General features: G+C 34.9%; 2 protein-coding genes across 11 annotated transcripts; one reads left to right on the top strand and one right to left on the bottom strand.

Annotated features, from left to right (window-relative positions):
- Positions 1 to 12,655: 12,655 nt before the first annotated feature.
- On the top strand, positions 12,656 to 22,610 carry LOC18434716 (DUF1336 family protein (DUF1336)). Of its 10 annotated transcripts, none has more exons than XM_088850430.1 (13): positions 12,656 to 13,115; positions 13,286 to 13,335; positions 14,352 to 14,528; positions 15,768 to 16,131; positions 17,502 to 17,585; positions 17,743 to 17,787; positions 17,881 to 18,303; positions 18,580 to 18,715; positions 18,971 to 19,133; positions 19,311 to 19,439; positions 21,326 to 21,520; positions 22,117 to 22,239; positions 22,327 to 22,610. In XM_088850430.1, the coding sequence occupies exons 4-13, from the start codon at positions 15,870 to 15,872 to the stop codon at positions 22,471 to 22,473; spliced, it is 1,707 nt and encodes a 568-aa protein (XP_088706556.1). In that variant the 5' UTR covers positions 12,656 to 13,115; positions 13,286 to 13,335; positions 14,352 to 14,528; positions 15,768 to 15,869; the 3' UTR covers positions 22,474 to 22,610. The 10 variants fall into 10 exon arrangements, with proteins under 10 accessions (XP_088706556.1, XP_088706558.1, XP_088706557.1 ...); XM_088850432.1 differs by having other exon boundaries at positions 17,881 to 18,297; XM_088850431.1 differs by having other exon boundaries at positions 12,656 to 13,064.
- Positions 22,611 to 27,983: 5,373 nt separating this feature from the next.
- Positions 27,984 to 29,554, bottom strand: LOC18434714 (uncharacterized). The gene is made up of 3 exons (XM_006844777.4): positions 29,061 to 29,554; positions 28,847 to 28,917; positions 27,984 to 28,715 (listed from the first exon to the last, which is right to left on the bottom strand). The coding sequence occupies exons 1-3, from the start codon at positions 29,235 to 29,237 to the stop codon at positions 28,292 to 28,294; spliced, it is 672 nt and encodes a 223-aa protein (XP_006844840.1). The 5' UTR covers positions 29,238 to 29,554; the 3' UTR covers positions 27,984 to 28,291.
- Between the last annotated feature and the right edge of the window lie 23,799 nt (positions 29,555 to 53,353).

Consider the following 53,353-nt stretch of genomic DNA (forward strand, 5'->3'; position numbering starts at 1 on the left):
CATGGATTCAATCCTCATGATTCTAACATTTGTGCCATTTACTTAAGCTGATCAAGCCAATGATGCTTAGGTGGTCTTTTCGGATGATCAGCCACACTAGGACTAAGATACGGCCCAGACTCCCACGGGGGGCAGAAGTGGGGAATCATGGATAATGGGCAAAAACCCGATCATCATCAGCCACTGAGGCATAGAAGTCGATCCTGGCAAGGTAAAGGCCGTTGTCAACATGCCCCCACCGAGAAAAGTCTTGGAGTTGAGAGGCCTACCTGCTAGGGAAGCCAATCAAATATGCTATTTAATATAAGCTACATTGGTATAGGAATTAAGGCAAATTAGATGGTTTGGGGTGTGTCATAAAGTTTAATTATTATTATTTTTTAGATTTTGAAAAATCAGTAATACTCTTACAACTATCTGATTTGAAATATAATGAACATGAGTGTTTGTGACCTCTTGTACCAAAAACAAATGGAATTTTTATATATTTTTTCCAAACATCCGTACTAGTAGCATATAAAACCAAACCTATAGTGAATGGAATTCAAGGAGACGTACAATTGAGAGAAAGGGAGGGGGGCGGGAGCACGTTGGACATGCATCAAATTAGTTGGGGTTGGACTTGAACTAGTTTAATTGGCATTTCAAACAATTTTAAACAGAGTTTAGGGAGTTTCAGTTTCAAACAACAAAAAAATAAAGAGTTCTTATGTCTCTGTGAGTTAGGGTTGTTGAACAGTTTATATTTGTGATTTCATATGCCTAAACTCACTGACAGTAATTAGAATAACCTAACGTCCCTTGGCAGGGTTTTCACCACGTTAGGACCAGAGACCGAGTTTTCGTTGTGGTTACAGTGAATTTAAAGCCTTTAGAAACTTTATTTGTTCAGATTTCAAGTTCAACTTTTTGAATCAAAAGAGAGAAATTTCTATCCGAATAAATTTCGACCATGGTTATCCACGGCAGAGATTTCTCCCCGCTTTGTCATTTCCAATCAAATGAGTTCCTAATTTACTGTCCTCATCGTTTCTGGTTAGAAGCCAACTATGAAGGCTCTCAAGAGAGTTCAACTAGAAAAAATCTTAACGGGTGGTCCTTGGGTCTAGCTATTTCAATATGCTTGGTCCGTGCATGACAAACTGGATTTGATGCAAGCTCGAGAGCACTTTGTTGGCCAGGCCTCACTGACTTGCGCAAATCGAGCTTTCACCGCGGTTATAGAAAAGAGGTGGACTGTCATCGCAATTAATCAAGCAATCTCAGGCTAAGTTTTGTGTCTCGGTTTCACTACCTTGGAGGATTATTATGTGGTTTTCAAGTTTGAGCCTTTAATATTTCACGGTTAAAGTTCAAAAAAAAAAGAAAAAGTTTCAGGCTTTAATAGGACCATACAGCCAACAGTTCATGCTGAGGAATCTTTTATGTTTTAAAGCATTCTTAAATGTCTAGTAATTATTTGTTTTTAATCTAAGTGCATGCCACCATGACCTATTTAGTCTTCTTCTATGGTCTGCTCTAATAATGGGGAACAACTAAATCTTGGTTTCCCAAGTATAACAAGATTATGCACTCTCATTTTCATGGTGTTGTGCCTCACCACCACCCACCTCTTTTATTCTCTTGTATAGAGAGAGAGAGAGATAACGGGTTTGGAAGTAAATGTTGTAAGATTTTTTTAGTTCTTTGAAGCTTCCACTTATGTATAAACCCCTATTTGAGAGAGAACATGTTTGAGACATGGGAAAAAGTTTATATAAGGATGCTACCTTATAATGTAGAACCCCTCAAAAATTCATCAGAAAAGGTAGTTTTAATGTTGAAAAACCCTCTGGTTGATCATCGAGATGTATAACTATGAAAAATAAAAAAAATTGAAGTCTCAGAAATAGTGCATTTTACAACATATTATCTACACCGTCTATTTTCAAGATTTTCATATGTTTATAGATCTACTTGATTTTAACCATTTTGAAATTTAAAATTTTATAATTAAATATGAAAATAAATTTTGCGATAATCCTTAGAACATTTTATATCAAAATTTATATACCATGATAAAATTTGAAGGTGCATGCATCTTACCTCTACACCTACGGAGGCATCCGTATGCAAATTGCACCCTTGAGACATGAGCTTCAGGTTCTTTCTTTCATGTCTACCGAGAGGCCAATGATATAGCTGATCGCCTAGCCAAAGTAAGAGTATCTTTACCTTTTATGTCCATTTTTAATGCTTTGATTCCATTTGTGTAACTCATGCTTTTTCAGCATTCATTCAATAAAAGTTCTTAATATTGTCAAAAAAAGAAAAAAAGAAAAAAAGGAAAAGAAAAAAAGAAGAGAGAACTTGTTTGAGACATGCTTTAAGTTCAAAGACTAAAAGAAGAACTGGTAGGCTATAGTCATAATCAATGAAATTGAAGTATAGTTTATGTTTGGTGGAACATTCACAGGTCTCATCTTCCCCATAAGAATTTATTCTCATTTGGTAATGGAATGGACACATACAAACATATAGTGGAGGTGGTTGAGAGAGAGAGAGAGACCACTAATTTTAGAAAGAGATTGAGAAACCACCTAATTTGAAGGAGAATCCACTTAATTTGTGGAGAAAGGGAGAATGAGTCCCATTAGTTTATTAAGAAAATTATGAAAGTGACTTCCCCTTTACATTTCTTCAAAATGAATGCATCAAAGTCATTGAAGTTTCTAAAGAGGGAACACTTTCTTCTAAATTTGGTGAACAGTAATTTAAATAATTCATGCTAAGGTTAGGCATGCTCCCTAACTCTCCAAGTTAGGTTCATGTCTCAAGCTTTCTCATTAAAAAAACAAAAAAATCTTAAAAACCACTCTCTACCTATGTCTACCTAAAGCAATAGACCCCCTATCCATAGCCTACCTCATAATCAAACTGCCCATGGTTTTAGATTTTAATACACTTAGCAATTGCGTGCTAATGAAGTATGGAATATTGCTCTGTCTATGTTTATTGGGGTTGATTAAGCTGGTCTCCTTAGATAAAATTGCATGAAGTTTCTCTCTCCCATCATCCTTGGTGACTTAGTACAATGCAACTCACTGTCATTTTAAGGTATTTCTTTTTGACATGGTCACATGGAAATGGAACTTGATACATAGGCTGTAAAAACCTAGCCTCTACCGTCTGGATCAAACCCAATTTTTATTTTAAGGTATTTCAAAGGAAGATTAGGGTACTTGGTTGTCTAGCTTTTACTTGGGGTTGCGAAGATATTCATATTTTTAGAAATATGAATAAAGTCATTGTCTGCTTTTCATATATCTGAATTATATATTATTTCATAAGGGAAAGGTTTCTATATTTCGTCTACAACATAGAAGATTTATGCTTCCCCTACCATCGAGCCGTTGATCAAGAGAGCCACTCACCGTTTGATCTTAGATGCAACTTCTCAAATTATTTTATTTTTCATTTTTTTTTATACAAATCGTATAGATATGAAATTTGGCATGCCATCTTCTCATTAGGGCGCACCTATAAAAAATATTAAAAATATTTTTTTGAAAAATATAATGACCAAAATACCCCTTGAATATTTCAGAGGTATTTTGGTTATTTTATTTTATGGAAATTTTTTTTTTTGTAATTTTTGCTAGTGCGAGTCTAATAGAGGATTGGACATACAAAATTTGGCGTCAAAATTTTTTATATAAAAAATATTAAAAATAAAATAGTGTAGAGACATGACATTGTGATTGGGGCAATCTTAACCCTCCATTCAGAATGGACGGTTGGATAAAGGGAAGCATATAAGTTTTATGTTGTAGGGAAAGCATAGAAAGCTTGCCCTTATCATAATATATATCTTTTTGTGCGTGTTTGACTATCTACATGTATTTTAGAATTTTCTAAGATTTAATATATTTGACTGTTTGGCAGACAAAATCACAATAAATTGTATTTTTTTCATTAAACACATATTGGATTTGTAATAAAATCACCATAGAGAGCTTGTGTTGGATCCTGAAAGCTTGAATTGGATGGAAGCCGTCACACTATGTTGGATCCTCAAGGCGCGAATTGGATGCAAGCCGTCATATAACTTACTAGAACCAGTTCAGTTTAAGAGAGAGAGAGAGACCAGCCAACATAATGTGGAACAAGATATGCATTAAACGCACCAAGACCATGGAGAGAGTGAAGAAAACATGTGGGCTTCAAATTCTATGTACAAAGATCAGAGTATTTTTTTGACAAAAAGAAATAATATAATGAGGGAGGAATAAATAACGCCATTTAAAGGCTATTCATTCACTCAAATAAAATCCAAAGGAGTAAACCATAGTAAAGCTTACAAGATCATTTTGTTAATCAAATAGGTTGCAGTTAAGGCTTACAAGATCATTCATATATATACGTATCTTGAAGCATGTCAATATATTCAAGATATTAAGGCCTTGGAGACATCAGTTTTATGATCTTTGAGACATCGGAGAGATTGAGGGGTAAGTGTTTAACAAAACTTTTGTTATATTTATTTTTTGAATAATATTTATTTTTTTAATATGGAGAAAAAGAGTAATAAACCTAAGTTACTTATGCCTGACCCGTTATAGAGAGGGAGAAGGAAACCTAAAGAAGGCAAGAAGGCTTCAACAAGATTTCAACTATTAAACTTTGTGATCATCATGTTAACCACCAAACTTATGCAACAATTCAAATGAGACATGAACAAGATTTTGATCTAAAATTCAAGTCAGAACGTTTTTTGGGATTATGTTGGGGTGATATTCAAATATTATCTAATCTATTTCGGGATTATCAAACACCTCTTTGACCAAATCAAATTAGGAAACTTCAAAATCTTGTAATATTTTAAAATATCCAAATATTGTGGGCCTATCAAACGGAGTCTAAGTTTCCATTTTATCAAGAAATCAAATCCTCAAAAGCGATAATGTTTTTCCATCTCTTTATCTCTCTCTTTCTAGGGTACATAGATATTTGGAGAATGAAAATCATCCTATTTTATAAGACAATAGGGAGTGAACTGGTAACAATGTCACATATTCATTTTTTATTTATTTTTTAGTGTTAATAATGTCACACATTAATTATAATTTGTTTAAATCTCTAAAATAATTAGTTAGTTTCAGTGACATTGTTAGTGCCTCATTCCAAAAGCTTTTGATTTTCAAAGAGGCATAGATTATATTGTATGGAGATATAAATAAAGATCTTCCAAATTATTTATATATATATATATATATATATATATATATATTGGTAATTCAATGAAGATGACGGCCTTTACCCCATTATTTCAAATGGATTAAGAGTTAGCTTTTTTAATATCTCAGTTAGATTAAAAACCACAACGTGATAACTATATATATGGGGTGCTACCACGACCCAACCCTTTTCCCATACCATAATATACATTTGCTCCAGAGTAAACCCCAATTAAGACTTAAGAGTATCTTTAGAACCACCAAATTTGGGGATGTGACTACTTGGATTTATAGACCAAATAAAAAAGTTAAAAAATGATGCACACTCTGGTTTTGCATATAAAAATAGTCTTGGGGTTGAACATAAGCGATCCAACATTTAAAATGTTGGATCCTTGCGTTAGAAAGCTCCGGTTTCTATTGGCATAAGCCTACACTTCATGTAGTATCTTTGCACTCTAGCAACGAGCAACCTCTGTCATAGTCGCAAGAAGATGTGTAGCTAAACCTTGGCGATTTAGGGCTTTTTGTTGCTGCCAAATAGAGCAATTTCTTTGAGTAAAAAATTGAACATGAACCCTCCCATATTTGAATTGTTGGATCCTTTGTTAGAAATTCAAAACCGTATTTCTTTTAAAAGGCTAAAAAACTCATTATATGATTCTAAAGTTAATTCAAATATTTTATATCAAGAAATCTTCGAAGGTCTTTGGAGCAAGAATATAGTGTACTCCTGTAAGAGTACGAGCTCCCCAAATAGAAAACTTTTTCCCTAAAGCCATCTAGATACTAATAGGAAAAGCCTGTCATGTGTCATGAACCCATGAACCCACTAGGTTTTCCACATATTTAGGATCTAAAACACATCATAAATCGCTCAAACTAGAGTTTGATTAGATATCCATCTTTTTGATAAATCTAAAAATTTATATATTTTTCTAAACCATAGCTGAAATTATCTATCCCTTACACATTTACTTCGCATGAAAAGTTTTCGTGTAGAAATAGTTTCACATAAGAAAATTTCCCATGTGATTAGGAGTCAACATTTTTTCACGCCAATTAGTCAATATCTATGATAAACTTTTTGCCCATTGACAAAAATAATGTTTCATACAGAGGAGTTCTTTCACGTGAAAATAAGGGTAGGTGGCAACGAACGTGACCATACCCGGGAACCGACGCTTAGGCCCAACCTCAGGTCCAAGTATGTATCCAAATTTTAGACCCGAAAGGTCGAATCCAACTCCAAAATCTGAACCCGAATATTATGCAGGTCTGGGTTCGAGTCCTGGTCCAACCAGACCAGATACTATGCTACCCCTAATTTTCACAAGAGAAAGACCAGATACTATGCTACCCCTAATTTTCACAAGAGAAATTTCATACAAGATAAGGGGGTCCAAAGTACATGTGAATTTCATTGGGGTGGATCCACCAAAAACCTAACCCAACATGCACAATTAATGGCATGTGCCGTCCAAGAAGGAGGAAGCCACCGTGAGAGAGGCCAAATTACCATTTTACCCCTAATTTTGTAGGAGTGCAAATCGCTCCAACAAATGAAAACAACCCCAAACGCCCCGCTTGCCAAACGTGTTGGGCCCTCTATGGAACTGGGTCTAAGTCAAATGTAGAGAGAGAAAGCAAGAGAGAGAATGTCCTCTATGGAACTCCGTCTGAGTCAAATGTAGAGAGAGAAAGTAGGAAGATAAAGCAAGAGAGAGAATGTGAGTCAAATGTAGAGAGAGAATGTGTGTGGACGTGGCTCCATTTTTTGCGTGGCCTACAAATAACACGGAGATCCTTTACGAGTAAAAAATAAATAAAGGTCAAGAGATTCTGTGCTCCAGCTGGAGCATGTTGTCAATTTACTCTCATGGATAGGACTTCGAATTTTTGGGACGTAACTCCTACACCCTAAAGACCAACTTCAAATATTGCAAATTTTCAAACCACACTTTGAGTAATATAATAAAATTGAACAAAGACCTTCCAATATTTGAAGAGTGAGATCAAAGGACTGATTTTTTTTTTTTTTTAATAAAAAAATAACTATGCAGCAATCCCTAGTTAGTTCCCAAAATTTCAGATCAGAAAATATATCTAGTAGCTCTTTTATATGAGTGAGTACGCGTATAATATGCTCCTACAGGTATATTATCTCAAACCCCTCCCACTTCTTTCTTTCCTACTTGTGCCGTTCCTTCGTGACAAAGGGAGCTCGTGCGACGCCAATAATGGCTAGAGAGAGGAAGATAAATATGGAAAAAAAAAAATTTAGAGAGAGAAAGAAAAGTAGATGGTTATTTTCAAAGAAGAAAAGTAGTAAATGGTTTGGGAGGGACATAGGGAACTTGCATGTGCTACTTCACATATGCTCTTTAATACATGAAACTTTAGAGAGAGAAAGAGAGATATTGAGACTTGTAAGAAGGGGAGAATACTCTTTAATACATTAAACTTTAGAGAGAGAAAGAGAGATAGAGAGAGAAAGAGAGATACTGTGAGACTTGTAAGAAGGGGAGATGAATTTAAAATTTGGAGAGAGAAAGAGAGATATTGAGACTTGTAAGAAGGGGAGATGAATTTAAAATTTAGAGAGTGAAAGAGAGATATCGAGACTTGTAAAAAAGGGAGATGAATTTAAGTTGTAGAGAAATGAAGGAGAGGATCGTGTGGGGTGCGGATTTAGAGATCTGCTGACCTCTTTCCTAACACATTGCCTAACCAAGCACACGACATTTTATCATAATGCCCTCACTTAAGCCCATCTTAATTGTAAGCCAAAAGATATCCCTTCCGGTACTGATTTAAAAAAAGTCGGGGCATGGAATCGTCTGGTACGATTTGAGAATCAGTCATCCCATACCGATTCTGTCAATATATAGGAAATTATATCAAAGATTATATACTCCCTTGGTAGCATATTTTAAGGTCAATCCTACAGGTAGTACACTATCTAAGAGTATTTCTATGAAGGACCATTTGAAGTTCTTCTTCTTCTTATTTTTTATTTATTTATTTATTTATTTATATATATATATATTCCTAACAACCAACCTCAAGAATAATAAAATTTTATATTTATAAAAGCCGCAAAAAAAAATTCCAAAAAATTGAACAGAACTCCTGATGTTAGTGCTTAAGAACTCAACATTTTGTTTTCTTTTTCAAAAGTAGTTTGAAGTTATTTTGAGATTTTTTTGATGATCCTATCAGGTATGTCTTTTTCTCGAGGTAACAATTGTATAATGTATTCCCGCAAGAGTTTACTATAATGCTTAAATTATAAATAAAAATATTATTTTATTTAAAGAGTCTTTCTTTTAAAAGTAAATTGTACAATTGCTCTGTGAGGTAAAGCTACCACCAAGGAGAATTTCTCAATTTGAATTTCCGATCCACTTCGAATGACCATACGAGTGATGGAAAGAGAATTTTTAGTTCTTGTACAGAGAGATCTAAAAAAAGTGGAAAATTTTTATATATGTATGATGCTCTCTAAACATTCAATGCGCCCATCAAAAATTTCACAGAAGAGGTTGTTTTGATGCCTAAATACCTTCAAATTAAAAATCTCAATCTCAAGATGTACAAAAGAAAAAAATAGATTTCAAGTTTTAAAAATAGTGCATATTGTATGTATTTTTTAACCGTCAATTTATTAGTTTTTCAAGCTTTTATAGATCTGTTCGATCTATATTTTTTAAAAAATTTTAAATTTTATAACTAAAAATAAAAATATATTTTTAAATACCACAAAAATTTTGGGTATTGAAACCACATTTTTGGACACTAATTGATGGTGCACTCTATTCTAATTGCTTAGAGGCTCGACTCTATACAAACCATACCCCTTAAATTTTGGACAATTCAAGGTCAATCCAAAGGTATGATTTTATATGACACCGCCATTATTATACCTGTCCAAAATTTCCTATTTTTTGACGCCTTTGTTGACCAGGCTATGTAGATGACATCTAGTCATGGGTCCTAAATCTATTTATTGCTAAGGTTTTACCTGACGGATCAAATCTACATTTTGCTCCCACGGAGCACATAAGGCTTTCAGTTATTTAAAACTATATTTAAATGTTAGGAACACGCAATCAATTGATGTGACCATCATAGTACGTATGTATCACCATTCATATAAAATGGCTATTGTGCCCTTATTAATTAGAAATGTGGGTTTTGGTCCTAAACCCCCCATTGGCCACACGACTTTCAAGTTCACTTTAGATGTTTGTCATTAGCTGTTTCTAAAGACCGCAGTTTCGATAGGAAAGTCTGACTTCAAATCATCATTTTGAAAATGACTTAGACGTTGGAAATCTTCATCATGGTTCGAAAATCAATTTTTAACAATAATTATAAAATTTAAATTTTATAAATAATATGGACCTCACATGCCATAAACACTTTTTTTTTTTTTTATGGTGGAATGGTTGGTCAAAATAATATATTAAAACATACATTATTTTTAAAACTTAAATTTTTTTTTTTTTCCATACAAATAATGATCAAGGTCGAGATGATCAAGTTGAAGGTTTTCTAATGTTAGAACTCCCTAATGTGATTAGGTATAAAAAGTTTTCAACACCAATTAATCCATCACATAAACGTTTACTATAAAAATGACCGTGAAAAAACGTTCATACCTTATAGCATGGGAGTGTCCTTTCATGTGAGTATATTTTCATAAAAAAAATTACATATGAACCAAATCGTGCCATTAATATAACATGTGGCATACCTGCATAAACCCTTCATGAACTTGGTGAGAAAAAAAGATTCATGAAGAACAAAATAACTTATGACAAGGATTCACAAGTACAATGAAAGTTGCTTTTACAAGAAGAACAGAGCTCTTGCCAGAGACCTATAGACCTTGATCTTTAGAACTAATGTACTCACCTAATATTCTCCATTGATGGGATGGGGCACCATTCAAATGTTCTTCAGTATAAAAAGGAAAAGGAATTCAGTTTGTCTACTTTATTTTCACCAAAGTTAACAGTATCATCTTTGTTTTGTAAGATACTTTTAAGTAACCTGATTCTTAAAAGACGAGGTTTCTATGAGTCGTTCGAGCCAAATATGAATGAAAAAAGACAACTTTTTATATTTTAAAATGTGTTTTTTTGGGGATTTTTTTTTTTTACAGTCTATATATTTTTGATCAGGTGCGCTTTACACAATGTCCATCTAAATAGACATCCAAGGTTCAGCGGGCTCTTGCACCCACTGACTCGGAGGAAACTTTTCCATTCTTAAAAGCTCATAATTCTCTAACAAAGTAGAATTCTCTGCCAAATTTAACAGTGCAATGCTCCTGCAGAGTTCCCTATGGAGGAACAAGTAATTACCAAAATTAGTAGGCTTCTCCTTCTCTCAAATACCAACAATCCCTAATTCCTAAAAGCTAATGAACCCACCGAAATTCTTTGTCAAATTGATTGGGGCAATACTCATAATGTTACAAGAACCTCAACCAGTCAGATTTCAAATCTGATAATGGATGTGTCAATTATGTGCATGAAGCTTGAGTAGAATTTTCTCATGTTTAAGCATAGTCAATGATACACCCTCTAATATGGCCTGATTTCATGTCTAACATACAAAAAAAAAGGCAATTGTGATCCTTTTGTACAAAAAAATAACTAGTCTTGTTATACCCTTGCTTGAAAAAAAAAGTCACCTATTCTTTTACTTTATGCTATAAACAGGAGAAAGAAGCATCCAAATTGAGCCTTTAAAGACTGATCTCATCAACAGATTAAGAAGGTGGGTCCCATGGAAAATTCTATTAATATTAATGGCGAAATTTATTAATTATCTATAAGAGATGAACAATTTAACACCTTAGCTGTTTCTGTTGATCCAATTTTAAAATACCCATAAAAAAACTATATGATCTTATGTTAGAATAGTTGCATATAGGTAGACTGCTAAATAATTAATTTCATATGAAAGGTTGCAACATTACACTGTAGAAGCAGGGTGCACCTCAAAAATCCAGTAGAAAATAGTGTTTTAAATTTGGAAATTTTTCTAATTGATCATATCAACCTCGAGTTATATAGTATAAAAAAACGATTTTAAAGTCTTAAAATTAGTGTATTTTGTAAGAAGTTTTCTAAACCGTCTATTTTTCAAGATTTTCAAGTGTTTTTAGATTAACTCAATTTGCATTGTTCTTAGAATTTTAAATTTCCTAATTGAGTTGAATACATAATTTCAATCTATCTCGAGGTTTCTATTTAGAAACTACATCTTCCAACAAAATTTAAAGATGCAACTTAATTGTGCAGTACAAGGTGGGCATTGAGCACCTTAAAAATTTAAAGATACATCTTAATTGTATAGTACAAAGCCGCCATTGGGCACCTTATACAAACCTCACCCTTTGAAAAATTTAGGCATTAAGAAAACAAAGTAAAGCCTCACCTCAAATCGTTGCACTTTTGGCTTCAAAAACTTCCAGGATGGTTCTAAAATCAATTTTCAACAGCAATAAAAAATTTTGAAACCCAAATAATGGTCCAAATCCTGTGGAACTAAACACTTATTTTTAGGGTGAAAGAAACGGTCTAGATAAATTTGTCTATCAAAGGGGGTTCGCTCCATACTGGGACTATTGTCTCTAAAATCTATAATCTCTTTTTAGTTTAAGCTAATAGTGGAATTTCTATCAAAACAAGAAAAAAAAAAAAGAAGAAACAATATAGATAATTTATTACAACGTATGCTATTTTAGAGCTTGAAATCCTAATTTTTTATCACAACCATAATGTTCTAGCCAAGATGATCGATGTAAAACGTTTCCGATACTTGAATTGTAATTTTTTATGAGTTATGAGGTGAAGATTTACTTATTTTTTGGGGTGGCAATGGACCCAGACCCTACCTAATACCCGAGGGGTAGACTTAGATAGGATATGGGTTCAAAAATTGGACCCCGTGGGTCAGGTTTGGGCCCAAATCTTGGATCCCAAGCACTATTTGAGTTCGGGTCCGATAATATTTTTTGGGTCTTAACATATTAAATATAGTTAAATACATAGATATTTTAAATTTTTGGCTTGAATCCGATTGCATCCAGATCCAGTATATTTTTGGTCCAGGTCCAGGGGAATTCGGGCACGGGTCCCAAATCATTCTTTGGGTACGGTTGGACCCGGAATCGACCCGACTTATTTTGATTGGTAAAAGTTTTTTCTCCATTAGTAAATGATAAGCGCAAATTACGGAAGTTGATGTGGAAAATGAGAAATTTGGTAAATAATAAGGGCAAATTAGGTAAGTCGGAAGTTGATGGGGAAGCGAGTTGCTTGTGCACATCGATGCTCTTCCGTAGGGGGCGGAGAAGAGAGAGAGAGACATGCGTTGTTTTAGAGGTCAAATTTAGAGAGAGATAGAGACATGGAGAGGTCGATTCTAGAGAGAGAGAGAGAGAAAATATAGAGAGAGAAAGAGGAACAGGGAAGATGTCATCGTGTAAGCTGCTGTCATCCAACCGCGACGCGTCGCCATGGCAGAAGAAACACCACCTTCTCTCTTTCTCTCTCCTCTCTCTACTGTGTAAATATATAAAAATGGAAAAAGCCTTTTCTTCCATTTCCGAGGCAGAGGCAGGGGCAGTTCTTCTCTGTTTCATTTTATCGTAATAATAAAAGTCAGATATTTTATTAATAATATATGAGTAAATAAACAAATAAAAGAGGTTCAGCCCATCACCCTCCCTCGTGCATTTTCTCTCTCTACTTTCTCTCTCTAAAAGGATTGGAGGGGGAGGCCGCGGGACGAGAGAGATAGAGCTTCTCCCTTCCCTCCCTCGCCTTGGTACTTTCTCTCTCTAAAAGGTTTGCAGAGGGAAGCTGGGTTTTGTGGAAGGTACGAGTTTTAGAGAGAGAGAGAGCCTCTTCCTTCCCTCCCTCGATTCTGCTTCCATTTCCCATTCACCACCTTTCTCTCTCTAAAATTCGACGTCCAGTCTTGTTTCTCTCTCTAACTGCTTGCATTTCTAACTCGCCACCTCTTTCTCTCTAAATCTCGACGTACAGGCAAGTTTCTCTCTCTAAGCTAAGGCCTTCATTCTCGACGAGCCGAGCAGGTTTATTTCTCTCTCTTTCTCACGTATTCTTTTCCTTCAGGGCTCAAGGAAACGTCCTCCCGTCTCTCTCTCTCTCTCTAACTCTCTTTAATTAAAAGGAATTTATGCTTTTTCTTTAGTCTTGATGACTTTCTCCCTCTAAAAATTGTTCGTCTTTGTGCATTCATGCATCTGTCGTGATTCTCTCTCTTAGCCTTCCCGTTTTCTTGCCTTCTCTCTTCCTTTTGTAACAGTCTCTCTCTCTCTCTTCATTGCATTTTGGTTTGTAATCTGATTTGTAAAGCTGAATTTATTATTTTTCGTGCTGCTTTTGGTTATGATTGATCTAATATTGCTTGAGTCCACCTTTTTTGTTTTTTTTTTTTCTTTTTGATTGGCTTTTTCACAAATGAGTGTTTAATTCTTCTGTTCTCTGTTTTTGGATTTGATTTTTGTTATGATTAGCATTGCGTTGGTGAATTTTGTATTTCGATGGGGTGTTTCCTTTTTGGTTTCTTCTCTTGAATTTAGGATTTGCATTGTACAGTTGAAAGTTTCCATTTTTGCTTGTTAATAGGATTATGAAGTTGGTTTTTTGGCTTTTGTGTATTTATCAGCATTATATTTGTGGATTTTGTAGTTTTCTCCCTTTTTTCAGTTTCAATTATGTGGAAAATCTCTCTTTCTCTCTCTCTCTGGTCTGGCTTACATTTTTATTTGTGGACTTCTCATTTAACTCTCTCTCTCTCTATATATATCTGCTCTGGCTTACATTTAAATTTATTTGTGGACTTCTCATTTAAATTTGATCCTAGCACATGGAGTTCTCATTTAAATTTTATCCTAGCACGTGGCATTCTCATTTAAATTTCATCCTATTTATTGAGTTCTGCAATGATCAATTTGCATATTAGCCTCTCTTTTTTTTCTTTTTTCATTTAATCTACTCTGTTCTTTGAAAGGTTCCTCGAAACGGGGATTTTGTGTGCATATTAGATTGTTACCAATTGTCTTTTTGCCTTTTCATCTATTTGTAGGTTAATTATCAAGTCCAATGCAAAAGAACTGGATCAGTTAAATTGTTGATGCAGTATATGGGGCCTATTTTTCTTACAAATCAATGTATGATTTCTCCTCTTGTGCTCTTCGGCATCGTGCTGAATCATTTCTCCGTCGATTCGACTGGGTTATTGGGGCAGGAGCACAATTCTCAGGTAATTTGATTGATCAAATTCTCTTTTGGCCATTTCTCTTACCATCCTCTAGCTACATAATGCCTTCCATTAAGCCTGTTTTATGAGCTGTTTTTATGGTTTTCGTAATTCAGGCTTTTCCTAACTACCACTTCATCATACTGACTGTAAATGTGCCTAATGGCTATCTTTTGAATATGAACTCAGTAGGCAATAGCAAAACCAATGCCCTCGTGCATTGTTTAACAACACAGGCTCGGGCTGGGATTCACCAAGGTCTCAAGCCTGAGTCACTTATTATAGGTTGAGTGGGTCATTTTTAAACAAAGAAATTAGGGTTCGGGGGAAGACTCAATTTGAGCCCTGAGGTTTTGCTCCAGGCTCACCAGGTTGCCCACGCGAGCCGACTCGGGCGAGTGCCAAGCCAAGTCCCTGATGTTTTAAACACTGCCCTCATGTAATCCATGCGAGTCTCTTTACATCATGCCATGATGAGCTTATACACGCTTGGGTCCTTGGATTGCAAGGACTAATTTAAATGTGTATTATTATGACGCACTTTTTCTGGCATTAGTTAGCCTATCATTTCGTACAAGTTGTAGTCCTTCCTCTTTCTTTTCGAATTTAGCATTTCCTGAACGAATATTGTTTCATGCTGGCTGGGTCACATTTATACAATATGCTGTCCCACGGTATAAAGCATCTGTCTTAAAGATGGATGCAAATAGGTGGTCCATCTAAAAACAATTGAAATTAACAGTCTAAAAGTTTTCTTAATAGAATTATTATTTCTAATTTTCAAGTTTTATTTATTTTTTTGGTATTCATGATCTCCATGTTAGAGATTACATGTCCTTAAAAATTAAGTCCAAAATTCCATCTCAAAATTGGATGTTTAAGAGGTGACTCGTCTACATGGACTCATAGAAAATGTGTCCTTTCCTGAAATATTCATGTGATGCTAATAACCAGCATTTAAAAACCTGAGCCTGGGATCTGAATCACTAGGGTCGCAAGACCGAATCAGGGCAGACTCAGACGAGTCAGACCGCTTGACTCGACTGAGTCTCAGATACAAAATACATAAGCTGCTGCTGGGTAGGAACCGACTCCCTCCTTTTTTGGGATTAGTCACGTGGACCTGGCACCCGGCTAGTCCAGTGGCTCAGGTAAGGTTGAGCCTGAATCCACTATTTTCTGACCACTACTAATTACCTAATAAAACATAGTATTCATTTGATGCTGAGAAATGTATTGCAGGTTGCTGTTTTGTTTGTCCATAGTGGCCCAACGTTGTTAAGGGACTGATTTCTTCCATGAAGACAAGCTCCCTTGCTTTTGGAATTTAACTACATCTTCATAATGGGGGGCTGTGTGTCAACAGCTCAAAGAAAAACGAGATCTCGAAAGAAGTTCTTACTTAGGTCCGGTAGGCGTCGTCGGACAAAAAATTCTTCTACAGTTTCTGATGCTCCTAAAACATGTACTAGTGAGGCTACAAATTCCATAGCAGATTTTGCTATTAGTGAATTTGTTCACATGGATTTTGAGAAGGGCGCAAATGCACGTGGGACATTCCATCTAACTCAGCTGCAATGGCATTGTAGTCAGTTTGACACAAATGGTAATTTGCTTTTTGTTTAGTTCATTTCTTTAAGTTTGTAAATTGTTGAGGGTGGGATCATTTCTGTTTTCCCTGGCTTTGGAATGGTCATGAGCAAAAATTTCAAGCATTAGATGGTATGCCTGGAACATGCCTCAAAACACTTCAACTTGTAAAATATGTGATTTATGCGATACTTCTTGTTTTGAATTGCTAGGTTTACATTTATGCAATTTTTTGAGGGAATAATAGACTTCTATTGTAAGGAACGATATACATTGTGAGTTTTCCGGAGAAGAATATTATAGCATCCCACAGACTGGGTGCTCTACACCATGTGTTACCCTGCTACCCCCTCTTCAGTGAGGGAGTTTTCATTTATGTATTGCAGCCTCATATCCATATTCCCAAGACTGATGTGCCAAAGAAAACTATAACTTGTGTTTGCTGTTATTGCTACAAAGCTGTTACTGAGTGGAAAAGCATTTGGTGTGTCTTAATCATAGTTAGTTAATGCTTACGAGAGATTATAGTGGTGTGAAATGCCTGTTCCTGGCCACACCACCTGATCCCTGGACCTCATCCTTGGGGTAGTGTTGGCCTAGCATATATGCCTTTTCATTGTGTTAGTACTCTCTAGACCTAGGGGCCATCACTTGGTGTGACGGTAAAAGGCTCGGGTAGGCAGTGCAAGAGCGCTGGTTCGAGTCCCGATAGTGGCCACTTTGTGCATAAAAAGCCAAAGGTTAGGACCGTTTCCAGCTCACCCTTCTTGAGACCCTGTAGGCGGGACCAGCACCAGGTTACGGCCCTTTTTTAGTACTCTCTAGACCTATCAAAAAGAAGAAAAGAGCTCAGCTGAAACTTGAATTTCAAACTGAATCATCCCAAAGCTTAAATGTCGAATGAACCTGTTGCACCTGGTATGTGTGAAACTGCTTATGCATATTTATGAAGCAAAACCATCATTAACTGGAAGCACCCCTTGTTTGGAAGTCTGGTTTCCTTCTATCCTTCTGTAAGGCTTAGATCCATAGATATGCAAATCTGCATGCAGGATATATTCGTTTTCGCCATTTGCATTGGAGACATGCACTAATAACTTGTTATTTCTTTTTTCCTATTTGCGAGATATGCATTTAGCAGAACTTTTGCTTTGGTCAGAGGTTTTTGGCTCTTTTCCTCTTCGCTAATGTTTTCAAATATTTCTGCATTTAATATGTTTTCAAATGAAGATTTTCTGTTAACTGCCACTCAATCAACATGTCAAAGTACCAACAGAGATCATTTGGGATTCGAAATTACAGCAAATGCTTTTCCTCATTTTAAATTCAATAGGTTGCAAAAGGGCATCTTGTAGAAGTTAACTTTGGATCATTATCGGTTTATAGGAATATGCCAAGAGGAAGCATGGTTTGACTCTGTCAGTTTTTTAGAATCCGACTCTGATGATGATTTCAGCAGTGTGCATGGAGGTAATAAACCTGTCAATTCCCCCTGTTTCCCGCTATAAAAATTATACGAGTAACAGAATTTTTTGTGCTTTCTATAACAATATCAGCCTTAAACTACGAGAATTAGAATCTTTTGTCTTTTATGCTTTGTTGTTCTGATTTTCTTTAATTGCTGCAGATTTCTTCCCTTCCACTGGCCATGCACTTAATAATGCTTCTTCTGGTGCGTCATGTTTTATGGATGCCATTTGTAAGATTGAAGATATTTGCGATAGCACACCAGTGTCATTGACTGTTGAGCGTTATTTGAAAATAGATGGAGGTAAAGCTGAGAGATTTTTAAATAAAGGCGAACCCAAAAAAGAAGCAGATGCCTTTGGAGTTAGGAGTGCTCAAGGTTATGGGTTTTCCAGTGGAACAAAGTCGGATGAAACCAAACCTAGAGCTCTTGGGTCTGAAGTTGGTCACAAAAGGAAAAAACCATTGGATGACCCTTACGGGAGTTCCAATGGTCGGAGGGAAGATGCATTCACTTCTCCAGAAGAGAAAAACCATGATCTGTCCTTGAAACAAATGGCAAAATCTTGCTTGCCTAGATTGGTTCCAACTCTCAGTTTTAATGACAAAACTCAACCACTCAGCCCTGGTCCCCCATCTCAAAGAAAAAAGGCAGCAGTTATCAGGCTCTCTTTGAAGCGATGTTCCTATGATGGTTGTGAGAACACTGAAATCTGTAAGGGTAATTTTCCTTTTTTGTTGTTTTACATTGCTTGGATTTTGTGATTGTCAGGTTCCAAACATACTGATTATCCTTACTTCACCAATGATTAACGAATGAAGTTTGCACAAAAATTACGCAAAAAGTTTCCTAAAAATTCATGAAGGCGCATTTGGGTTAACATATTCTGGTGCCCATGAAGCTGGTGTGGAATAAACCCACCGGCATGGCCTTGCAAAATTTTATTGTTATCTAATCATTTTTACTTTCTAATATAGATTCATGGAATTTATTCAGGCACTTCAAAGAGGTTTCTCTATCGACCCAGAGCAGGACTTCAGGTTCCATGCACTTTAGGGGAGAAGCCAATGCAAGGTTGCTGGTCTGCTCTTGAACCTTCTGTGTTTAAGCTCCGTGGTGAAAACTACTTCAGGTATGTTGTAGATATTATAACTTTCATGTTCGCAATCTAGGGAAGGAAGCTTGAGTTATCCTAGACATGAAAAAGATATAATATGGATGACATGTATGTGAATTACTTTGATTAGGATGAATTATTTTGATTAGGTAAAGCAATCCTTGAATTAATAATTTGAATCCTTGATTTGATCTCTATCATATTATTTTCCTTTTTAATGATTTTTATTGCAAAGTTGTGTGCTCTGAACCATTTATATGGGATATGCAGGGATAAGAAGAAGTCTCCTGCAGCGAACTACACTCCCTTTATCGCAATTGGTGTTGACCTATTTGTTTGTCCTAGAAAGGTTAATCATATTGCTCAGTATCTAGACCTTCCATCCATGAAATCACAAGAGAAAATACCACCTCTATTGATTGTTAACATTCAGGTAGCATTATTTCCACATCTTGTATTTCTTGATAAATTCAAATACAGATTATAGATGTTAAGGCTAGCACTTTTTTATTTGAAATAGCTGGCGATTGCATTAGAAACTTTGTCATCTTATTGGTAAGTCGAAAGCTGAGATCATATGTCTAATGAGCTCATTGTGGCTTGGTGGCAGCTACCTACTTATCCTGCTGCTATGTTTGTTGGTGATACTGATGGTGAAGGGATGAGCCTTGTACTATATTTTAAACTTTCAGAGAACCTTGAGAAAGAGATTTCTGCCCATTGTCAGGAGAGCATCAAGGTAATTCCAGTAGATATAAAATACAGATCTGAAGTCTAGCGAAAATGGACATTGGACTAGCTTCCTTTGGCTATCATATTTAATTGGGAAAACATATAATTGTTATGATTTCCATGTACAGCAGAAGTTGGCCACTATATTCCGAAACTTTAAACTTCACAATCAAGTTATTTGACAAATTTTTTGTCCACATTTTCCCATGAATAGAATTTCGGTGATAAACCTTGAGAAAGTGTTGTCCTTAAAATATTTGATTTATAAGATGTTTTGTATCACTATAGTCGTGTAGCATGCTAGAGAGTAGAGCTCAGTTCTTGTTTCCTTCCAGTTAATGCTCAAAGGCAATTTGGTATTTTGGTTTACAATTCCTGGATCTTGACTTATCAAAGGAAAAAAACCTGGATTTGAGTAGCACTTGACCCGTACTTTCTAGAAAAGACAGGTGGATTCCATAATTCTCATCATTAGCAAACAAGAGAGTATGGATGCTATGTAAATGGCACAATATGACTTGATTCATAATACATAGAGCCCTGAAATTGATGCTTCACATTCACTTGGCATTCATTGGCCAATACCAATGAATAGGACTAAAGCAAAAGCATAAACCATCTAGTGTTGCGGTGCCGATTTTACATATCAACCACGTTGATTGAGGTTTACTTTCAGGTTTTATGGTGGGAATTGTAAGTTCTTTGAAAAGTACATAGGTTTCTCTATTTTCCATTGTGGCCCTGAGCTGAGGTATGCAGTGCAGCTGCTGTTTTTAACACTCAAAAGGTGAATGGGTTCCACATCAATTTGGACTTAATTGATTAAATTTATGACCTTGTAATTACTTGGGTTGCTTGGAGGAATCTATTTTGTTGTTATTGCCCTTTTTCAATGGAAAGAAGAATATAGATCATGAAATAGGTGGTAGTTTATATAATAATTGAATTTGAGTTTTGACTCTTATTAGTCAGAGTTGGAATTCTGTTAGAAGCCATGAAAACAAGTATAGGTTTGGAGGAGTTAAATTTGGCTGCAAGATAGTAGGCTACCCTCCTAACCAGTGCAAGGGGCCGTTACTTGGTGTGATGGTAAAAGGCTCCGGTAACCAGCACAAGAGCACAGGTTCTGTCCTGGGAGCGGCCACTTTGTGCATAAGAAAGCCATAGGTTAGGACCGTTTCCATCTCACCCTCCCGGGACCCTGCGTAGACTGGACCAGCACCGGGTTACGGCCCTTTATAGTAGGCTACCCTGGCCTTTATTTCTTAAGGTGCACTTTACACCACTGTTTACTCAATTTGTAGCATTTTGCAGTTCTCCCACCCATTTGTTTTGCAAAACCCTATAAACAATGTATTATACCTAGCCAATATAAGTCTATCAATCCGGTATATTCAATACATACTGATTGCAGAGAAAAAGAAACTAGTATGTCATCACGCATAAACATATTCAACCTCACATATAACAGAACTTGGATTCTGGAGACATTTAAAAAACTAACAATAAAATGGATTATGATTAAAATAAAGCTCCCACTCAAGCTGTGTAATGTCCTTAGCTGTTCTGTACTTGTTATTTCCATGAAATAGGTAGTTTTAATGTTATCTTGTTCATTCTTCTAGATAAGACCCAAGCAATTACCGATATATCTGGTAATATTTCATTACCAATATATCAGGTAATATGTCGGACATCCTGATATTCTGTTTAATATCATTTGCATATTTGTTTGTGTGCCCTTGTGATTTTACATTTACATCCTATTATCTGTTAGGGTTTAGTTTGGCTACTCCCATTATGGTGTGCATTCCCTGAACACTATCAAAAACCTTATCGTGTATTCCCCGACAAAACCCTATTTGTTAATGCTTAAACGTGCTAATTATGCAGAAAATGATTGATGATGAAGTAGAAAAGGTTAAAGGGTTTGCATCAGAATCCGTGGTTCCATTCAGAGAGAGATTAAAAATAATGGCAAGGGTGGTCAATCCAGAGGATCTCCATCTGAGTGCTACAGAAAGGAAGCTTCTGCATGCTTATAATGAAAAGCCAGTGCTTTCGCGCCCTCAACATGCTTTTTATAGGGTAAATTCTCTGTGCATCTTTGATTATTCATCAGTGTTCTAAAAATCAGTGACTTTGAGCTCGGACAGCCCTAGCCACTCAAACCTGGGTGGGTGCTAGCCCTAAGACTAGGAGCGAGTCTGAGCCAGGTACATCGATTTTTATGTATTTCTTTTTTGTAGAGGTTAGCCGAGTCAGTAGTCTGACACAGCTGACTGCCTATTTTTAACCCGATGTCGGGGCTTTTAATCATGGTACTTTTATGCAAAATGTGGAATTGCGCATAGAACATAAAAATGAACCATGATATATTTGTGTATTGCTACTATATTACGAGTTTGTCAATTCGCTCTTGGTACTACTTTGTGTTTATTTGCTCATGTAATCTTGTAGCTCCGAGCAGGGCCCAAACTATTTTGAGATAGATCGCTACTATATTATAAGTTCGTTAATTCGCTCTTGGCACTACTATGTGTTTGTAAGCGCATGTAATCTTGTGGCTCCGAGCAGGGCCCAAACTATTTTGAGATAGATCGCTACTATTTTATGAGTTTGTCAATTCGCTCTTGGCACTACTTTGTGTTTGTTAGCTCATGTAATCTTGTGGCTCCGAGCAGGGTCCAAACTATTTTGAGATAGATCTTGACATACATCGATTCAGTTACATTTCGAGGAAAGGACTTGATGCATTCCGAGAGAGGTTAAAATATGGCATACTTGACCTGGGTTTAACTATTCAGGTATTGCTCAAGGCCAGGGCAAATCCCTCTCTCTCTCTCTCTCTCTTGTTTATTTAAACTAAGTGGTATCGTTTGTGGGATCATCAGGCCCAGAAGCCAGAAGAACTTCCGGAACAGGTGCTTAGCTGTGTGAGGCTGAACAAACTGGACTTTACGGACAATGGCCAAATACCCAACCTTGTTACTCTTGACGATGATCAATTTGATGGCTTTAGACCATCCTTTCAAAGGTGAAGAAAGAAATCTCTCTTTCATTGTAATAATGCAAGCTCTCTATGGCACAAAGTAGATTGTGCCATTACCAAAAAAAAAAAAGAATGGAAAGACTGTTATATTATTGTAAAAATTGGAAAAAAAAAAAAATTCATCAATCATCCTAATAATCATCCGTCCTCCCTCTCCTGCTTTCTTCATGAAATGCTCATAAAAATATGGTATTATTGGCAAGGGAGAATGCCAAGAGCAGATGGATTCAGCAGGGTATGTTATTAAGAATTGGACTTTGAGCCTAGAGTTCACTCCACGTTTGGGAGTTTAATGAATGGCATATAAGATATGATACAAATTATTTTAGCATTGCACTAATTTTACCCATATGAGGAGTTAACCCATCGAAGAACAGAACTACTATATAGTACTGTATTTTTTATGAAGCTTTAATTAAATGTTTAAAAGTAAGCTTACAATAATGTTATATTCTAGTACAATAATATTTAATTGAAGATATGGACCTTGATGTAGCACAATAGCTGAATAAAATGTAGCTAGCCGATCTCAAATAGTTTGGAAAAGGTTTAGATGATGAATAATTAATGAGCCAATTTAATTTTTCAATATTAATTAATATGTGAATAATCATATATTGATTAATGTGTGACTTATGGTTAGCTAACTCTCAACCGTTCCAAGAGATATATAATGGATGGAGAGACATGGAAAGCCCATCAAAAGAAAAGGTTGAAACTAGAACAAAACATTTACACAAGGGCATGCTGTCTATGCCCTACTGCATAAAACTTATATGCTTCTCTCCATCCAACCATCCAAATTTTGAATGAATGGTTGAAATGGATTCAATCACAATGTCATATCTCTATACTATTTTATTTCAAATTATTTTTCTACAAAATATTTTAACACCAAATTTTGGGTGTCCAATCCTCTCTTAAACTCGCACTTGTAAAAAATTATATAAAAAAAATATTCTCAATAAAATAAAATGATCAGAATTCTTCTGAAAGTTTCATTAGGTATTTTGGTTATTATGCTTTATCGAAAAATCCTTTTTAATATTGTTTTTAGGTGTGTTCTATTGAGAAGATGGCACGTATCAAATTCCGTACTCATATAATTTGTAAATAAAAAAAATTTAAAAATAAAATACTCTGAGGCATCAGATCTTTTAGATTAAATGGTCAAGATTAAATGGTCAAGGTTCACTTGATCTAAATTGATAGGTTGGATGGGGGAAAGTATATATCTTGTAGGGGAATAGGGGAAGAATAGAAACCTTTCCTTTTACGCAAAGGCTTATTTTTCAAAGTTTTTTTATTCTTTCTTTTGAATGCATAGCCTGCGATAAGATTTGAATTGTATAACATGGACACGCGTCTGCGATGCTTGTCAAAGCACCGAGGATACGCTTTTGAACTAAGATACTCTATGAACCTTTTTCCTTGATTTCACTATGAAAATAATAAATTGTTGATCAATACCCACATTTCCATTTATATGAATAAAAAGTTTATATAAGGTTAACACTTTAAATATAGAATTAAGGTGCATGTCTAAAATCATTTGAAATAGGTTGTTTTGATGTCATAAAAATATCGGACGGATCATTTCGACATCGAGATGTATAGATATGGAGAAAAAATGAGATTTCAATTCTTTGAAATAGTATATTTTACAACTCATTATTTAGACAGTCCAATTTCAAGATTTCATGCATTTATGGATTTGCTTGAGTTGCACTATTTTTTAAGTTTAAAAACTATAAAGACATGGGAAAAAGATTTTTCAAGTTACTAACTATAAAGTTATTAGCTATAATGAATAGTATAAGTTACTAGCTCTCAGTCGTTAGATCTTCATCGGGTGGTTAAAAATTCATATTTATTTTATTTTAAATATTTTTCTATAAATTATATTAAGATGAAATTTTTGGTGTATATACTAAACACTATTGTGCATCATATGAAAATATAAAACAATTACTTTCAATTATTTAAAATGATCGAATGACCCTTGTCATTTTTTAGGGGTATGTTAGTCATTTTATATTTTAGAAAATATTTTTTATATATTTGTTTATTGCGTGCCCTATTTTTTAATACACACATCCAAATTTTCATTACGATTTGTTTTCTAGAAAAAAGATGAAAATTCAGATAGTGATATGAATTTTGAACTATCCAAAGAAGATCTGACCATTAGGAGCTAATAGCTTATACTATTCATTATAGCTAGTAGTTTAGGAAATTTTTTTTCAAAGACATATTCTCACACCATCCTAAGGATTCGACACCAAAATTGTATTTTATGACAATTTGGAGGTGCACCATACTTTGATTGTTTAAGTTACAACCTCATGTACCGCACCTTTATATAAAACTATTTATTTTTCATACAAAGAAGTCACAACCATTATTAAATATATATAATGAGATAATTTATTTTTCATACAAAGAGATCACAACCATTATTGACTGTTGGACCTAAAATTAGGTGGTTAAGGATGTGCTATTAGTTGGCCACAATTTTCAAAACAAAATTTTTCGAATGTGATGTTACACTTCGGATTTCACATCCAAAGGCTAAAAATAATAGTGACTTCCCACGAAAAGCAAATGGTCTTGTCTTATACAAACCCTTACCTAAATGATGTGAAGAAAAGTTATCTAAAAAGTCACTTTAGAGTTTCTAAAGCTTTCATGTCTATTTGATGCTAATACTTGTCCTTAAGTCTTTGTTGTAACACTAAGCTCTAAAATGAGCAAATGAGCAGTGTGATTAAGAACCTCCTCATGCATCCAATGCGAGACTTGCAGCGTCCCCCATGATCCTTATTATTACAAACTTAAACTTACAAATAACCTCCAAACTATACTTTATATGCAACTTAGCTCGAAACAATTTTTTTTTCACTTTTTGCGTCAAAATGAATTTTTCTAATAAATACCCCCCAAGTCATAAAAAAATAAAATAAAGACCAAACTCCCCTCTAGAAAACATGTGGTCCAACATAAAATAAGGGTGGTGTAGCATTATGTTTCTGGAAAGCATGCAGTCCGACATAAAACAAGTGCGATCCGGCACTTTAAGCATGCGGTCCGACAAAATGGGGCAATCTTACAGAAAATAGGGCAGTCCGGCATAAAGCGTATTTTCATAAACAATATGACTTTTTTTACTAGGGATATTTGCTACAAAAGCTTAATTTGGGATAAAAGTTGCTGGAACACATTTTGTTTAGGGTAGGTGGTCAAAAAAATCTTCTTTTGGATGTTTTTTTTTTTTGTAATTTTCCCAATTTACTAAGTGTTATGCAAGGCGAAGGAGGCTTTCATCCCTATTCCCCACGCAGACCAAGATCATCAAACGACACCCCCCCTCTAATGCAAAAACAAAGTAAAATCATCAATGCTAACCAAATCCATGCCATGTGCTTCAATATCAACAATTTTGACACTACCAGCAAAGTGTTCGAGAGAGAGGGATGAGGGGGCTAAAGCACAAATGACTCGTTTCCTATAAGGAATACAATAAAGATTATTTTCTTATATGCAATTCAATAAGATTTTAGAAGCAGCTCGTGCTACAATATAAACCCATGGCAACTAAGAATGAATTTTCAGCAGAAAACCCTACAACTACTTGTGATATCCAAAAAACAAATCTATGGCGAGTTCCCAGTGATTGGAAGAGAACCTGCATTACCATGCGACCTAGCGTTTTAACGCCGTCCTGCATTTTCGGCTAATCTTACAAAGCCTTCGAAAAAACTTTATTCTTTTTTCCCGTGAGCCCTAGACATTCTCAATGAAAGCAGGGTTCAACAACCCCTCAAAAAGCCCTAGAAGCTGGTCAGCCATTATGTTCTGGGTTTGTGAAAGGTGAGCCTCGTATCAGCTGCAAATTCCGGTGGGGTTGAATACAAGCTATGGTGGCTAAGATCCATGGGGGTTTTGATTAGAGGCTTCGGTAATCCCATTCCCACTACATCAACAGTGACATTGATCCTCTCTTGAAATTTCGCCACTGAGACGTTTTCATCTTGGCAAATGAAAAACTCAGACATTCCAAGGAGGGTGTAAGGCAAATAGCAAGCTGTCCTCCTAACTTTGCCAAACTCAGCCACCATTACAATTCGAGTTGGAAATATTAAGTATTCAAATCCATGGAGAGAGAGAGTGTGCGTGTTCAAATCCATACATGAATCAAGAAGCTCATACCAGAACAAGGAGGTTCCCAATTTGTATTCGTTCGGCATTAGGGACACAAACACAGAGAGAAAGAAGGGTAAAATGCCTTCAAGTCCCATGAAAAACTTAAATCCCCTTCAAATACAGCCAGGGCCACAGACAGGTATGAGAGCATCAAATATTTGCCCTCTTGAATAGCTTGGAGACCTGTTATAAAGAAGGTACTCGACCAGAAGCGCACTTTATTGACTGGTAAATCAAATGAAAACTCCAATGATATATGAAGTATAATATGGCACTGTGAGAAATAAAATCCCTTGCCTGGGTTAAGGCATTCAGCAATTCTTCGGCACACAAATACAATAACTAAAAAATTTCTCATTTTTGGGGTTTTGAGAACAGAGAGTGAATAAGCGGGTGTTCAAAACTTCGTGCTCTAGTTTAGATACGATACGGCGGGTCAATGTGGACAATAAATTTTTGGAAAAATATGCTTATATAAAAATCACATGACCAAACAAGAGTGAGTGACAGAGATCCAATTCTGGGTTTCTGTCTCCATATTGTGTTCGGTAAAGCAAGCTGATTATTTCACAAGAGAGACTCATTTCTAGGCTCTAGACATAAACCAAAACCGAGGGAAAAGAAAAATAACTGGTAAAAGACAACTTCCAATATATTATTCTGACATTTTTAAACTGAGTTTTATTACGTAGCAAGATTGGATAATGAAGAAGAAGTATGTTATGTCTTTTTGCTTTTGAGTGAGTGAGCTGCTTTTCATTTTATTTTATTTCTTTAGAAGCTGTCATCTTTTTTGCTTTTGGGTGAGTGAGCTGCTTTTCATAAGAGAATAAAACTGAAAAAACTTAGATTATCCACTATATGTGGCTGAAAAAACAAATGTAACTGAATTTTCATTGACATTCAATAGGTTTTTATTAAGAGAATAAAACTCGAAACAAACTAGATTATCAAATATACCTGATTTTGATGGTTAACTGAATTTGATTCATGTTATTTCTAATTAAAAAACTGAATAGAACTGTATAACAACATCACTAAAAAATTACAATGGTGTTTTTACATTCTTTGAGATAGAACTCAATTCTTCTGATATCCAAAAATTAAATTCAAGGGAGTTATGCAAAACGGGAAACTTAAATCAAAGCAATAGCTCACAGAGAGAAGAAAGCACAAAGAGGAGGATGGGAATCTGTAAACCAGTCGTCTAAAGTCTAAAGTCTAAAGCCGATATCACAAAGCAATCGAAAAATGCAAGAAAACCAAAAAACAAAGAAATCAGAAAGAACAAACATATACCGGGACTTCAAGCACCCCCAAATGGTATAAATTCCATTAAAAAAAGAAAAACTGAACAAAAATACTAATCTGAATATGTCCATAGGATTTCCATTTTTACAGCAGATTAAAAACTCAAAACCCAGATCATTTACAGGGGTTTCAAAAATTTTACTGCAAAAGAAGGGACAAAAGGGATTCAAAAGCAACCTTCCAATATTTCTGGCCTATGATTATAGCAGTGTGAATTACCTCATCAAGAGGAAACAAAAAAAGCCACAGGCGAATAATAAAGAATGGTTAAATGGTAGGGTACCAATGGCTGTTCAAGCTCCAAGAGAGATCTCATCTTGCCATGTTATCCTTCTCTTGCCTGTTCTTGAAGAAGCCATGGAGTTGTCGCCCTTAAAGGTTGAGGATTTCAGTGCACTCACTGGACCACCACCCTCTGTTGTAGGTTTTATAGTTGTACTTGCAGGGACTTGTATTGTTAGTTTTGTAGTTGCAGTAGCAGGGGAAACAATGGTGATGGTGCTCTTTCTTGGTTCTGCTTCTCCTCCACCTCCTCCATTGCCCCATGGCAACGGAAACCCAGACTTCTGCTTTTTCATATCTAGGGTTTCTTCAGGTTCTACGATTTCTTCTTCAAAGGGCCACATCTCCGGAGTCGTCTCAACCGGCATAATAGCACATGATTTCTCTGATAAGGCTGAGTTCTTCTTCAACAGCTTCAGCCTACGCCTCAAGAACCTGAAAATTATATAGAAAGAAAAGCCATGAATACATTGATAAAACCTGTCATATATATATGTATCTTTCTCTCTCTCTCTCTCTCTCTCTCTCTCTCTCACACACACACATAGTTTTAACCATGGACACACCGGACTTCAGCGTTAAGTTTCTCTCTCTTTCCCCTGGTTCTTCTTAGCCGCTGCTTCAAAGTTTTAGTCTCCTGCAACAAATAAAGCTTTCAGAGAAGGATCTTCTTGCTTTAGGCCATGTAAACGAAGAAGAGAAGTTCAGAAAGTTTACTTTCAGGGAAATATAATGTTACTTTTGGTAATGAATATGAAGAAGAAGAATTCAAAAACTCACCCTAACAAGCTGGAGAAACTCTGGTTGTAAAGTTGCAAGCTTCCTATAATAAGTCTCCTCCAAATCCATGGATGGACCTGCAGTTGCAGGGTTTGCTGTAGCAACTGAATGGTATCGGGGCTTAGAACCTGAAACTTCACCCTTCGAAAAGGGGCTCGGGTTCTGGAAAATCCTCATTGACTCTGGTACTATTTGACAAACTGCAAAATCTTTGATATGAGGTTGTTGAGAAAATAAAAAAGCCTTCAATCGCAGGAAAAACCCTGGAAATCTCGTATGCACCAAAGAGGTGCGAGCTTTGCAATGAAAACGCAAAGATGTCGTGGATCTCGAAGAAACTTGCAAAACTGAAGGTATTATTTCTGCAACTTCAGGGATAAACAATTTATCCTTCAATATGTACGGCCTTATCTTTGCAACCCTAACCGATCAATCCAACCCTAAGGTATCTGCCCTGAAACTGTAATGGAGGCTTGGATCTGGAGAATCATGGCATCAACACCGTCAAGCGCTGATCAGAAACAGGCATCTTCAGGTTCTTTGCAAATACTTGAGATGACATCTGCAGTCTCCTGTAACAGATGCAAAAGCTTTCCCTCTCCAAAAAGGATTAGAAAACCCTAAATCCAGATGATTTCCCTTGAACACCAGAGGAAGAAACCGTAGATCCAGAAGCCTCCCCTTCAAAATCAGGAAAACACAGACAAGATCGAGAACCGTCCCTCTGAAAGTAAACAAAAACCCTAGATCCCAAGCTTTCCCTTCAAAATTAAGAACAGAAACCCTAGATCAAGAAAAGCTTTCTCCTCAAGAACGGAACAACAAAAATCTAGATCCAAAGTCGACCTCGCAAGATCCAGCCGTTCCTTTGAGAGCAACCAGAGAGAACCAGAACATGGACGCCCTTGCCGATAAATGAAATAGGAAGGAAACCAGGATTTTAAAGGACGCAATAAGAGAAAAATAGATAGGAAGAAGTCGTGCTTTTCCTCTCAGAGCAGTTTCAGAGAATATACAGTAATGGTTGCTATCTCAAGAAAATAAAGAAAGAGTCCAAAAGTTCCTTGCAATAAAAAGAGAGCGATTTGGTATAGTAATAGGTGGCATGGATGCTTCCTTGTTTCTAGAGAGAGAAAGAAGTCCAGGTCTAAACGGGAAGGTATGAGACGCGAGGAGGCACGGAGTTGCAGAGATGATAGTAATAATAAAGGAGAGAGAGAGAGACAGAGGTAGAGAGAGAAAGGATGAGTAGGAAAAGGAGGGCAGTGGTTGGAGACGTGGACGAGGAGGGGAGAGAGAATCGTCTTTGGCCATGAGAGAGAGATAATGATAGATTGCAAACGAGTAAGAGACGGGGTCGATAGATAGAGAGAGAGAGAGAGAGAAGAGATAGAGAGAGAGGCGGCAACGCATGGCTTAATCTGGTGCTGACTGACCTCACCTGACCTGGTGACCCAACTCTCTCTCTCTACAATTCCATGCCTGTCTTTCTCTCTCTAACCAACCGCGTTGGCATTTCCAACGCAGGAGAGAGAAATAAACCATCCAACCCTACACAACAGGTTGCAGGAAAGCAATCTCTCTCTCTCTCTCTAGGACTCCCTCTCTTTAGAACTCACTTTCTCTCTCTAGGACTCGTTCTTTCTCTCTCTTACCTTTTACTTTAATCTTACAGCAGGGGAACATGAAAGAGGCCGGCTAAGTCGGCAGGCTGGCTGCGTACGTATCCGGGGCCAGCAGGACTGAGACCGGTCCTCTTTCTTTCTCTCTCTAAACTTCCTTCTTGCCCTCCATACCACTCCAAGCCAATCCATCAGATTCAGACCTCTCAAACCAGGATCTACCAATTAATGGCGTGTATTCCATTAAAATACATGTAGAGAGAGAAAGAGGAAGAAACGTCAATATTTCCCTGTTCTCTATGATTCTTCCTTCCCTCTTAAATTAACTCTTTTCACTTCCAACAGTTTCTCTCTCTCTCTCTGGCATCAATGTGTTTCTTCTACCAACTTTCTCTCTCTAACCTTTTACAATCTAGAGAGAGAAAACACAATCGCCTGTATGTGAGAAATCTGCGTTCTTGAACCTGTATTTCCCTGTACCCTATACCTTCTCTCTCAGTAATTCCTTGATTCGCTTCCATCAATTCTCTCTCTCTGGCATCTGCGTGTTTTACCACGAACTTTCTCTCTCTACACTTTGTATTTCCATTTGCCAAATGCTTTCCGTATCCACCCTTTATATTTCCATCACTGCCATCTGTGTGTTCTTTCTTTCTCTCTCTTCAATCGCTGCCTTGGAGATATCGGTCTCCATCCCAAAGAGAGAGAATATATACTCGATAAAGCGGCATTTTTCTTGCGAGAGAATGTCTCTCTCTAAAAGAGGGAGAAAGAGAAAGCAACAACCGCTTCTTTCGCGGCACAGGGGTCCAGTTTCGTGGATGACGAAATTGCCCCTATTTATTTTACAATATTGATTCTCAAGTCCCTGTTGTGAAGCCGTATAAATAATCCCTTGAGACTCGCACTACACAGAGCTACGTCTATGTCATCATCATCACGACTAAATTCGATTCGCTCACACAAAGATTTGTAATTTTACAAATTTAACGTGGATGTTTTGGATTTTCAAAATCCAAGGATTCTATAAATTAGGATTTTGAAAGTGTTATATTTTTTAAATATTTAATTTTCATCTGTTCTAAAAATTTGAAATTGTCAGAATATTCAATTTTGAAAAACCAAAAATCTTTCTGTTTTTGCACCCCTGTAATATCTGTAAGATTTTTAAATTATAAAATTTCCACAGGTATTTCATAATAATAAAATTTTGGGTAAAATTTCAAATTTTAAAATATAATAATAATATTACTACTATAGGAGGAGGATATGTTACTAATATTCCCAGGTAGTATACACCGTCTGTGTGGGCAATTTCGTCTTTTTCAGGAGAGGGATGAGATTGTCTTTAAAAGATAAGTTGGGGATGTTGTTATCCCTATAATTAAGCCTATGATCTTCACGCGCGTGAGCTCTGATGAAGAAAACGGTGGGACCCATTTACGTTTCTTGTCGATAATGGCTAGAAGAACACGAAAATTCTTTCATGCGGGCTGGAACGTATTTCTACATATGCGGTTATTCTTCTTAAAAAAAATTGTTTCATTCAGGTGGGACCCCATTTCTATAATATAGTTATAAGAGAAATAATTCTATAGAAATTTTTTCCACTTATGTATGTGGGATTCCAAAAAATCACTATTAAATTTGACATGGATCTATAGAAAAGTCAAATCTCACACTTATGTAATAATGTTTTTAGATATTCATGCCAACTTTAATGGTAATATTTTAAAATCCTATACACATGAGTGGGGGAGAATCCTATAGGATCATTGCTCTAGTTATAAAGCATCCATCTTAGAGATGGATGCATATAGGTGGTCTATCTAAAAACAAGTGTAACTAATGGTCCAAATGTTTTCTTGATATAATTATTATTTGTAGTTTTCAAAAAAAAAAATCCGTAATCATGATCTCTATATTAAAGATTATATATTCTCTAAAAATTAGGATCAAATTATATTTAAAAGATATATTTATTGGCAAGCCTGCATTTCTACAATATGCGCGCTGGCCGCATAAAAATCGTGTCCTCTTAAAGATAGATGAAAGTAGGTGTTCCATCTAAAAACAATGGAAACTACAGTTCAAATGTTTTCTTACTAGAATTATTATTTTTAATTTTTAAAATTTATTTATTTTTTCATATTCATAATCTCCATGTTTGAGATTACAAGTCTTTAAAAATTAAATCTTAAAATCCATCTCAAAAATAGATTTATTAAGTGGCCCGTATTTCTACATAAGTGAGTTTGGCAACATAAAAACCAAATCCATAAGAATAAGATGGAGAGAGAAGCATGCTTTTGGAGCAGGTCGATGTCTTGACGGATTAATCATTTTTAAAATAAAACGAATAAATATCATTAAAGGGCATCATCATCATTGCCAAAACCTTTTTTCAACTAATTGTGGCTGGCTATACAAATTCTGGTATGCTATTATGCTCTATCGAGAGTTGTACTCTCAGTGAGACCATAAACCTTGATATCTTTTCTCACTACTTGCAACCCATATCCTCTTGAGCTTATCCTTTTTTTATTGGAGCCTTCGACTTGCGTTATATATATGTCCAGCTCACTTAAGTCGATTTTATCTCATCTTACACACTTAAATTCTCCCTAATATTTCATTTTGAATTTCATCCCTTCTTATCATTCGACCTAAATATTAAAGGGGATGAAATCCCTCAAGATTTTATTCAAATTATCCTTCTCTTAAAAATTTATTCAAATCATCCTTATTATCATGTGAGGTTATATTTTTTCTCTTTTATTTCAGTTGGATACGTCTTCCATAAAATTTTAAGAATATCCAAATTGCTCTTGTCTAATATTCAGAATAAATAACAATTAGGTGCATTTTAGTAATTTGACCTTAAAGAGTTATCAACTAAGTAATGAAAATACCCCTAATTTCACATTACAAATAAGAAACATTCGTTCAATATTAGTAATACAGAGTAACTAGGGGTACTTTTATAAGGAAAGTTGTTTCATGAGGGTTGGACTGCATGACTACATATGCGGTCCAAAAAGTGTAAAGCATCAATCTTAAAGATGGATGCAAGTAGGTGTTTCATCTAAAAACAATAGAAACTAACGGTCCAAATGTTTTCTTATTACTCATTTTTTCATATTCATGATCTCCATGTTAGAGCTTACATGCCCAAAATTCCATCTCAAAAATAGATTTATTAATAGGCATTCATTTCTACATATGCAGCATAGAAACCAGATCCTTTTTTATAATTTTATATAGACAATGCATTTAAGTGCAAAATGATAAAAATATCCCTGAACCTAACTAGGTGGATAAAATACCCCAGTTACCCCTAGCTTCTCAAAATGTTAGAGAACTCTACTTTTTTTCCTTTCTTCTCTTTTTATTGGTTTACTGCTTCCTATGAACCTAACTTGTATGTATATCTATTGATCTTCCTCGTAGGTGACCAATCGTTTGTATTTTTTAATTATACTTTTTCATCTTTTGAAGCATGTTTACCATATTTGAAGGCTTGTTGAGCTCGTATATTTTTTTACATTATCAAATTTCTATTATTCATCTTATGTTTCCAATCAGTATTCATGTAAACCTAAACAGTGGTTAGTTGTTGAGTTTCATATTGCAACTCTCAATTGAAACATTTTTGAGTAATTCGAAAGCTTTAGAGATAGTTAAACTTGTTGTCCAATAGTGTTTTACAATATTGCTTACATGATAAAGATGGTTCTTTGTTTTTTTGTTTTTTTCTTATTATTATTATGTTTTATATTTAAGTTTTTTTTCTTTATATTTGGCAAGAAATGTTGTTGTGTTTTTGTTGCCTGATTTCATGCTTGTTTTCCTACATTGTATTTTGTATGAATTAACACATTTGGTGTAAATTAGTTCAATGGATGTAGGGAACTCCCATTAATGAAAGTAGTTACTATTGGTACTTTCTTTAGGTTCTTCTATAGTGATCAATCTTTTATCATGACGAATAACAATCAAAATATCAAGCATGAAGAAAAGTTGAAATTAGTCGCAACAATTGCAACAATTGATAATATTGTAGATGTGGTAGGTACTGCTCTAGTGACTTATGTGGGTAGATCAACTACAACAAAGTGTACTCCAATCGGTACAAAGTATCATAAAACCATAATTAGCTCCACCAAGATAGGTTGTCGAAACCATATTCATATGAGTAGAATAGCTTACTCTATCTTAAAGAATATCCTTTTGGAGAGAGAACAACAATGAAATAATGAGAGTTTCAGTGGATGAACTTGTGATGTTCTTGCACACTTTAAGCCACAATTTGAATAATCCAAAGATTGGTCATGAGTTTGGTAACTCGGAAAAAACTGCTTCTTGACTCTTTAAGTGAATATTGAATGCAATTATAAGACTTCCCAAAGAATTCTTGAAACGATCAGAACCAAACACACCATTAGAAATCACTCGTAAGAGGGGGATTTGTTTTTCCCTTATTCTAAGGTAATGCATGTTGGTCATACTTATTGCTTTTGTAATTGATTACTCTAGTATCCAGTATTATTTTTATTGCTTCTCAATAATATGATTGCATCGAGCCATTGATGACACTCATATCCTGCCAACTATTAGGACTAATCTTTAGGGAATAAAAAGGGCTTTACATCACAAAATTCTTTGAGTATTTACTCATTTAGCCTTCAATTTTAATATATTATTGTCGGATGGGAAGGTTTTGCCACTAATTCTTGTGTTTTACAATCAGCACTCACATGTAATGATCCTTTTGTAGTTCTCAACAATGTTTGAACTATACCTTTGTTACTATTTATGTTCACATGAAGCTACATGCAAAGCTATTAGATGACTTTGATCTCAATAAAATTGTCATTTTATAGGGAAATAATATCTTGTAGATGCCAATTACCCAAATATCCTATGATTTCTCACCCCTTATGCTAAGATTGGCTACCATTTGATTTCCATATATAGAGTTCCGTCTTGTAAATGCCAGTTACCATTTGATTTCCCTAAACACATGCTTCAAGAAATAAAGTTATTAATTACTCTAATCTCGTGCATTCTGTCACACTATCTCCACCTACCATCTTACGTTTACTTCTCTCTCCATCTGCCTTCGAGCTCTACCCATATCTCTCGACATTATGCAACCCTCACTTCTCTCTCTGTCTATCTCACTGCACCGTTATTCTCCCTTTCTCTCGTAAACCTCTCAACGCCATTCCCCCTCTAATGTCGCTTTCTCCTTGTCTCTTTCTCCCATAGCTCCTACCCGCTATCATTCTCTATCTAAAGGTCGATTCCTTTTATTTCTCTTCTCCCTAGCTCACACATTTTCTCTTCCTACTTTAGGCATTTTTATTTCTAGCTCTTTGAATGAAATTGTTTCTCCTCTCCTCTCTCCTCTAATCCATCTGATGGAGAGGCTTGTAGAAATAAAGAAAGTGAATGAGTCAATAATGGACGAGAGAGAGTCTATGACAGGTCGACAGATGTGGTTGTCTATAGATACTGAAGAGAAGTGATGGATAGGGTAATATCGAGTCAATGGGCTTCAATGTGTTTCCATGCAAACTACTGATATGATGGAAATTTATAATTAAGTAGGAAATAAAGCAATCCAGTTTGCAGCAATAGGGAATAAGTGTAGTCAGAAAATGTAGAAACAAAAAGCAATCAATGAAAACTATAAAGAAGAAACAAACACAAAAGAAAGAGATAACCAACCATAACGCAATGATATACGTGGTTCGACAACGTGCCTACGTCCACAGGTGATGAGAACTTATTTACTAGCAATGGAGAATAGGGTTACAAAAGCTCTCTTCCTCACCCTCTCTGATTACAAATCAATCTGCATTTTTTCTTTAACCTTTAACCCTTAATCGTAACAATATATATCGAGTCTCATACAGATGGTACAAATTATAAAAATACCCTTGCATGAATACATATCAAGTCTCAGATATATCGAATCCCATGTACGGATATATCTAAATTTTTCCTCGGGGGCTACCGCCCTCGAACCCCCGCAAGGGCCGAGTCAACCTATCAAGACGACTCCTTCAGCACTCAAGCCCTACAAGCCTTCGGCCCTTCGGGCTTTTAACGACCCTTCGAAGTCATCTTTTTTACTCCACCTTGACAAATCTATTTCCTCATAATACAATACATCAATCCTCAACAGAAAAAGAATGACATTTTTACGTGAAAAACATAGCAAACCAATTTATTTTCGAGTGAGAAACAGGGCAAACCAATTTGCAGAAGACAACAGTAGAGAGGTTATTGTTATTTCATAGGGTACTAGGGTTATTACTCCCGCTTGGTATTTCTTCCAAGTTATGGGGTGTTGGTAACACTAATGACTATGTAAATATTTGGTGTGGAAGGAAGGGCAAACAAGTGGCCATGAACCATTGAATTCATTGGCGCTCTTTTTATTTCTTCCTTTGCATTTTACATGCTCCATCCTCAATCTAGAATCTTTCTAGAATCTTCTAGCTTGATTGTATCAAGAATGGGAGAGGATTTCATCTTTTTAACCACCAAGTTTTCTCTCTAGACCCAATCGAAATTTGGAATATACGAAATTTTGATTTCTCTATTTGACACCGATATGGAGTTAGGGAGGTTCTCTCTCTATCAAAAATTATTTATTTAGCAATAAGAGATTTCATGAAATGAAATGAAATGAAAATCACGTAAAAGCTTTCCCTTCCACCATGTGATTGATAGAGAGAGCCTATAGGAAAGAAGCAATTTTAGAGAGAGACTATTTATTCTACTCTGCCTAAAACTAGGCCCTTGATTCCTCTTCAAAACAAAAACTAGATAACTTGGAGCTTTTAACTGATAAAATTTTATAATCTTAGAAACAGAAAGATATTGTGTGGAGACAAGAGATAATGGGAACCAAGAAAAAAAAGGTTATCTGAGAAACTTCGATAATTATGGAGAGAGATGTAAGAGGCTGGAGAAGATGATGGGAATCAAGAAAAGTAAATTCCAGTAAGAAACCAACCCCACACTCTCTCTAACCCATTCGGGCGCCTTTGGAAGAATCATAGTCCTCTTCTGGTAGACTGATTTCCTTGAAAAAGAAAAAGAGACAAAGGAAAAAAAAAAAAGAGCAGTGTCCCTAGAGAAGAAAATGATAAAATGAAAATATGTTCACTTATGGTCATGGCGAACAATAGGATTGAAAATATTAAAGAAGAAAAATGAGATTGGAAAATGGGAAAGAGAGAGAATAGAAAAAACAAATGAAAAAAAACATCAGGAGCTCAAGAGGTCTTTTATTTTCTTGGATTACCGGTTGACTGGGACACTAACATCATTATTAACTCAAAAGCATGTTGAGATTTAACGGCTACAGATTGGGGTCTCATGCCATCAGTGTGGGATACAGAATGGCTGTGAAATCCATTTTCGTTTTTATATAAGAGCTGATGGCGGGCTATAACCCAAATTGGGGATAGATGGATGTAGAAATGGATGTACGCAGGACAATGTAGAAATGGATGTGCGCAGGGTAAACGAAAGTAAAAATGGAGCTGATGGCTAGCTACAACTTAAATTGGGGATAATGGATGTGCCCAGGATATACAACACTTAGTAGAGTTGATAGAGAGTAAAAAATAGATGTAGAGTTGATAGAGAAAGTAAAAAATAGATGTGCTCAAGAGAGAGGGAGACTGGCAGGAAAATGGCAGGAGAATGGATGTGCTCAAGAGAGAGGGAGAATGGCATGAGAATGGATGTGCACAGTAGAGAGGCAGAATGACGAAAGATAGACAACTTTTTTGGGGCAAGAGAGATCTTTAGTTAGATTACTCGTTAAGCGCGTAATAGAGTTCACAACCATTCTGCGTGTAATAGATTTCACGTATTTTGGAGAAATATTGTGTAATTTATTTTATTTTCTTACTGTTGAAGTATACGCAAACACGGTAACATATTTCCTTGTAATATATTTCCATGTAATAGATTTTCAGATACCCAAATGGCCCCTAAGTAACATCATTATTAACTCAAAAGCATCTTGAGATTTAACGGCTACATATTAAGGTCTCATGCCAGCCTGGTAGGGTCTTAAGGATCATTACTCATATATATATATATATATATATATATATATATATATATATATATATATATATATATATATATATAGGAAAATTGGAAAAGGCTTGGGTGAGCAGGCTCGCCTACACACTTTGCGTGAGCCCAACGGTGACGATGAAAGGTGGGAAAAACTACGGCCCTGATTAAAACCCACTGGCTTTTGAAAAATATTAGGCGCCTTCTTTCTCTCTCTCTCTCTCTCTCTCTCTCTCTAGGCAACCGTGAAGCCTACTCTCTCTCTCTCCCGTCGTTATCCCTATAACTCCCCTGTAACCCTGTGAAGAACCCGCTCTCTCTATCCCCCGTTCTCCCTCTCTCTCTCTCTCCCTGCAAATCTTCTGTTCTCCCGTGAAGAACTCAAAAACCTAAACCACATACTCTCACTCTCTCTCTCCCTCGTTCTCACTATCAAACTCTCCCAAAAACCTAAACCAAAAAACACTTAGGAACCCACCATCAAACTCTACAGTTCTCCCTCTCTTTCTCACTATCACGCGAAGAACCAGCTCGAATAACCAGCACGAGATCTACTGTGAAGCCCCACGAACCAGGAGAAAAAATCTCCCTCGTTCTCTTTCTCTCTCTTTCCCGTTGAGCCTAGGTATTTATTCAGCAAATATTTTGGGGGTTTATATTTTAGGTTTTTATTCAACAGGAATTTATTCAGAGCTTTGTATTTGGGGGTTTAGGTTTTGTTTAGGTTTCGATTCTCATTGATTTATATGATTTCTTTCTCATGTAAATTTTGTATGCTCTGAATTCGATTTGTGTTCAGCAAAACATTGGGGTTTTGAATTTTTGGGTGATTCTTATTGCTTATTTAGATATAGATATGTTGTAAGCTCTGAATTCGATTTTCTCAGCAAGTATTTGGGGGTTTTGGGTTTTCGGTGATTCTTATTGCTCTGATTTCAGTTTATTCGATTGTATGATTATTGGTCCAGGATTTGTCTTGCTGAACTTATTTCGATATAGATATATTGTAAGCTCTGAATTCGATTTTCTCAGCACATATTTAAGGGTTTCGGTTTTTTAGTGATTCTTATTGCTATGATTTCAATTATTCGACTGTATAATTGTTGGTCCAAGATTTTTCTTGCTGAGCTTATTTTGAGATAGATATATTATTAGCCCTGAATTCGATTTTTTCAGCAAAAATTTGGGGGTTTCGGTTTTGAGTGATTCTTATTGCTCTAATTTCCATTAATTCGATTGTATGATTACTGGTCCAAGATTTTTCTTGCTGAGCTTATTTGGATGTAGATATATTGCGACAGTTTTAAGTGATTAGAACTTGGTATTTATTATGGTACCTGAAAATACTGATAGCGTTCTCTCCAAACTAGCATTCAGTTTTGTGGATCTGAATGTGCTTACTTTGCGTAAAAAGGAACTTCTTTTTTCCCTTGTATTTTCAAAGGCGAAATCTACAATGAAATGAACTCTGTTGTGTGTCCTTTTGCAATGCTAAGCTGCCACTTTTTCCTGCATTTGGCATTATACTTATGTAGTATGGCAGATCAAAGTAATGGAAATGCATTTTTTTGTTGGATGGTGCTTATTAGGATTTCAATTTTTTTTTTTTTTTTAAATATGTTTACTTGATTTCTAATATTTGAGATAAGGTTGGGTTTTTATGACATGACAATTTTTTTTTTTAATGTACATCTACTTCTTGAAGGGCATTTCCTACATTTGGTATTGTACTTATGTAGTATGGCAGATCAGAGTATTGGATGGTAGATCAGAGTCTTGGAAATGCATTTGTTTGTTGCATTGTGCTTTTTAGGATTGCAATTTTTTTTTTTTTCGAAATATGTGAACTTGATTTCTAATATTTGAGAACTACTACTTGTGTCAATTGGTGAATGTTGCTCTCATGTTCTAGGGGCCATTTTGTGAATTTTCCTCTATTATAAATGTTGTTATATACTAATTGGGAAAGTGTGTAATGCGGTAAGCAGGCTTATTTGTTTTCCATCCATGTGCTTTTGGAATTAGTTGGAAGGGTTGTAGAGTTGAAGTTTCTTAGTCACTTGTAGTGTTTCAATTTGTTTAATATATAATTGGAAAGGAGCTCAAGTTTTTCAACCTTTGATATTTTAGAGTTCTTTGCTTAATAGGATTTTCTGAAGATGTGTTCCTCTTCTTGTCAGGAGAGGACGTTTTGGCCCTCGCTCTGTTGTGTCAATCTTTAGTACCAACCTTGTTACGGTATTTGTCCTCTTAAATGTTTTAATTATTTGAAGATGGATTACACTGTTGGCCTGGTGATGTTAGAGTATTTACTATACAGTTCTATGTTCATTGAGGTTCCATATTCAGATTGTGGCTATTGCGAGTCAGGGGTATGTAAATGTTGTAAAGTGTGTCTATAAGCACTTTAACAGTATTTAATTTGTCCCTTTTTGTGAAATTCCAGGCAGTTGCATCGTGGGTGTTTAGACACACTTTAACAATATTTAATTTCAGGCAGTTGCATCGTGGGTGTTTTTTCTAGGCAAGATTTAGTGTGTCCTGTTGTTTGTTTTGGATATAATATGATGATCAATATATTATAGGATTATAATATGTTCCTGTAGTTTATGGCTGATTTTTGTGACTTTTCTCTTGGAAAATGTTATTTTAGATTGCGCACAATTAGTAATATCGGTATCAAAATTACTTGAAGAAAGTCAGGTTTTACACTGATTATGATATTTGCATTTTATTATAGGCCCTATCAATGTCATCTGATTCTACAAGTAATCGAGGATATACACCTCGACAATGCCCTAAGTGCAATAAAGATTGTGATACGAAAGTATCGGCAAACCCAAATAACCCAAATAGGATGTACTATAAGTGTGTACTATATGGGTTCTTTCAATGGTATGATGAATATGTTACAGCTGTGCAAAATGTCAATTTAAGGCATCGGAATACACAACAGTGGAATCAAATGCATCAATCACAAGAACGTGTTATGGCCAATCAAGAAATAAGTATTGGTCATGATGCGATACTCGATGCCATAGGACAGTTGCAACAATTTTTGCTTAGTGCAATTGGGCGTTTGCAACAATTATTGTACTTCTTATGTATAATAAACGTGTTCTTAGTTGCGCTCCCGTTTTTCATTTTTGTAGTCCTTATTCGAAACATGTAATAGTGTATTGGTGTTCCTTTTCTTACTAGAGTAATGATCTTATGAGACCCTCCCACACTCATTTGTGTAGGACCCCAAAAGATCACCATTAAATTTGACACAGATCTCTAGAAAAGTTATCACATGGGTGTGGGACTTTTTTCTAGAGATCTGTATCAAATTTAATGATGATCTTTTGGGTCCGACACACATGGGTGTGAGAGAGTCTCATAGGATCATTATTCTTTTTACTAATGTAATTATTCGCATTATGGAATTGAACTCGTTCTCCTGTGACATTTAATCTTGTAGTTGGAAGTTGCAATATGGTGCATGTTGTAGTTGCAAAACATTTGTAGGTGAAAGAAAATTACAATATGCATATTGGCTTCTTTTTTTTTCGAATTCAGTGCTTTCAATTGTTGGGAATGCAGTGTATATCAAACAGCTCTATGAACAAAACAGGTGATCTACATTAGGTGCTCACAAGATGCACTATTTTAAGACTTGGAGCCCATATTCACATCCAACATCTCCAAGTTGAGATGATTTATTGGTGAGTGTTATAAAGTTGAACAACTTTTTCGGATGAGAATAAATTTGGAAACATCCCTCACTTTACCCATAATGCAATCATTCACTAAAGTCCTGCTCCTATTTTGCAATTGCACCACTGATAGGGTTCTATTCCTATCATATATGATACAAAAACCTGTTATAAATTCCAAATGCAATAATGCATTGTTGCCCTATTCTTGGTTTTTTAGGCCATGTACCATACAAAACTTGCCATAAATTCCAAACTCAATAAAGCACTGCTCCCATATTTTTTGTTTTTCAATCCATATATTATACAAAAGCTATCATAAATTCCAAGCGTAATAAGGCATTGCGGCCATATTTTTTGTTTTTCAAGCCATATATCATACAAAACATGTCATAAATTCCAAATGCAATAAAGCACTGCTCCCATATTTTTTGTATTTCAAGCCATATACCATACAAAACCTGTCATAAATTCCAAACTCAATAAGGCATTGCTGTCATATTTTTTGTTTTTCAAGCCATATATCATACAAAACATAACATAAATACCAAACGCAATAAAGCACTGCTCCCATATTTTTTGTTTTTCAAGCCATATATCATACAAAACCTGTCATAAATTCCAAATGCAATAAGGCATTGCTGCCATATTTTTTGTTTTTCAAGCCATATATCATATAAAAGATGTCATAAATTCCAAACTCAATAAAGCACTACTGCCATATTTTTGTTTTTTCAAGCCATATATCATATAAGACCTGTCATAAATTCCAAACGCAACACTGTGTAGTATTACAAATAATTAAAATATTCACCTCCCTACCTTCTAACCTATTCTACTACCACCACATCCTATGGGCATGCATGTAATAACCATGAAACAAGGTAAATTCATCAGAGGTAGTGCAGACATCGTATTCTGACTTAGAAACATCTAGTGAAATGTGAAGTCCTCCATCAATCTGTGCCTGCAACTATAAGAGCATCAGTAAGTAATACAAGCACATATAGAAGTATAACAATGCTTAAAAAAGGTAAAGTTATGAATAAATGGGCACAATAAGAAATATTAATTACCTGACAACTTTTTATACAAAAGAATAACACCCGTTGCATCCACACAAGTATAAGAAATATTATTTACCTACATTGTCAACAACCAAATAAGCATAAGAATTTCAATGTAAACAAATTTCTTACAATGCAAAAAAATACTACTTTACTTATTACAATGCAAATTTCTTACCATTACTCATCATTTTCCACATTCTTACATAACCCATCCGTGCATCGCATATTTAGATTTAACCTAAAAGAAGAAAAGCCATTTCAAATATTTATATTTAAGGAATTCTTATTAAGATCACATAGAGTAAGAGAAATGGAGCAATAGTTTATTCATACTTTGAACGTGCGAGAGATGGAAAAGCAATAGTTCATTCATACTTTTATCATAGATTTCGCCTCTAAATATACAAGGGAAAATGGAAGTCCCTTTTTACGCAAAGTAAGAAAAGCACATTCAGGTCCACAAAACTGAATGCTGGTTTGGAGACAACCCTATTAGTATTTTCAGGTACCTTAACAAATACCAAGTTCTAAGCACTTAAAACTGTCGCAATATATTTACATCCAAATAAGCCCAGCAAGAAAAATCTTGGACCAACAATCATGCAATCGAATTAATAGAAACCAGAGCAATAAGAATCACCCAAAAACCGAAACCCCCAAAATTTTGCTGAAAAAATCGAATTTAGAGCTAACAATATATCTAATATTGAAATAAGTTCAGCAAGAAAATCCTGGACCAACAATCATACAATCAAATAAACCGAAATCAGAGCAATAAAAATTACCAAAAACCGAAACCCCCAAATATTTGCAGAGAAAATCGAATTCAGAGCTTACAATATATCTATATCGAAATAAGCTCAACAAAAAAAATCCTAGACCAACAATCATACAATCGAATAAACCGAAATCAGAGCAATACTAATCACCCAAAACCTGAAACCCCCAAATACTTGCTGAGAAAATTGAATTCAGAACTTACAATATATCTATATCCAAATAAGCAATAAGAATCACACAAAAATCGAAACCCCCAATTTTTTGCTGAACACAAATCGAATTCAGAGCATACAAAAATGTGCATGAGGAAGAAAGCATACAAATCGATGAGAATCGAAACCTAAACAAAACTTAAACCCCCAAATACAAAGCTCTGAATAAATTTATGCTGAATAAAACCCTAAAACCTAAACCCCCAAATATTTGCTGAATAAATACCTGGGCTCAACGGGAGAGAGAGAGAGAGAGAGAGAGAGAGAGAGAGAGAGAGAGAGAGAACGAAGGAGATTTCTTCTCCTGGTTCATGATGCTTCGTGGTAGATCGCGTGCTGGTTCTTCGAGCTAGTTCTTCGTGAGATAGTGAGAGAGAGAGGGAGAACGGGAGAGTTTGATAGTGGGTTCCTAATTGTTTTTGGGTTTAGGTTCTTAGGAAAGTTTGATAGCGAGAGTGAGGGAGAACGGAAGGGAGAGAGAGTGGGAGTACAGGATTTAGGTTTCTGGGTTCTTTAAGGGAGAACAGAAGATTTGCAAGGAGTAAGAGAGAGGGAGAACAGGGGGGAGAGAGAGTGGGTTCTTCACGGGTCACAGGGGAGTTGTAGGGAAAACGACGAGAGAGAGAGAGAGAGAGGGTAGGCGCCTAATATTTTTTCAAAAGCCAGTGAGTTTTAATTGGGGCGGTAGAGATATCTTTTGTACATGGAGGTTACAATAATTCTCACTCATTGAATATCAAATGTCAAATTGGACGACTCGGGGTAAGATATATGCATCTTTCCTACTTATGTTTGGACTAAAAATGGGTAAAGTGGATCTTGAGGGTTAGAAGACATACTATGTAGGATATCTATGGCATTATAAATGTTATCAAACCCTAGATCAGTTGAGAAATAAAACTTCAAAATAGGGAGTACAGAGATATTTACACTTTTTATTATTGATTGGAAGATGAGAGAGAGATATGTTATTATGAGAAAAAGAATACTATAACCCAAGTGTTGCAATAGTATGATGATTGTATAGGTAACAATATTATAATTCATGTAATATGATAAATATATGATCACTTGTAGGAGTAAGATATATTTTTAGGGTGCAATAATTTTGTTTGAGAGTGAGAAAGACACATGTCTAATTACCCATGATTGTATAGCATTCATCCTTCACGTTAAATATTGAAGCTTAAACATGCGTTTTATGTTGCGCTATAAATTTTCAATATTTTTTTACTCGGGCTAACTAGTCTTTGAAAGTTTTTAATATTTCAAAATTCAGATTGGTGGGATGGATCGTTTCCATGATATATCCATGTAGGATTATTGGAACGACGATCTAAATCGGTCTGATCGGCTAGATAACACTAAAATTAGAAATAAAATAAAAATTTAAATAATAGTTTACGGGGTTGGGACTTATAGGGACCTAAGAAAATATTCGATGAGTTGAAAGAAAAAATAAATAAATGAAGGATTTTAAAGAACCATGCTATAACTGATCATTCCTAGAACCAGTTCGACCCCGGCTGATTCTCAATCAGGATCAATAACTCCTAATCTGGACAGCCGACTTTTAAAAAGCTGGAAATACTGTCTCAGGTTTCAACTTGGTAGGTGATGAGCTTAAGTTTGTGAGAGAAACATGTCAGTTTGGGACTCCATTAAACCATTTTAAGCTTGAGAGACTTAATTTATTTATTGGGTATTCCCTCCGAAATTGTTGAAAGTTTTGAGCCCACTCAAATGATTCCAAATTGGCTCGGGTATTTTTACATTATTCTGCATATTGGTCCTTATTTATAAAGCCAATTGGTTACCTAATAATGCATATATCCTTTTTGTTGTTACCAAGGGGCGTACTATTTGTAGAAGTCACTAAGCAAACTCAGAATTGCTTGAGTCAACTCAGGTTGGTCACATCATCCCCAAGAATTAGGCAAGTCGCTTAGTAAAACCTCCTTTCCAGTAAAAAATGACTTTTACAACCTTTTCTATCCTTTTTCCCTAAAATTCATCCCCGCCTATTTGAACCCGTATTTTTTGATCAATTTTTGCACAAAACAATCTCTCTTGGCTACCTTTGAGATCCAAAAGTAATTTTTTTGATAAAAACTAAATATGGGAAATTTTTTTATCATCATCTCATTATTTTTCAAGCCTCAAACCTAGCCAGTCTTTCTTGCAGTTTTGCTCTCTCTTTTAACAAAAGCACTTAAAATTTGTTTTAAGTTTGAGTTGTTTGAAGGTAATGCATATTGGGCACTTGTTTAGGGCGATATGGTGGAGAAAATGGTGATGATGATTTTGAAGCCCCTTAGTCACAGCAAGATATATGTGCATGATACAGGGGATGTGAACTTGAGCAGCTTGAGCCGGGGCGTGTGCACAAGGAGTAGACAAACCTTGGGGACTTCGGGGTAAGAGGAAAGGATATTGTAGATGGGTATAATTTCATCGAATATGTAACATACTCATCAATATTTTTTTGAAAAGTCACATTTTTTTTTAAAAAAAAAACTTCTAGTTAATTTAAAAAAAATTTATGCTCTATGGCTGAACCAATTAAACCAATTCAGTCCAACTAGTTCACCAATCTGAACTGAGACCAATGGGCGAAGTGAAGGATTCAATCCACTGCTTTACATTTTCAAGCATTCGGGTTGTGCGAATTCTATATTATTATATTTGAAAAGGTATATAAGGACAGTAAAAGACTTGTTATATACATTCCCTATTTTTTAGCTCTAATATTGGTGTGATTTTTTTAAGGCCAGAGTTTTGACCTATTTGATAAAATCACTCCTCAAAACCCGACTAAAAATATGTAGTTATGGCACTAAGCTTTTTTGAGATGGCCCTAAGATCAATTGGCGTCATTGAACATGGACTTCGAATAAAGGGTGCAGTTTGTATAGAAGCCTGGGCTCTAAACAATCAAATTAGAGCCTACTTTTAAATAGAGTCTTTTAATACTGAAAATCTTTGTGATAGGTTTAAAATATATTTTCAACTTTACTTATAAAATTTAAAGCTTAAAAAATAGTGCAGATCGACAGATCTATGAAAACTTGAAAATATTGAAAATTCACGGTCCAAAAATACATTACAAAATACGTTATTTTCGAAACTTGAAATCTATTTTTTTTTCTCATGTCTAAGCATCTTGATGTCGAGATAATCAATTTGAAGATATTTAGGCATCGAAACAACCTCTTCTAGTGAAATTTTTGATGTAAGCTCTAATTTGATTATTTAGAGCCATGACACTACATAAACTTTTCCCTCGAATAAATGATATATGAGAAACCCGCTAAAAAATATACTAGTTTTTAGGCATATTTCTTATGGAAAAATATCATGTAGTGACTCGAAACCCCTTATAAAATCATTAAGGGGCTACAGAAAGGTTCCAATTAGCAACAAAGACTTTACTTATATTTTTTATTTCCATTTAAAAGAAATGTCATTTTCTTAAAAATACCTAAATTGCCTTTATTCAAAGCATTTCAGACATTTGATCCACCCTAAACATGCAAGATACTCTCATCATTTAGTCAGGGCTCTTAGGTAAGTTAAAAGTACTAAAATTACATTACACATTCGGTGTTTCTGATCATGTGAATATTATTCAAAGTATTTTTTGAGGAGGTATTTGTGTTGTATAGAAATTGTAAAACAAACATATTGATGGTCATGGCAAGCTAAAGCCACGTCTTTATTCAAGGTTTGAAAATTTGGGGATCTAGATCAAAATTTTTCGTTTTGAGCTGGGTCGATTTGGACCCTATCATACATTGGGAATCGACTGATTATGACCAGACCGTACCGATTCTGACCAAACCCTACCGATTCTTTAACGATTTTGACATTAGTGAACCAGTTATGACATCAGTGAATCGGTTATAATACCTGTGAACTTGTTTGCTTTATTTATTTTTAATATGCTTGTAACTGTTTTAAAAAAGTTTCCTTTGTTTCTTTCTTTTTGACTTTTTATCATAGTGAGCCAGATCACTCAATCAGTTTATGTTTTGTTTTATTTTTCCAACACTTTTATTTATTATTTATATACGGCTTTATTTTTTCAAAAAAAGTTTATACGGAACCGAGGCTCTAAACCATCAAATTAAAACCCACCTCAATAATTTTACTAAAATAGGTTGTTTTGATGCTCAAATATCATCAAATTGATCATCTTGACATTAAGATGCATAGATATGAGAAAAAAATGAATTTCAAGTTTTGGAAATAGTGCATCTTGTAACACATTTTTTTATCGCCAACTTTCAAGATTTCATAGATCTGCTCGATCTACACTAATTTTAAGCTTTAAATTTTATAATTAAAAATAAAAATATATTATAAGGTTATTAAAAATATTTCCAACATTAAAACCATATTTTTCGATACTATTTGAAGGTGCGCTTTACTTTGATTGTTTAGAGCCTCGGCTCCTTATAAACCACAACTTTTATTTATTGCTTGTTTGAAATGTCCAATTTTTTTTTAATAACATAGAGGGTCAGGGGGCCCACTCCAAGACTTAAAACTCTAAAACATTTTTGTACACAAGCCCCTGCTTTGCCCACGTGAAATTGTACTTGAATTTATAGTGGCACTTGTTTCCCTTATGCATCAATGGGGGACTGATCTTTTCTCTCTCTCCCACTGCCTCTGCTTAAAATAGAATAATTTTTTATTTTTCGTTGCGTCTCTCTCTCTTCCCCTTGGAATCTCTATGTCTCTCTCTTTAAAAACAATTAATTCTACTAAATCTCTCTCTTTTTCTATCTATTAATAACCTATTCTACTAAATTTAGAATAAGTTTTTATTTCCCCTTGCATCTCTCTCTCTCTCTCCATTCTTCGCCTCTCTCTTCCCCTTGGCATCTCTATCTCTTTCTTTAAAAACAATCAATTCGACTAAATTTCTCTCTTTTTCTATCTATTAATAACCTATTTCACTAAACTTGTTTCACATAATTTCTTTTAAAATTCAAAACTCTTAAGTGAATACAAAAATAAAAAATAAAATGAGTTAGAGAGATTCATTTTAGGAAAAATTACATAAAAACCCCCCAAGGTAGATTTTTTAGGCACTTTACCCACCCTAAATTTTCTTAGCATATTTTCCCCAAAAATCAAGTTTTATAGTAAATATACCAATACAAAAAGTTCATTTTTTGACGAAAATACACTTCCCCGTACATAACAAAACATTTTCGGATCCCAATAAAAGGAAACGACGGACCATGGTTGTATATTGTCGGACCCATCCATTTTGCCGGACCAGAACTGTACACTGCAAGGCCGCTTATTGTAGACATAATTTTGCTGGATTGTAGCTCACAAATGCCGGATCGTTCATTAATCCATAAAAAAATGCCGGACCGCCTCTTCCAAACTTTGGACCGCCATAATGAAGTGCCAGACAGCCACGGTGAAGTACCATACCATTCCAAATTAGTGACTTAAGCACCTCTTCCAAACGTCAGACCGCCATGGTAAAGTGCCGGACTGCCATGGTCAATGTGAGGTTAGTGAGGGTTATTTTAGTTTTATTTTTGTTTTTTTTTTGTTGGGGGGTATTTGCTATGAAACATGGTTTTGAGGAAAAATTTGCTAAGAAAAGTTAGGTTAGGATAAATTGTTTAGAAAGTCCGTTTTTGGGGGTTCTATGCAATTTTCCCTCCATTTTATTGTCACGAGTTACATTTTAAATGTTATTTTAACTATAAAAATGAACTTAATAGATATATTTTCAATATTTACATACTTTTGATACAATAATGAACAACTATAATGCAATTGCTACTATTTTTTTAGAAACCTTAAAAACTAGATTTTTGAAAAATTATAGTGATTTTTTTTATTTTTTTGAGGTTGAAACCAGCCGATTGATATAGTTTTTGAGGTGGCCGATCTAGATCACCGATCTATTTTTTTTAAACCTTGCTTTCATACATGTATAAAATCCCTTGATTTGATAAGGTAATTCTTGTTCCTCCACGTGCTTCTTAATTCCATAAGCATTTTCCTCTTTTTTTTTTTTTCTTCATCAAATATGTCCAAAATCCAAGATTCTTTAATTTGTTATATTGGCATATAGAATATTAATGGGAATGTTCTTGCACGTGTTTCATAAGCGCGAGCGCTGAGACATTGTTTCACTTTCACGGCTCGATTTTTATTTTTATTTGAATTGAATATGAAAAGCAAAATGATTAACGCATAATGGAGTTTTCCATGAGGGGTTCCAAAAAAAAAAAACCCAATTGAATTTAATTTTATTAATGCTTAGCAAAATTCCCCAAATTGTAATCTATTTTTGGATCGGTGAATTTTTGTTGTTTGATAAAAAGAATTTGACATGGACCAGGTTTTTGGCCTGAATAGGAAGGGAAAATAAAGGGCCTTAAAAATTTGTTATATTTTTTGTAGAATTCAATAATAAAAATAATGTTTATATTTTGTTGCAAACGTACCAATAAAAGAAAGGAAACTTAACCAATAAATTCAATTTTGCTATCAAAATTTAAAAATAGTCATGTATATTTATATTGAATTGGAATTCAAAACCAATGGGAAGCATAATCTATCAATCTAAAGATAGATATAAGTGGTGGGCCCTCCACTAAAAAGAAAAAAACATTCAAAGGTTCAAATATTTCTATGTACGAGTCTAGGGCATAGTTAGCAAGTCGCTAATTTAATCGCCATTTTTTCAAACAATCGTGCTTTTTTGAAAAGCGATTTTATCTGCGACTTTTTCAATAGATCGGTAAAAAAACGCGATCTTTTCAAGAAGAAGTTTAAAATGTAACTTTTGCAAAATTTGAAAAAATCGTTTCAAAAAATTATTTCTATTAATATACTCCGATTTTTTGTTTTTTGGAAAGTTCAATAGCTTTTTTTTGTTTTATGAAATTTCTATTCTCCCGAAACTGTCCCTGGTTCTCTGCTATGGATATGGTGCATATTTTTCAGGTGGTTATGGGTAGACCATAGTTAGCAAGTATGGGGCAGACTATGTCTTTCTAGAAAGATGAAAATTGAATTCACCTACCCAATACTTATTTTCACGAATAGAATATATAATCATTTTATGATTTAGAGATGGGTACAATTGGCATATAGATGCATCCATGTAGCTGTAGAGATAAGGTGTACCTTCAAATTTTACTATGGTATATAATTTTGATTTAAAATGTTATTAGGATTATCTCAAAATCTATTTTTATATCTAATTATAAAATTTTAAAAATGGTTAAAATCAAGTAGATATATAAACATATGAAAAATATTGAAAATAGACGGTGTAGATAATATGTTGTAAAATGCACTATTTCTGAGACATCTTGATGTCGATATGATCAATCAAATGGTTTTTCAACATTAAAACTATCTTTTTCGATGGGTTTTTGAAGTGCATCTGTAGTTCTACATTATAAGGTTGCATCCTTATATAAACTTTTTCCTTTAGAGATATATCACATTGAATATTTGAAAATTATATTTATAGGGAGGTTATTTTTATATCGAGTGATATATATAGAATGAAATCATTACCCCTCACTACTATTAATTTTTTATATACTGAGTGATATATATATTTAGAGTTTAAAAATTTCTAATATTTTAAATATATTTGATTTTTTGACTCCGAATTTTTAAGCCCAGTCCGATATATTCGCGATCTCTTTATATGAAGTATTTTTGCCGATCCGTATTTTTTATTCAAATTTTTTATCCAATTTTTAAAAATAAAAATAATTAATTTATCATTTCATGGTAAGTCGATTTATTGATAATCCCTTACTTGCTAATAGAAATAGTGCTCAAAATTAATCTTGCATCTCAAAATTACTTATATACCGTCAGTGATATGGGATTGCAAACAGAGAAGAGTCATATTTTGAGTATTATCAACAAAATATTTAAAGTACTTATGTGAAACGCCATTTTTAAACAATCATTACATAAGTAAATTAATGGGAAATTTCTAATATATATATATTATTTTTTCAACTACGTGACATTTGAACTTATTCTGCCATTCCAACTCAAAAAAATTACGTGTATTTTTTGATAGGGATCTTGAAATTGAATTAAAATTTATTTGAACCACTAATTTTACATTTTTTAAGAGGACTATTATTTACAGGACCTAGTTTTGGTGGATGGTGTAGATCTTCAAGCTCGTGTAATAACATTTGCGAGCTTGAACCAGTGTTTGCAAAATCGAACCAAAACAGTTAATCGAACATGGGTCTAGAAGCGGTTTAACTGGCATATTTAACCGCTCTAACCGAGAAGTCCTGGACGGTAAAAAAAGTGCTAAAAAAATATATAAAGAAATAAAAAAATATAAAAGGCACATAAAGAATGATTAAAGCAAAACACATTCAAATGAAGTTGAAAATTAATGAAAAAATAGATTTTAACTCATTTTATATTTTCCAAAAGTTATATTTAAAATTTTCTAAAAAAGATGAAAAAATATAAAAGTGAGTATTAATGACCAAAACAATTTTTAATCCTCACCATAATATAAAGAATATTTAAAAATGTAATACAAATCAAATTCTTTATTTTAGAGAATTTATATAATTTTTGTGAACTTTTTTTGCTTTTTAATTGATCACCCTAACTGCACAAAACCAAAATCAGCCAGTGGCCGATTCCGATCTAACCAAACGATTAGCGGTTAGATCAGGAGATTTTGCGAATAATGGCTTAAACGCACCGAAGAAATCTGCAAAGTCAAATAGTTAATAGTTAAATATTATGACAAATTCTTCT

This window comes from Amborella trichopoda, chromosome 10 (genome assembly GCF_054954075.1).
Source record: "Amborella trichopoda isolate Santa Cruz 75 chromosome 10, AtrichopodaSantaCruz75HAP2 v2.0, whole genome shotgun sequence".
NCBI classification, from domain to species: domain Eukaryota; kingdom Viridiplantae; phylum Streptophyta; class Magnoliopsida; order Amborellales; family Amborellaceae; genus Amborella; species Amborella trichopoda.

Coding starts and splice junctions, on each gene's coding strand:
- LOC18434714 (XM_006844777.4), bottom strand. CDS start 29,237: ATGAGGATTTTCCAGAACCCGAGCCCCTTTTCGAAGGGTGAAGTTTCA. Junction 28,918..29,060: donor AGTTTCTCCAGCTTGTTAGG/GTGAGTTTTTGA, acceptor TATTTGTTGCAG/GAGACTAAAACTTTGAAGCA. Junction 28,716..28,846: donor AAACTTAACGCTGAAGTCCG/GTGTGTCCATGG, acceptor TATAATTTTCAG/GTTCTTGAGGCGTAGGCTGA.
- LOC18434716 (XM_088850426.1), top strand. CDS start 15,870: ATGGGGGGCTGTGTGTCAACAGCTCAAAGAAAAACGAGATCTCGAAAG. Junction 18,716..18,970: donor CGTGGTGAAAACTACTTCAG/GTATGTTGTAGA, acceptor TGGGATATGCAG/GGATAAGAAGAAGTCTCCTG. Junction 19,440..21,325: donor ATTGTCAGGAGAGCATCAAG/GTAATTCCAGTA, acceptor CTAATTATGCAG/AAAATGATTGATGATGAAGT.